This window comes from Canis aureus, chromosome 2 (assembly GCF_053574225.1).
Source record: "Canis aureus isolate CA01 chromosome 2, VMU_Caureus_v.1.0, whole genome shotgun sequence".
Lineage (NCBI taxonomy): Eukaryota > Metazoa > Chordata > Mammalia > Carnivora > Canidae > Canis > Canis aureus.
In genome coordinates, this window is record NC_135612.1 from 91,355,383 (window position 1) to 91,427,471 (window position 72,089).

General features: G+C 41.3%; 1 pseudogene; it reads left to right on the forward strand.

Annotated features, from left to right (window-relative positions):
* Positions 1-29,676: 29,676 nt before the first annotated feature.
* LOC144291409 (small ribosomal subunit protein eS6 pseudogene) lies at positions 29,677-30,427 on the forward strand (annotated as a pseudogene).
* The last annotated feature ends 41,662 nt before the right edge of the window (positions 30,428-72,089 follow it).

Sequence of the window (72,089 nt, forward strand, 5' to 3'; positions counted from 1 at the left end):
TAATGTTTGTCCTTCTCCTATTGACTTATTTCACTCAGCATAATACCCTCTCGTTCCATCCACGTTGATACAAATGGTGGGTATTTGTCATTTCTAGATTTTCAAGTATTAAAATGCTATACTATCTGTTCTCTGCCAATTTTTCTGATGTCATCTGCACCTTTCTGCTTCTTTTTCCTTCTTCCTGATGATACTGGTCTGTTTTCTATTGTTGAATACCAACACCAAGAACACCACTTTCACCTTAATGCTTTGTAATAACTACCCCCTCCCTTGGACTGAAATCCTGTCCCCAGATCTCTACATTGCTCAGTTGTTATTTTCTCCTCCCTACACTTTATTTTTACCTCCCTCTTGTGTCTATCTAACACCCCGATCTCTCTCAAATCTATCATGGCATTTATTACTTGATATAATCATGCTTGTTTACTGGTGTGTTGGTTTAATATCCTTTTCCTAACTAGTATGTTTAGCCAATGAAAGGACTAACCTTTCATATTTTGCTCACAGGTATATCCACACAATTTCTAGACAGTAGGAGCTCAGTAATTACTTATTAATTACTTATTAAACGTATTATCTTTTTTAACCTTCAGAATAACCCCATGAGTAGGCACCATTATTTCGCATTTTTAAAGATAAGAAACATGGTGTTCCGGAAGGCCAAATAGCATGATAAAACAGCCTTAATTCAATGCAGAGTCAAGATCTGAATGTATGTCTACCTGGTTCTATAGTCTGAATTTTTACCCATTAGGCTATGGGGCCTAGGATAAATCCTAAACATCTTGCTTGGAACTCATAGTAGATGACAAGAAAATCCAGAGAGGGTGCCATTTGATGGGAGAAAAAAATAGAATCAGTAGTAAGATGTTCCACTACAGATGCTTGTGGAACATACCACTGCATGGTAGGTATGGAGTTGAAAGGTGACACATTTAAAATGCCATCATTTCCAACTCTCAGAATGCCATGTGAGCATGAATGAGAAAGTTCAGACACAGGCATAGGAAACAAATGTCAAAAAAAAAAAAGGAAACAAATGTCAACACATTACCAAAACAGCATATTCTCAACATTTAATAACTGAGCTACAGTAATTCTGAATCAAAGTAATTTATTTATGAATGGTTTAATATCAGCAAAGTGCAGACAAATCCTTCTGTTTGTTTTCTTTCATTAGGAAGCAGTGCATGTATAAGGGACACATCACAGTTTCAGTGGAGTAATTCTCCAGAGCTTAGTCTCCATGGTGAAAAACAGACCAATCTCTTCCTTTTAAAATTAAATTTCCACTTGGTGTTTTGATAAAAGATATATGCTTAATTTTTATTTCCTTGAGTGATACACATTTTATGAGAAAATAAACACTGACCCTAAAAATAGGTTATTTAATTACCTTATATTTGCCTTTGAGATTTAGTTTCTAAAACTCTCTCAGTTCTCTAATTCCATATGTAATTTGTATTACAGAAAGAGAGGCTTTTGAGTTTTGTATCCTACTGCTTTGAGACGAAGCAAAAAATAAAAATTAAAAAAAAAAAAAAAGCCTGCGGTTTCCTAGAGGTTAGTTTTGGTTATAGTTAAAACTTTTGACCTTTTCACTAACGGATACAAAGGAAATTGCAAGTCAGATAACAGTTGCTCCAAACCAGGACTAAAACTAACACATGGGATTAAATACGACCTGAGGCACAGGCTAATGCAGTGTAGAGTTAGAAGGTAGGGCACAACGTGTGAGAGGATGCAATAGGTCCGATCCCAGCTCAGTCACTGCCTGGCACCTTGGGCAAGGCACTTTCCTCTCTGACTTCAACCCCCTCATCTGTTTGGAACCTGTCTAGTCTCCATAAGGGATCACTCTAGTAGGTGAAAATCACAAGAATCGGGGTGCCTGGGTGACTCAGTGGTTGGCCATCTGCCTTTGGCTCAGGGCATGATCCCAGGTCATGAGAAGGAGTCCTGCATCGGGCTTCCCACAGGGAACCTACTTCTCCTTCTGCCTGTGTCTCTGCCCCTCTCTGTGTCTCTCATGAATAAGTAAATACAATCTTTAAAAAAAAAATCACAGGAATCAATGTGATTATCTCTTTAGCTAGACTATTCATGAGAGATGTAGGTGTATTTTAATGCACGTTCATCTTTATCACTTGTATTGGAAGCTTTATACCATGGATCACGGTCAGATTGAGGGAATGCACAAGGTAGCATTTACAATCTGACCTCAACTAAGATCCATGATTTTTTTTTTATATTTGGTTATGCTTTTATTATTTTCAAAAATCTTTATCTGTTGACATAGTTGACTTAGTTTTAAATGATGAAGACTATTGTATTTTACTTTACTATTATCATTCACAGAGATTTATAATTTAGAAAAAGTTAACAATACTAAATTCATGACTTTATGAGTAATTTCTTTTTTTTAATAAATTTACTAAGATCCATGATTTTAATGATACTTTCGTGACACACTACCTACTCCTGCCCCTCTCTGTGTGGTACTTACCTGACAAAACTCCAGCTCTGTACCTATGCCTCACCTATACTTGAGCACTAACGTTGGTTAGATAAAACCCTGCTAAGTAGATTCACTTTAAATGCCTCAACTCTAACTTCACATAAGACATCATGGATACCCAGAAATGTCAGCACAAACTTATTTTCTTTTCTATTTTCCTAGAAATTTCACTATTTCTCTCCTCAAACTCCAACAGTTCAACTATACTCATTCTCAGCTTCTGTCCTAGGATCACATTCCATTGACACAATGGGAACAATTAGAACACATATCAACATGCTTTGACCAAAATATCTACAACAAAACTACTTTTGCATCTACAGAATCCTACTTCATTCTACTTATGACAGATGTACCGTCCATGCCCCAAGGCCAGTCCCAACTGTGGTGCACTTGGATTCATCTTTTCTCACTCGCTTGAGTAGGTCATAGATGCTCTGACATTTGTCAGTCATCCACCTGTTGGTCTTTGTTGGAGCATACTCAATAGCGTATAAATAAAATTTAATAACTCTCAAGTTTAAAATCAACAGGAAACTCACCTTTGACTCTCCAATGCCTTCCAGCTTATATTCTTCTACACAGAAAAATCTCCTCAAAAAAGGCATATGTGTGTTATATTCCCAAGTATCTCCCATTCTTTTCTGAGCCCAATCTGATCAAGCTTTCAACTCATCATCCACTGAAAACTGCTCTTTTCATTCATAGGCCCACATATTATTTGATCTTCTATCTACAGCTGACACAGTTTATCAACATCTTCTTGAAGCTCATTTATTCATTTACTGAGGAATATCTCTCTCACTTGGTTCTATTTCTACATCACTGGCCACTTCTTTACACTTACTTTTGTTTCTCAACATATTCTGATTTCTAGGCAATGGAAAGGTGTGGGTGTCAATCCTCAGATTTCTATTCTATCTACACTCATTTGCTAAGTGATCTCTTCCAAACTCAAGTTTTTGAATATCATCTCTGACAACTCCCAAATGTGTATCTTCCATTCAAGTCCTTACAGAGGACCCTAGACTCATAAATACAACTATTTACTAGACACCTTCACTTGGATGATTAATAAGGACTTCAAACATAATGTTTCTAAAAGTGGTAAGCTTATTTCTCCTCCCTTACCTAGCAGACTTGCCTACCCTGCTGGCTTCTTTATCTCATTTTATGGGAATTCAAACTTTCTGGTTGCTCAGGTCAAATCATCCATGGAAGAGAGGTATAGTTTGAGTTTCTTTTTCTTTTTTATTTTTCTCTTTTTCTTTCTTTCTTTCTTTCTTTCTTTCTTTCTTTCTTTCTTTCTTTCTTTCTTGTTTCTTCTATCTTCTTCTTTTTTTTTTTTTTTGCAAATAAATGACCAATTGTTTCAACATCACTTTTTGAAAAGGTTATTCTTTCTCTATTCAATAGTTTTTGCAACATTGTCAAAAATCAATTGACCACAATTATGTGGAACTATTTTTGGGCTTTCTATTCTCTTCCATTGATCTATGTGTCAGTTCATTCATTTTTATCAACTTTATCTTCAGTACTTAAAGTAAGACTGGGAACACAGTACAATAGATAACAGAACTGTTTTCCTTCTAACAGCAGATCTCTTTGACACGTAAAGGCCTGCTTAATGTTCCCTTAACTTGGTTACATAGCATAAATCCTCAAAGACATGAAAAGTCTCTTTAATCTCTATAAATGTTGTTATATACAAATACAGCTTTCAACAAAGATAAATATTAATATTAAAACTGCTGGAATAAGTGCCTGATATCTAATTCCAAATACAGTCCTTAAATATTTGAAGAGTTTTGGATAATGAATCAAGCTGGGTAAAAATAAATGGAGTATTTTGAGCCAACTTATACCATCTTTTCTTGAATCATTAATCAAAATATAGGATTTCTCTCCTTTAATCTTTTCTTTGCTAAACCAATGTAAAACCCTCTGAAATTATCTTAAGTTTCAAAGGTTAGTTAAATTATTAGTGTGTTATTTGGCTGTGGTTTGTTTTGCAGGGAAGTTCTGTAGACCCTTAGGAGAACCTAGACCATTGGCCTTTGAGCTGTAGAAAAAGAGGTAAGACTGTGTTTTGATATACAAGTATTATCTCCTAGTTTATAGTTTAGAACTTCCTTGATACTTTAAGACATAGACAACCTCAGATGTAGGAGAGGACTAGAAATGGAAATGGAAGCAACAAAAAAATCTCACTTCAAAAAACAGTTTGAAATGGCCCTAGTCCATGTCTGCTATACACCTCTAGTCACCTCCTGTCTGTATTTTTGTTTGTTTCACATCCTTTGCAAAGATGCCAACCTCTGTTCTAAGCCATTAACATACACAAGTTCATTTTATCATTACTACATCCATAGGAGGTAGGGGCAGCTTTAATACGGTCTTTCCATAAATGAACCAAATGAAGCAGAGAAAGATTAAGTTCCTTGACCAAGATCATACTGCAAGGAAGTAATGGAGACACAATCCGGGCTCAGATAACCTGCTTCCAGAGTCTATGTTCTTAATATGATCCTTACAACTGCTAGACAAGAGCAAGAAGAAAACATACTCATAATATTGAATCAGTGAAATTATCATCTAAAATTCCTTATGGGACAATATACGTTTGATAGGATTAGGTGATGTACACATTTAAAGTTTAAATCATTGAACCATAAGCAATAATGTATGAAATACTGTATATACAGTACCTGTATCTAATTTAAAATTCTTTTTATGCTCTTTGAGTATTGTTTCCCCTCTCCCTGCTTGCCTAAACCCTCCTCATCCTTCAAGGTCTCTTTTTCCCTTGAAATTTGAAAACTGATTGCTCTTTTCATATCCTCAGATAGAAACCTAAGAATGAGATCATTAAAGCACATAATGTAGGCCAAATATAGGATACTTATGGTATTAAAGTTGAAAGTATGTGGAATTAGAGTACACAGAAATAATATTTTACTTGAAGCATGTCTAATTTAGGATAGATATGATTGAAAAAAATCTAGTTAGTTCAGCAGGGTATAGTGTCCAAATAATACCACTTTGGTACCTAGTGGTATGTATTTTCAGTACGTATCAATGCTCCCAGGCCAAGTCAAGAACCTGCTAGATAAAGTCATCACCCAGAAGATCTGTTCCTGGTATAGTACAGCCCTACACACCTGGTTGGACTTTGGAGACAAGCCGTGGCTCCCTAGGAAGGGAGAATAAAGAGAAAAAACATGGGTAGCACAAACTCTATGTTTCTATTTCTTTGAAACAGGTTTAAAGAGAGAGAGTAATCCGAGGCTTGGGTCTGCATAACAACATAATTGAGCATTTTCACTGAGGCTTACGGGTTAGTTTATTCACCGATTTTCCTCACCTTGGGGAGAGAAATGGAACTATTGTCATTACCATACTCACCCATCCCATAAACACATTTTCCCAGTCTCGGTGAGGAATGAGATTCACAGAAGGGGATATTTCTGAGCACCGAAGTTCATACACAAAGAAACATACTTTTACCGGTGTGGAAATCATTCTGAAATAAATTAAACAGTGTCAATAAAATGACTATAAAAATGACGCCTGTGGCCAGATAGAAAAATCTGAAAACAATAAAGAACCCAGTGAGGCAGTAAAAGCACAGGCTGAATCAAATCAAGAGGTGAAGAGAATTAGCTGCAACCTTCGTTGTAAATATTAAGTAATGGTGATAAATGAAAGACACCTAGGAGGGATCTGTGATGCATTAGCCTGCATAATTAATTGCAGCCAGAGGCCCTAGGAACAGCGTGGCCCTATTATATAGCAGCCGGAGCCCAATTACAAGAAGGGGCTACATATATTCAGTTGTGGCTCAAGGGGACTCAACTGGGTAACTGCAGCGGCTCAGCTCCCGTGACACGATCTTATCACACGCTCAGGCCAAGGGTATCAATATGCCATATCAGAACTCCCCCGGGGACCTTTTACAAACAGAAACCAACAGATAAAATGCACAAGACGCATGAGCCATCCACAGAATTAGGCATTTAAAAGGACATATATATGTATATATAACTCATATATAATTTTATAATTTTTATAATTTTATAATTTTATTTTATAATTTTTATATAATTTTATCTCTAAGATATATATGATTAAAATAAGATAAAATATTATGTTTCACCTGAATTACTAACAATAATTCAAAGCTATAATATCCACGCGATGCCTTTTTTAATGTTGCTATTCATGCCTATGGTGAGGGAATGCCATTTATCTCATTTCTGCCTTTTATTTTTCTTATACCTCTTGTAGTTTATTTTTATGCGAGTCATTGCTGTTATTGGATGCATGCATATTTAATGCCTCATACCTTTATTATTAAATATGGCCTTTACCATTATAAAGTGTACTTATTGGTCTCTCTTTCTGTGTCTTGGTCTCATTCAATTTTGTCAGATACCAAAATCATGACCCCTATTTTTTCTTTTTGATCTGCAATTGTCTAGTACACCTTTGTCCACTCTTTCACCTTAAACAGTTCAGAACCTCTTTGTTAACAGATCCGATCCTTTTGTACGTTGTCAGGTCGGCATCATCTTGGTCCCACTCCTCCCTGATGCACTTCCCAGAGCCCCCTTCTCCACATGGTTCTAGGCATGACCGCCTGTAAGAGGAACTTGTAGGGGTTTAAAAGATTGAAGTGGAAGGGAAGACATTCTTCTCTTGAGGCAGGTCCAGCTGGACCTATGGGCACGTGAGACACTCTGGACAACCCTCAAGAGTTCCCTGCATGTCCCCTGCAGGTTGAGATTCAGATTCTCAAGAATCGCAGCTGCTACAGCTTGACCCGTATGAGGATGACGAGGATGACCCACTTTGGTAGCACAGGCTAGGATGTCAGTGTTGGCCGGTCTGGCTTGCAGGGGACCCGCTGACCCTCAGCAGGAGCTCCCCTGACCTCCGTCCCTCCACCTGTTCCAACAGGTATCTGAGCCCCTCATTCTACATTAAAACAATTAGACCTAAAAACACACAGTGCCTTCCGTCCTCCTGATGGAGCCTTGACATTCATTCATCCATCTGGCCTTGCGAGTTCAGGGGTGATTTTCATTGTATGTTTCCCTGTTAATGTCGTTTCACTAGAGTCTCTCCCTCACCCTCCCTCTCCCCCTCCCTCCCCCCCCCCCCCCCCCCCCCCCCGTCTTCCTCTCTCTCTCCCTCCTTTTTCATCCTCTTCTCACTCTCGTTCTCTCTGCATATCTTTAATATTTAGACAAGTCTGTATTATTTTGTAATAGTTCCCTTTACACCACTTTCTTTACATTATATTCTTAATCTTTTTTTCTCTCTTTGAATAATGTCTATTCGCTCTCTACTATTAGCACATTTGTTTGTTTGTTTGTGTGTTTGTTTGTTTGTTTTTAGGTAGAACCTCTTCTTCCCCTTCCTTCTCTCTCCTTGTACTTAATTTGATGAGATCTATTTTAACTCCCAGTTTATATCCATAAGGCAATCAAGAAACTCATTCTGCTTTCCTTCTCTCCCCATTCGTCCTAAACTGATTTTAGTTCTATTGATAGAATTATATTGAATGCTTACTCTAAGTACTTATGAAAAGTACTTCTTTAGGCTTTTTCATTATCTTTATGATTCTTCTCTTTGGTGTATTTCTTAGGAAGGGCTCACAAAATATTAACTGACATTATGCATGTTAATAATAGGATGTGTGTGTTATGTATTTACATTTCAACATCAATTTGGATATGAAACTCTTGTTTTTTGTTTTTTTGTCTTTTTTTTAATTTTTATTTATTTATGATAGCCACAGAGAGAGAGAGAGGCAGAGATATAGGCAGAGGGAGAAGCAGGCTCCATGCACCGGGAACCCGACGTGGGATTCGATCCCGGGTCTCCAGGATCGCGCCCTGGGCCAAAGACAGGCGCCAAACCACTGCGCCACCCAGGGAACCCCTTTTTGTCTTTTTTTTAAAGAAACTCTTGGTTTATATTTTCTTTTCTATAGTACCTCCCATATATAGCCACATTGTCTTCTGGCACAAAACAAAGACTTACATAAATTCTGATAACCATCTTATGTTATTTTCTTATAAATTATTCCATCTTTTGGGGACGATGTCCAAAAAGTTTGTCTCTCTAAAGTCCATAATTATGCTAAAAATTAATCTTCATGGGTCAATTTTCACAGGGATGTAATGTGTTCTTTCAATATGTAGTTTCAAGTAACTTTTTAAAATTTACTTAATTGAGAGAGAGAGAGAGAGAGAGCGGCAGAGGGAGAGGGAGAAACCGACTCTCCCTCGAGCAGGGAGCCGGATGCGGGGCTCCATCCCAGGACCCTGGGGTCATGACCTGAGCCCGGGGCAGACGCTTAACCTACTGAGCCACCCAGGCGCCCCTCAAGTAATTTTTTATTCCATGAAAATTTAGTTGAATTATGCTTTCTAGGATTTGTTTCTTCTTCTCCTTCTGCTGCTGCTACTACAATTATACATTCATTGCCATCATTACCTATTTTTATACTATTATCTCAAAACCTTTTTTCTCTTTCTTTATAGTTACTTTCCTTTTTGTCTTTCCATCACCTACGTCCCTATGACATGATGTATGGTCTTCATTCTTATTTAAACTTTGCTTCTGAAATGATCTTTTTTCTTTCGTTTCTAATTATTTTATGAATTCTGTTAATTCTTTATTCATATTTTCATTTGTTGGATGAATCATCATTGAGCTTTTTACTAATTCTGATTTCCTTTGTTTCCTTAATTCCTTTTTGGCTGATTTCAAATAGTCACAGAGGTTTTACCTCTTTTTGTGCATGTCTTTCTGGAAAGACTTCAATGTCCATAGGTATGTTATTTTGCTCATTTTACTTTTTTCTTTTTTTTTTTTTTTTTTTTTTAAATTTTTATTTATTTATGATAGTCACAGAGAGAGAGAGAGAGAGAGAGAGAGAGAGAGAGAGAGGCAGAGGGAGAAGCAGGCTCCATGCACCAGGAGCCCGACGTGGGATTCGATCCTGGGTCTCCAGGATCACGCCCTGGGCCAAAGGCAGGCGCTAAACCGCTGCGCCACCCAGGGATCCCTCATTTTACTTTTTTCTTATCAAAATTTAATAGAATTCTATTACAGTGTATTTTGATAAAGGATTTCTAAGTGGAATAGATCTTCCTGGACTCCTAGAGGAGGGGAAGCTAAAATGCCTGCTAATCACATGACTCTAGAACAATTTGTTTCATTGTTATCATATAAGATTCAAAATCATGCATTTTCTGCCTGATTCTGAGATGCGCTGGCTCTGTTCCTTGCATTTTCTGAGTCGCACTGGCTCTGTTCCTTTTGCTGACTTTTATATGAACTATCTCCATTCTTTTGTACTTACTGCCTATTTTCTTCTGGTCAGTATGGATTCAAGTCACTGCAATTTTACCTAAATCTGGTACTTCATTCTAAAAGTGACTATTTCATTAACTGCAAGGTTTCCCAGTGATTAGACCACCTCAACTTTGAAATTCCTTTGGTCACCGTTAATTTCTTTGTGGAGTTAAACTTCTGTGGGCACTCTTGTCGTTGGGCTGCTTAACATTTGCCCATCAAGTTTTCTACATCAAATGGAGCAATTTCTGGATTCTTCGTGCTCACGGACATTTGAAGATTATTTATTCCCTGTGTCTGTTTTCTCTTGCAGATTTCTTGAACTCTTAAAGTACTTACTGCTGTTTTTAGTTTGATCCCACACACAAAGGAACAGTTTCATATAATTTGATTGTAGACGTTATCTGTGATTTACTGATATCTTATCTTAGTGGTTATATCTATTTTTGTAAGGAGGTCCTGGGCTATTTAAACAAGTACACCATCATCAACTGCCATCCAAACAGGATATTTATATTTACATTTGTGACTACTACCCACATACAAAATTTAAAGTTAAAGAGAATAAATCCATATGAAAAAAATTTCAAATATTAGTTATTTTTAAAATATATAGAGAAAAAATCCAAATTTTATTATATTTGTCTATCTTTTAGTAATGCATATTGTTGTGATCAAAGGAAGGTTAGCTCTGCAAAACTTAAAAAAAAAAAAACCCTGATTATTGTAAACATAGGTGAATCCAGCTCAAAAATTGAATATTTTTATTGTCCATAAAACCACTTAAAGTTCTGACGCTTACTCTGATGTTTCTCTAACACAAGGCTGAATAGTCTACTAGCTCTTTCTCTTTTGAATTTCTAAGATTTCAGTAACATATAGCTTCCCCAAGTGTGTACCTAAGAAGATGCAAACACATGTAATTTGTGTGAGAGACCACAAATCCCATCCCTCTCCCTAATGGGTCAGTTTTTATGTTATGTAAAGTTTTCACTTATTTTAACAATTTCGCTTGATAAAAGTAACATTTAATTTTCAATTAACCTATAGCACTAATAATGTGGATTCTAACAGACTAAACTATTAAGCTATGTTATTAAAAAACAAGACAATCGACTTGAAGAAGAAATCCTTAAACTAGTTTAATGTGTGTCCCTCTGCCTATAAGCCACTGAGCATTAAGTAGAAAGCATTCTTACAAAATGTAGGCTTTAGAATAGAACTTGTAATTTGCTCATTTTTAATCTTCAATTTTATAAATCTAAAATTCTCCTCCCTACTCACGATAGAGGGTTATTTATCTGTAAGATAACATGTGATTTAAGACAGCTGTCTTCTGATCATGTGCACTGTGGCTAAATTACAGATCCAAAGTTATTTTTTAATCATTTCAAATGCTTTTAAATTCAGAGAATACAGTTGGAAGCAGATTATGTTGAATTCTAGGAAAAGCCTCTTCCTGGTACTTAATGAAAAGCAAGGTGAATCAAATTTCAGTTTGAGTACTGTAAACCCAAATATGCAAACTCTATCTTGGCTTTAAAAAATCATTGTTGGAACCATCATCATGTTCAAATTTGGAAAATCTGCTGAGTTTTCCCTATCTGGCATAAGTGGTCAATTTTGGCATTTTTCCTAGGGAAATGTTGCACAGAGGATTTGATAAAGCGGTTTCACATTGGGCTATTTCCCAAATGCTTAGAGAAGACATATTTCCATTCTAGACCAGAAAGGCACAGAGAAGGAACAAAGAAAAAATTAACTGTGTTTTGAACAATCAGGATGAAATCAAGAAATATAAACTGAACAAGATCGCATCATTCTGAGCCACAAAAAAAAAAAATGTACTCAGTCCAAAATTCCATTTCTCTATCCAGAAACATGTGCATTATCCTTGAAAGATCCTCCAGAATCCCAGAGCACATCCCTTCCTAACTCAACAAACTCCCCTCAAGGCCTTTTTTTAAATTAACAACAATATGATTATTATAAATTGACTGAAAATAAGTAAGAGAAATGCTTTGCTTCAAATCAGGAACATATTCAGCATCACCACATGAGCTGTAATCCGTAAGTACAATGATGAAGCAAAAGTGAATGGCATCATGTCGGAGACTTGCAGCTGTGAAAATTTCTTCCTCAGTACAACATTCACTTTCTTCCCAAGTTCTCGGGGGGAAAAATCAAATATACAGGGAAGCTGATTAGAATGCAGATTGCTTTGTAACATAGACTACAACCGAGTCTTCCTGTGTCTAGCAAAACTCTGTTGACATTACAAACCTAACCATCAATATTGGACAAATTTCAATAAAGAGGTTTGACAAATTCCCCAAATCTCAAGATATTCTTAACGTTGTCTTAATCCTACTTTTTCCTCCCTTCATTGGTAGAGGGAAGACATAATTTCTCCAAGCTTACACAGCTAAATGCAAGAGCCCTGACTAGCATACTACTTCCCTGATTTTATCTTGAAGACAATTGCACTAGACTGAAGACTTTCAACAAATTCCTATCTCCAATTCACTCCCCCGAGTCCTCCATCCTGTATTTCCAACATCTTCATGAATGAATGTTAGGCCCTCTGAGTTGACATATTCCAAAATTAAATTCATTTTCCTTTCTCCCAAATAAAACTCGTTCTTCTCCTATGTTATCTTTGGTAATCAGCGACATCACCATTCATCCAATCTTCCAGTGGAACACCCCAGAGGTTATCCTAGACATTTGTTTTTCCTCTACTCATATAATAATTTTTTTCTTTCTTCCCCATCCCTCGTTTTTCCAAGTTTCCCATCAGACTGCTAGGCTTCTATCCAATCCACAGATGCTTCTGAGTTCAAGTCACTGCTATTCTTAACCTTTTAATTGAAAATAACTCCTAATTGAATTCTTGTCTCCATTAGATCTTTGATCCATTATCCATTCAGCCCTAAAAGTGCTACTTTTATTTATTTCTTTAGGATTTTATTTATTTATTCATGGGAGACACAGAGAGAGAGGCAGAGACATAGGCAGAGGGAGAAGACTTCCTGTGGGGAGCCTGATGTGAGACTCGATCCCAGGACCCTGGGGATCACGACCTGAGCCAAAGGCAGACACTCAGCCACTGAGCCACCCAGGTGCCCTGAAAGTGCTACTTTTAAAATGTAAATCTTATTGTGCCATCTCTTGGTCGGAAATTTTCAATAGGGGCATCTCCCCGCTACTTTTCTACCAATTTTTCAATGTTCATTCAATGATCCTGAAGAGGATAGTAGGTTTCACATGAAATAACTAGCCCATTTTTTTTGTGAGGCTATTCTGTTATTTTCTCAAAGCTTGTCCATTAAACATGTAATTTTTGCTTTAAGGAAAGCAAATTAAAATGTATAAATTAAATAATAGAGTAAAAGACACAAATGCATTGATTTTCCCTATTGTTGACTCTTGTCTCACTAATATGTTGGGTTTTGTTTATTGCATTTTTGTATTATTTTGCTTTTTATTTGTTTTCCTTCTTCCTGGAAATTATATCCAAAGCCACATATAAAGTGTTCATATATTCTATTGCTGATTTTTCCACTTGATACAGTATTGTTTTCCTAATATAAAACATGGTGGTTGTGTTTCAATTACCTCCCATGCTTTTCATATTCCACATTTTTCCCAAATGATACCAAAACTTATTTCCAGCTTTCCTATTCATTATTTATATAGGTTTGCATATTTACTCAAATTTTGTTTTATAACCTATCAACTGAAGACATTATTTCTTTATTTTATTTTATTTTTTTATAATAAATTTATTTTTTATTGGTGTTCAATTTACCAACATACAGAATAACACCCAGTGCTCATCCCGTCAAGTGTCCCCCTCAGTGCCCGTCACCCAGTCACCCCCACCCCCTGCCCTCCTCTCCTTCCACCACCCCTAGTTCTTTTCCCAGAGTTAGGAGTCTTTATGTTCTGTCTCCCTTTCTGATATTTCCCACACATTTCCTCTCCCTTCCCTTATATTCCCTTTCACTATTATTTATATTCCCCAAATGAATGAGAACATACAATGTTTGTCCTTCTCCGATTGACTCACTTCACTCAGCATCATACCCTCCAGTTCCATCCACGGTGAAGCAAATGGTGGGTATTTGTCATTTCTAATGGCTGAGGAATATCCCACTGTATACATAAACCACATCTTCTTTATCCATCATCTTTCGATGGACACCAAGGCTCCTTCCACAGTTTGGCTATCGTGGCCATTGCTGCTATAAACATCGGGGTGCAGGTGTCCCGGCGTTTCATTGCATTTGTATCTTTGGGGTAAATCCCCAATAGTGCAATTGCTGGGTCGTAGGGCAGGTCTATTTTTAACTGTTTGAGGAACCTCCACACAGTTTTCCAGAGTGGCTGCACCAGTTCACAGTCCCACCAACAGTGTAAGAGGGTTCCCTTTTCTCCACATCCTCTTCAACATTTGTGGTTTCCTGCCTTGTTAATTTGCCCCATTCTCCCTGGTGTGAGGTGGTATCTCATTGTGGTTTTGATTTGTACTTCCCTGATGGCAAGTGATGTGGAGCATTTTCTCATGTGCGTGTTGGCCATGTCTAGAAGACATTATTTCTGTATTTTTCACAGTGCTACCTAATACAACGCCCCATGCACTTTCTTGTTTTGTTCACCATTTTCCATATATGCTTCTGATATTTATTCTATTTTAGTTTTCTAAACTGAGTTCAATTAACAAATATTCATTGAACACATACTACACAACACAAGGATAACAGCATTTCACCATGTTTCAAGTTGCTGTAAAACATCCTACAACTCACAGGACAGCCCCCATACTAAAGAATTCTCTGACCCTACATGTCAACAGTATCAAGATTGAGAAAAACTGTGCCAGGGTCATATAACTTCCATATTATCTTATTTTTTACAGTGAATCAACTTTCTTCTTTAATGTCTTTCTTCTTCAAACTTTTGACTGGTCGTTCTACTTTAGTTCATTCATTTTTCCAAGCCAATTACACAGTTAACAGCTGGATTTTTAGATTTTACTCCTTTTACATGATGTGTTTTGCATCCCACTTCTTCCTCTTTCCTGTGTTTTGTCTTAAATTTGCTGAAGTACATTCTAGAAAATCACTCTAGGAGGCTAGTAGTAAACTTTATGAGTCTATGCATATCCAAATATGTGTTTCTGCTGTACTTGCCCTTGATATTTTGGCAAGAAATAGCCTTTTCCTTTGGAACTTACAATGACTTTTTTTTCCCTACTGTCACATTCAGTTTTGCTGACGAGAAGTCAAATACCACTCAAATTCTCATTTCTTTGTAACCAGCTTGTTGCTTGGTCTCTCTATGTATTTTTAGAATCTTTTTAAAAATCTTTTTTCTGCTTTGAAAATTCATGAGGGATGTGCCTAAATGGGAATTTTACATTCATCCTGCTTAGTCCTTGATGGACTCTAAACTAGATATGTAGTTTAATTATTTGGGTGGATGATTCACATCATAATTTAGCTCTAGGAAGTTTCGGTTTTCTCTTCCTTCACTTTCTTCCCCTTCGTTTTTTACTCTGAAGACAATCTGTTCAACTCCTCTTAGAAATTAAATATTAAACCTTATGGGCTCTAAAACCAGGATATCATTGAATCCCAGTTATACCTTTTATTATCTGAATGACTCTGTACAAGTTACTTTACCTCTGCGTGCCTCGCTTCTTCAATCTGTAAAATGGAGACCACAATAGCACCTACCTCATAAGGTAATTGTAAGGATTGGGTTGGCGTGCACTAAAATATTAAGGTTATCTGGCACATAACATCTTTTAAATGTTTCCTACAAATTTTAGGACACCTGGGTGGCCCAGTCAGTTAAGCATCTGACTCCTGATTTTGGCTCACGTCATGATCTCAGGGCCACGTGATCAGAGGCCTCGTGGGGCACAGTGCTGGGCAAGAAGCCTGCTTATAATTCTGTCCGTTCATCTCTGTCCCTTCCCCCTACTTGCAGGCACACACACTCTCTCTCTCTAAAAATAAACAAACAAACAAAAGTTCTCTATCATTATTTCCATGTTTAGCATACTCTACTACCTCTGCAGGTCAATGAAATACATTTCTGGGCATTGCAAAATGATAATTACACAACTTTCCTCCCAGACGAGATTACATAGCAACTAGCAAAAACAATACATATGTAGTTTACTTATTGGTTCTGTGTTTCTATAAATGTCAAACTGTCAATATGATCACAGATCCATTTTAATTATTTTTTCTTCGTAAAACCATTCCAGAGGTTGTGAAAAGAAAGTTTTCATGAATGAATCTCTCCACTGATAGATGCCGATGACCTACCAGTTGTTACACACATGCACATCCACGCACATACGAAGAACTAAACTCCTACAATAACTCAACAAACTTCAACAATACCATCAACTCCATTAAGAAAAGTTTCAATTGAACATTTCCTTTCCTCTTTTGACTCATTTTTCAGAGCACCACCCATCTGAGGAAAGAGCATAGTCTTTACATCAAAAGACTGAAGTTCGCATCTTACCTTCCTCGTGTACCTATCATGTACTTATGGCCCTTCAAAGTCCTAAGTAAGGGACCTCAGGATTCAGTTTTCCTGTGGTTTATGAAGTGCATTTAACCCAAATGGTGTAAATAAGATAGTACACACATGTGCGTAGCATATGGGAGGTATGCAAGCTTACTGTCTTCTTTTCTAACTCTGATTTTGTGTAAATTAACTTTCTAGAGAAAAAAAAATTGGGTTATCTGAGTGATCACAGACTATAGCTGAAACTACTTATAAATTTACCTAATTTGATTCTATACCTCATACTCACGAGTGAGTATGGTGTAATCAAATATTTTCCAGCTTTCTCTTTATATTTCACTTTAACCCACACTATTTAACATTTCTTTCATCTCTCATTTTGTTGAATTTTAAATGCTCATGATAGGCAAGGTATATGGAATGTTTAGGTTCTAATGTCTAAATTTCTATCACTTTTAACCTGTCAGAAATATTTATTTTTCCACAGAATCATAATATTGAAAATATAGATTTTCTTCTTTAAAGAACTACTATTTCTTTTCCTCAATGGGAATTCTTGATATTTTGGCACAAATATATGGAAACAAAATAAAATATAGTTGGATGATTCTCAGAAGGAGAAATATTTGACAGGCTTATTCTGCTAATAGTAATTAACTTAAAATGCAAATTTTAAGATCACTCTCTATATAATAAAATCTCTTTGGCTAACCTCAAAGTATTAAGTGATTACAATTTTAATGGAAAATTTCTGGCAAAATATTCACCATTGGCTTATATAATGTCCCAAAGAAGGTCTTTTAATACCACCAAAGGGAGAAGGTTAAAGTCCATTGAAAGTGCCCTTCATTTTCCTGGAATGGTGCCTAGCTCTTGGAAAGCAATTTACAAAAGGCCTTTCTTTCTACTATAATCTTTTTTTTTTCCTTCTTGATGACTCTTTTATTTTAATGCTTATATAGAGTGCCAGATAGCCACTTAATGCAATGTTCTGGTGCATTAGGCAGTGTTCATGAATGAGTGAAAAGATCTAAGATATGGAGAATGTGAAGATTGGGAAGGACATGGAGACATGACCCAGTATCACTGCCAGTATCATTTATTAATAGCAGCTGAAGAGATCCGTTGCTTTTGCAAAGGGAGGCATTAACCACCTCATTTGTTAAAACAATTCCACTCGAAGTGACCACTGGTTAAGCAGGATGTTTTCACTCTATCTTCTCCCCTCCTTTTTAAACCTATACCCACAGATCAGAGCCATCACAACTATTATAAAATTCCTCAGTTGCCTTCTCTGAAACCTGTCAAATTCCAGATTTGTCTTTTTTTTTTTTTTTTCCAAATAATAGGTTGTTTAAAGGAGGTAGGACAAAAAGAGGTAGTATTTCAGGTAATCACCACAGTGGTGTATTTGTCTCCTACTGTCGCTGTAAAAAATAACCACAGATGTATTGGCTCAAAATAATACAGATTCATTCTCATACTTCTGGAGGTCAGAAGTCTAAAATCAATGTGTTGGCAGGGCTGTGCTCCTTCTGGGGGATTCAGAGGATAATCCGTTTTATTGGGTTGGGGGGGTTGTTTTGTTTTTTATTTTTATTTTTTTTTATTTTGTTTTTGTTTTTGTTTTTTAATCTTCTGGAGGCTGCCTGTACTTCTTGACTTGCTCCCTCTTCCTCGACCTTAAAACATATCATTTTATCCTATGTTTCCATCATCCTCTCATCTTTTTCTTCTGTGACCAAATCTTCCTCTGTCTCCGTGTAATAAAGGCACCTGTGATTACATCCGGCCCATCCAGATGGTCCAGGATAATCTTCGTATCTCACAATTCTCATAATCACAACTGCAAGGTCCCTTTCATCATATAAGATAACATAGGTTGAGGGAATTAGGATAAGGACCCCTTTGGGGGACCATTATTCAGGCCACCACAAGTGGAAGTGAATATTTAGGTTCCATGAGGCTTTCAGACAAGCTTCAAAAATTGCATATTTGTAATTTCCCATTATACTATCTACAAGATCTCTCCATAAAGAAAACCACTCATCAAAATGATTAAGCAGGATGAGTACAAAAACATTTAAAAACTTAAGAATGGGAATAATAGATCCAAAACCAAAATAACATACACTTGAAACAGAGATTTGAATATGATTCATGTTACTTCCAAAGTTCTTTTTTTGTTGTTGTTTAAGGAAGTAGTTTTGGGGCACCTGGGTGGCTCAGTTGGTTAAGCATCTGGCTCCTGATTTTGCCTCAGTCATGGCCTCAGGGTGCCGAGATGGAGCTCTGATTTCAGGCTCTGTGCTGGAAGTGGAGCCTGCTTGGGATTCTCCTCCTCTCCCTCTGCCTCTCTCCCACTCCTCTCTCTCTCTGTCTCTCAAAAAAAAAAAAATAGTTTCCGCCTAAGCACTAGGCTATTTATAATATTGATATATTTTAGCTACTAAAATAACTTGTATGGATTCCATATCAAAATTTAGAAATTTTATAACTATTTGAGAATGATTTTGTTAAGGTCTCTTTTGAGGAAATGTCTTGAATGGCTCAGGGTCTTAGATACAAATGTCAGGAAGGTCAAATGGATTTATCATTCAGTCACATTTTTTTTTAAAAAATGTATTTAACTCTGGGATGCCTGAATGGCTCAGTGGTTGAGCTTCTGCGTTTGGCTCAGGTTGTGACCCTGGGGTCCTGGAATCAAGTCCTGCATTAGGCTCCCCTGGAGGAGCCTGCTTCTCCCTCCACCTGTGTCTCCACCTCTCTCTGTGTGTCTCATGAATAAATAAATAATATATAAGAAAGAAAAAAGTATTCAACTTAAAACCAAAACTAAATATTGTGATTGATTTGAAAAAGTTCTGATTTCCAGGAGAGTGCTATGTTTAAGGCCACTGACATGAATTCTCCAGAGAAACCTGGAATTTAAAGGTCAAGGGAAAGAATTTATTTTGAATAGATGACCAAAAGAGTGCTTCTCTTTTGGTTTGTACAAACTAGTATGTTGAGTAAAGGTTTGAATTAATAGTATCATAAAATGATAATGATATTGATAACAGTACTAGTTGGCATTTTATACACACACATGCACAAACATACATACACATATATCCATGATTTTTTTTAAATTTTCACATACAATATTGAATCTGGATATGGAAATAATGCCATAAATAAATGCAGCTGAGAGATAGCATACATAAGACTGCGGAGTAAATGCCAAGACTGAGGTAACCAGTACCGTGCAATCTTTTTATCTCCTTTAGATCTAATTTGGAACATAAGTTTTTGCAGCCTAGTTCCAGCAATTACCTGGAGCTGATACATATCAGCATCATAAACATTAAGTTTGGGAGGAGCCTTAAGAAAAACAGCTCATTTGTTGAAAGATTTAAATGCCAAAAGACATATAGGTTCAGGTCCAACTTCTGTTCCCTCCATCTGTGAACTCAAGGAAATCATTCACTTCTCTTCAAGTCAAATCTATACCTTCTGGGAGAATTTTGTAATGTGACAATGGGTAGAAAAGAGGGAAATGTATTCATCCTTATATTCTTAGCTCAGAAGTCATACACGCAAAGATGTAGAGTAACTCATTCCACTGGAAGTGTAAGTAACCTTCCTCACTGGTCTACACGCCTCAACTAAGACACTCCACACAACTACAAAAGTTGAATTCACTTTACTACTTCACACAGGATCTTCTGTACGTGTTACTGTTATGCTATATATACACCAGGCTCACTACCCTTACCCTAAGCAACTTGTAGCCATATAGGCAAGTCCAGGTGATGGTTTCCACAATTCGATAATAGTACACAATTATTTGTGTTATTTGATAATAGTACACACTGTACACAATTTATTTATTATTATTATTATTTATTATACACAATTTATTTTAAAGGCTATTATCAGGTGTGTGGTTTTTTAGATACACAGGTCTCCTACTTTTCCAGTTTTTTTATATTTTCAGGGTAGATGTCTTGTTCCACCCATTTAGACTTAACCACACCTGGAGCATTAATACCTTCTATCTCTTCCTAGCCTCTTCTACTCAATCCTGGCACCTCCGTTCTAAAAAAAGTCAAAGGAAAAAAGTCTCCAGCTGAAGACACAGATATCACCCAAAATTTCTTCTTCAGCTCATGGCAAACACTATGTATAAAAAAACTGCAGACGTTTTCTGGATGAGCTGAGTCTCTGAGCGATTCGCTCTGGATGGAAATTTATTGTACCCAGTCTGTCAACAAAAGTGACAAATTGATGCAGCTGGGAAAACTTGATTCTTTCTCTACCGACGATATATTAGAGAGTCCGGGCATGGATTCATTCATCTTTATTTCAAAGTTTCAAGCACAGTTTATTATAAGAAACTTCACCACTCTATATGTATATTTGCATACATGCAAATATGCAAACATATGTGCAAAATATGGACCAATTGATTGATAGATACAAATTTTATTATCTTCACAATTCAATTTCATTTTTTTTTTAAATTCAATTTCATTTTAAGGACTTTGTGACAATGTTGTGGTGAGGCAACGGGAGCAACCAAAGTATCGAAAGATGTGTTGCCTCTTCAGTCCTAGAATACAACGGCTTGCTCCCTTTTGAGAGAGAGCATCATTTCACTTAAAAAAACTTATAATGAGTGAAGGTAATCTTCCCCAAAGCTCCTCTGATGTTCTTCTGAAGCCAGGTACGGTAGTATTAATTCTCAGAAAAGAACAGGTTAGGAAGAAATGCATACTTAATTATTTTAATTGAGATGTATCTATCCTGGGTGGTAATTCCAACCAAATATTTTAGATCATAATGAGGGTCTTAAGATAACAGTTTTAATCATTGAGTGCATTCATCCTGCTGGTTATTTCAAACCATCAAAACTTAGGAGAAATCAGTCACCTACAAATCTCTTTTGGAAACAATAAATTCTACACTTCTTACTTATTCCTATTTATAAGCTTACATTTTCAACAAAGCTTAAAGAAAGAAAGAAAATTACTTTCTTTTAGATGGGCACTAAATCACAAATTAATCCATCTCACGTGTGCATGTCCAGGAGTTGAGCTGATATGAAACTAGATTTTAAGCTTTGCATGGTAATACGGTATCCTCTCCTATCAGCCCCCGTTGTCCTGGATAGAACAACAGCCTTCAGAACCACCAGCCCACCGCATTAGGTAACAAGGCAGGAATTGTGGTGATTTACTGAGTCAACATTGAGGGTTTCAGAGATCATAAACAAAATTGGCCAGAACTGTACATGTCTGTCCTTTTGAATAAGTTCATATTCCTTGTCACCTTATAAACAGCTGTCTTTGGTAGAAGCTACAGCATCCAATTTCCCTAGAAATCACATTTTTGCATTTAAAATTTTATAATATCCCAAACCCAAAATCTGCCTATGAAACAAAATATGTAGCAGGAATAGTTGGACTATTTAGAATAAATTCATTCTTTTTTTGAGGGGGAGAGGGGCAGAAGGAGAGAGAGAGAGAGAGAGAGAGAGAGAGAGAATCTTAAGCAGGCTCCATGCGCAGAGCGGAACCCGAGGGAGAGGCTTGATCTCACAACCCTGAGGTCATAACTTGAGCCAAAATCAAGAGTCAGACCCCTAACCGACTGAGCCACCCAGGCAGCCCCTAAATCAAATTTCTTAAATACAACTCCCACAGTGTCCATGTCAAAATTTCAATTGTTAGGCTGTAGTTTGTGGCAAAGATGGCCAAATAATGAAGCAAATTTGAAAATGTATATGTTTCTCTGTTGAAACTATCATTATTTGTCCTTCCCAAGTGGAAATGACTTGAATTGGATGTCTGAAATATAAATTATGCACGAATGGTTCCGTAAGTATAGTTAGGTAAATTGTAAGGATATTTTTAAAATATAGTATTTATACTAAAACATGTCATTTAGTACTTTTGTGCTTCAGGGCCAGAACAGAAGAATTAACATGTCTTCTAAGTGTCGCCCTGAGGCACACAATCTTAAATTTCTTTATTAACTTTGACACTCTCTTTTTACTTGCAGCCAGAGGATAAAAAATAGAATGATATTTAACTCCAAGATAATTCCTAGGGCACAACCATTAAGTGTCTGATTCTTAGTTTCAGCTCAGGTCATGATCTCAGGGTCCTGAGTTGAGCCCCATGTGTGGCTCCACACTTAGCACTGAGTTTGCTTCAGAGTCTCCCTCTCTCCCTCTGCCCCTTCCACTTGTGCTTGCACTCTCTTTCGCTTTAAAATAAATAAATAAATAAATAAATAAATAAATAAATAAATAAATCTTTTTTTTAAAAAGAAGTACTCAATTATTTTATAGGACATAAAAAATCTAATTTTTGTTTTAGCTGTGATTTCACAGTTTCCAGGAGGCTCTCTTTCTCACTTGAATCTTTCTCTAATATGTTCACTTGCTTAATTTAAAGAAAGGAAAGGAAAAAGGGAAGGAAGGGCAGAGAAGTAAAAAAGGAAGTGAGGAAGGGAGGGAAGGAGGTTGATTGTAGTCCACAACCAGAAATAAGGTTTAACGCTCACTAAAAATTGATTATAAATGGTGGTCATATTTTTTACTTAAAGAATTTTTTTTAAAAAGATATGAAATGAATAGGAGAGTACTGGTACAAGAAAGACTTTCATAAGCAGTTATAATTGACAGCATCAAATATTGGTGTCACCTTTCCCACAATTTTGCCTAGGCCCAAGGAAAGGAAAATACCAGCCAATTCTTGAGATTCTTGATAAGATGAGATAGTAATAAAATTCATTAGTAATTATTTTAAAGCACCATTATAAATTCAGGATACGACTGTTGTATTTTTAATTGCATAGGCATCTTTGGCTTTTTTTTAATTTTTATTTATTTATGATAGTCACAGAGAGAGAGAGAGAGAGGCGGAGACATAGGCAGAGGGAGAAGCAGGCTCCATGCACCGGGAGCCCGATGTGGGATTCGATCCCAGGTCTCCAGGATCGCACCCTGGGCCAAAGGCAGGCGCTAAACCGCTGTGCCACCCAGGGATCCCAATCTTTGGCTTTTAACTTAGAAAATCCTTGTTAATGGTTTGCCCTGTGTCAGCCCAGTGGCCAGAACTGGCATCACATTCACTTGCAAGAATCGAGAATAGGAAGTCCATCTGTCCAGAGTAGCCGAGTTAGACATTTCTCTTGAGTGAGCATGTGTTTAGGAGCACTGACAGCAACCCTCAGACCCATATAGGAGTTACCCTCTTTGTATCCACCAGGGATCAGTTAAAATGCGAGGGTAGAGATTCACACTGGGCAACTGTGGGAGCGACTTTGTTGTAGAAGTCTCACTCTTCACAAAGCCAGTGTCGCCTTACAGCCCAAGAAATGTGCTCAATTGGAAGATGCACTTGGACTCAAGGGAACGCAAGACACGGTTCCATCGCTTATTTATGATGCACCCAGTCCACCACGATGTACCAAAGAGAAGTTGTCTTCACTATAAATACTAATCACTCACTACTATCAGATTTCCGGGTGATCGAGCAAAAGGAGGAAATGCGTCCTTAATCAAAAGCCTGTAGAGCAAAATATGCTTGGCCATTTTCTGGTATTTATTCTTAAAACCCTTTTGCTATTAATTATGATCAACTGTGTGTTTAAGTCATAAAAATAACATATACTCACCTGCACTCGAGGGAACCCAATGTGTACAATATCTGGGGAGTTTAAAAATATATAAAGAAGAGAGAGAAAAAAAAAATATATCCACAGTCTTACCAAATCGACACACCACTGCTTGGATGGTCACTGATTTCTTTTCTTCCCTGTTAAATGTGTTTTGCATAATGGAAACCATTATTCTCAGCATTTTCCAGCTTGTTAACATATTTTAGCTCAATATTAGGTCATAAATGATTTCCCTGACATTAAAGTGAATTATAAATCACTTAATGGTTTCATATTTCGCCATGTAGATATATAAAATCTGTTGATTCCTGTCAAATTTCTAACGTAGGTGCTTTTCACTGCTATCAATAAATATTTGCAAAATTTCACAAAATATATTCGAGTCCTGTGCTTAATTTTAATTTTGAAATATATTAACACAAATTCTCTATATAAAATGTATGTATGTATACATGTGTGTGTGTGTATGTAACATCTATAGGTTTGGGCTTAAGGAATGATATTGAATGGATTACCAGTGCACGCACCAAGTAGAAAATCACCAATATATTTCAAGTCCACTATATGCCTGACCCGTCTTCTCCTTTCATATAAAAGATAACCTCTGTCATTAATTCTGTTTATTATTGTTTGTCCTTTCTTATTGTCTGCACCCTATGTCTATATTTCCTAAACAGTACATTGCTTAGGTTCTCCTGTTTTCAACTTTATATTAAAAAATCTATATATTTTTTTGGGGGGTGCCTGGATGGCTCAGTCAGTTAAGCAACCAACTTTTAATTTTGTCTCAGGTCATGATTTCAGGGTCCTGGGATCCAGCTCACCAGCAGGGAGTTGGCTTGACATTCTCTCTCTCTCTCTCCCTCTGCCCCTCCCACTGATTACACATGCTCTCATGTGCGCTCTCTCTCTCTCTCTAAAATAAAGTAATTCTTAAAAAAACAATAATAGCACTGAGGGGGACACTTGACGGGATGAGCACTGGGTGTTATTCTGTATGTTGGCAAATTGAACACCAATAAAAAATAAATTTATTATTAAAAAATCAATAATAACCCTTTTTTTCTGAGATCTGCTTTTAGGCTTGTCCTCATGATTCTTAAATTCATCCTTATTGACATATATGTCTAAATTCATTTGTTTTCCCTCCTATTTAGGGTGAGTTGCATTATTTTATCATAACTTATTTATTCACTTTGTTATCATGAAAAAATTTTCCCCCGGGTTTCTCGTATTACAGCTATTATTGCAAACAATGCTAAGCTGCAAATATTTAAAAGAATTAGAAGTTTTTTAAATATGAAAAAGTATTACTTAGTGTTATTTTCATTTCTTTCAGGTGTGAGCTTCCCCTTTGTTACACCTTTTGTAATTGCCTTGTAGCTGGATTTTCTTTTTTTTTTTTTAAGCCGTTAATCAATACTGTTGTCTATTAATTGGAAATTATGCTCCTTTCAATTTACTGATATATTTGTATTTAGTTTTAGTTCTGCTTCCCGCTTTGCTTTTTATGTATCCTACATCTTTTAGGATTCTTAATTTTTCCTCTTTTTGAGAAAGCACTTGAATAGATAACATTAATTTTTTTCTCGTGACTTTCTCCTCTCTTTATTAGCTAGAAAGTACTTCTTTTTATTTCCTCATTTTACCTCCAGACATCTCAATCTGTCCATTTTTTAAACAAAGACAACATTAATCAACATCTTTACCCTGCTCTTCATCCATATCTTTGACTATAGTCATCTTTTTTATTAGATGCACTCTACAAAGCACCCCAATATTCTTTCAGGTTATAAAGATGAATAAGACACGGTCTATCCTCTAAGAATGAGCAGTCTCGTGATAGAGTTCTACAGAATGGTCTTCCCTGTTGACAGAAGCCAGGAAATGAGAGCAGTGTAGAGAGTGTCTTAGGAGAAGAATACTCCATCCACCCTGAAATATGAATAATTCCTGCAGGATTTGAGGTCTGAGTTGGCTCCTTAAAATAGGAGGAAAAAAAAAGATGTAGAAGAAAGTTCACAAAGAGATATTTCAGGGGAAAAAAGATGCACAAGAATGAGCTCAGACATCAGAAACTACAATCTAAGGGTAGACAACTTCCGAGTGTATTAAATGTGCTGAAGCATAGAGAATAGGTCAATCAGTGCTAAACTTTTCTAGAAGAAAGTGGACAGGAACTAAAGAGATTCCAGCGACTGAGGACACGTGCTGAATCCAGAACACCTGGAATACTAGAAGGGAAATTACTAAAATTCTTGGCATATTCCGGGTAGTTCTCATAACTAGATTTTGTGAATATATCTGCCATTCTCCTGAGGTGCCGCCTCTGCTCTTCCAACTTCCCTTTTTAAGGGACCTTTCCTGGCCTGTATTTAAAATACCAGCCTTCCCCGATTCAGTGCAGTAAATTTTAGAGATGTCAAAATGAACTCAAAACTCCTCCCTTTTCCTAGAACCTCCCCATCCTAGTTCCCTGGAGGAAGGCAGGCCAGCAGGCCGCTTTATAACGTGTGACTCTGAGCACCGGGTCCTAGCTCCCAGCTGTTAGACTCTGCAAATCCTCCAGCACTGGCCAAACCAACCACCTTTCCTTTCCCGGAAACCTGGGGCTCAGAATAGCAAGCACGTGGGGCCGACTCAAACTCTGTAGGCACCAGGCCCTGCCACATACACAGTGGGGCAGGTGAAGCTGTCGTCTTGCACCATGTAGAAGGAGAGCAGGTGGGGACAGAGTATCTGCTTGGGGTGGACACGCATTTCCGAGACCCGGGTCTAGTAGGGTAGCAAGGCCGGAGGGACAGAGAACCCTGCCAGGCCCCCTCCAAGACCGCTGTCCATCTGTCCTCCGTAGTGGAGCCAGATTCATTTCCCTAAACCTCAAATGGCTCTGCCACTTTCCTGCTTGATACCTTGTCCAGGATCCCCCACTACCACCTTTAGGATACACGCCAAGCTCCTAATCTGTCGTGGATAGTTCTTCCTATCCTTTCCTTCCTTCCTTATTCCCCAGCCTCCACCTCAAGGACATGCCCTGCACTCCCGAAAATCCAGTCATGCTGAAGGGGCCGAGCACTCTTTCACTGCTAGACCGTTACGGTTTCTGTTCTCTTTGCACGTTTATTCATGACATCAACTTCAGGTTACTTTTCACAGCTCTGCTCGTGACCTCCCCTCCTAGGAGCCTGTCCCTAAATGCCAGACTGCGGGCTCAGAGAATCTAAAAATCTCCTTTAGTGGTCACCCCATTACACTTCCCTTGTGTATATGTGTGCACATGCGTGTTGAGCCTCTACTAGCCTACATAAAATCTGCAATACTGAATTTTACTAAATAGGTGTAGTTCATACCAGGTTTATGGGTGGACGGGGTAGAGCACTGCATGGTCCTTAGGAGCCCATTTGCATCTGAAATTGAATAGTTCATGCAGTGTACAACCTGGGCAACCATGTCTAATGGACCAGTTGGTCTATTTTTCTCAGACAGAACTGAGTTCCTCCTCCCTCCCCCCCCAAAAAAGGAAGGTGATTTATTTCATTTTGCAGAAATAATACCTAGCAATAGTACCCAGTGAAAGCAGGACTTCAGTGGGTTTGTTGAATTAGTGATGGGCGAAAATAAGATTATTATTCAGTCTATTTACTTTATTCAGTACATCTTTGATTGCAAGTCATTTTCTGAAGTTGATAAAACATTTAATCACTCTCTTCCTTTTGAAAATTTGTGACTAAAAAAAAAAAAAAAGAAAATTTGTGACTTTTTCCTTTTTGATAAGTATGAACTTTATGTATAAATGATACTAACTTTTAATTTGTCCTGTATGTTGCATGCAGTATTTTTCCAGTTTTCTATTTGCCCTTTAATCTTATGATCTTTTCACAGACAAAATACTTCAAAAGCATCAAATCTGATATGTCCTTTTGTGATTTTTCCCTTGCTTTTATGATGAGAAATTCTTCTCAGCCCATCTTACAGATAAAAGTATATTTATATCTGTTTCATCCGTCTTTATTTAATCCTGCAACTATCTGGGGTCTATTTCATGGAGTGCTTGGACTTAAAGCTTATCATTACTTTTTTGGAGCAAAAAATAATAACCAGTTTGTGTCAGAGTCAAACTAAGAGGGAGAGCCTTCACTTGTCCAACCATCTAACTTCAGAATGCAAGTGAAGGCCATGTTTCACTTTTTCAAAACTGTGTTTTAATTTTAAGTCATGAGAACCACCATCGGCCAGGCCCTGAGGCCATGTGTTCAAAAACCCAATGTGAAAAAAAAAAAAAAAACCCAATGTGTTGTACGCTGTCACTGTTTCCATATCCTTTGTAGCACTTTTATTTCTGTTGTTGCTGTTGTTGTTGTTGTTAACCCTTTTAAATAACTGAATAAAACAAATTATCATGTTGCTTTGCAAGAAAAAGAGCCCACATGTGATGTCTGAGGTAGACCCAAGAGTGGGAAATTTTATTTCAGTACCTTGCTCCTGCCAAGATCACATATTTTAGAGACCGATCTGCCTCCTAATGCAGTGTTAAGGGCTAATCCTTCTGAAATCAGGGGAAGAGCATAATCTTCTAAATTCCACTGAAGGAAACAGAAAACATCCCACATAGATATTCCAGCGAGGTCAAATGAACGTAACCAAACTCAAGAACAAATACTTCAAAACTGTAATTTTTAAATAAATTTCTGTGAACAAGTATATCAAAATGGGAGTCAAACATCAAAATGTCAGTGACTGCATTGGGCTTAAGGTCAGGCTTAAGGAGCCAGCTTGGGCTGACGTCTGCCAACAGGTATGTGCCCGATGTCTGGTGTTAGGCAGACTGGACTTACTGGTTTCAAATAGGTGTCGTAGGTCCTGTGCGATGACTGGTCCCCCAGCAGGCTAGACCAGGCTTGTCCACAAGGGGTAGCTCCGGAGGCATGAGGCTGGAACCCACAAGGCCTCTTGTGGTGTCGGCCTGCAGCTGTTGCAGTGTCACATTGCCACACCCTCCTGTCCTGATCAAAGATTTGACCAGATCTGAGGTGTGAGGAAACCGACCCCACAGCTTAACGGGCAGCCCTGCTGAGGACGATGACCATTTTCTCAATTTACCAAAAAGACACGTGGCTGCTGTCCCATCCTGGGAACCTCTACCTTGCAGGTGGGACAGGGTGAGGAGGTCTTCCAGTGAAGCAGGGAGCATCTCATTAGGACTTTGGGGGGCCCTGTCTCACATTTCCCTCGTTTGGCCCCTTCCTCCACTAAAACAAATCTTCTATTCTTGCATTTGTGTAAAAGTAGAATCAAGGCCAGTGAACCTGCAGTAAAAATTCTCTTGATCCTAAGATGCTGCGTATAACGTGCCTCTTGGGTAAACCAACCGTTGTTGCCGGGGACGGAGAGAAGACACTTCCAAATCATCCTCATTTACTCATTTGCTCTTTCACGTGTCCATTATCTGTCTCTATGAATTTGTCTATTCTGACTTTTCACATAAATGGGATCATAAAATACGTATTTTGTATCTGGCGTCTTTCGGAAAAATGCTTTCAAGGATCATCTCTGTTAGGCCGCTTCAGGATGAAGCTGAGCATCTCCTTCCCAGCCACTGGCAGCCAGAAACTCACTGAAGTGGCTGATGAGTGCAAACTGCACCTTTCATGAGAAGCGTATGGCCACAGAAGTGGCTGCCGATGCTCTGGGCGAGGAATGGAAGGGTGACGTGACACGAACCCGTGGTGGCAATGACAGACAAGGCTTCCCCATGAAGCAGGGTGTCTTGACCCATAGCCGCGTCCACCTGCTGCTGAGTAAGGGGCTTTCCTGCTACCGACCCAGGAGGACTGGAGAGAGGAGGTGCAAATCTGTTCAAGCTTGCATTGTGGATGCCAATCTGTGTTCTCCATTTGGTTATTGTGAAAAAAAGGGGAGACGGATATTCCTGGACTCACTGACACCACTGTGCCTCGTCGCCTGGGGCCCAAAGGGGCCCGCAGAATCTGAAAGCTTTGTAATCTGTCAAAAGAAGACCATGTCTGCCAGTAGGTTGTTGGAAAGCTCCTAAACAAAGAAGGTCAGAAACCTAGTACCAAAGCACCCAAGACTCAGCATCTTGTTACTCCGTGTGTCCTCCAACACAAACATCAGCATATTGCTTTGAAGAAACAGCGTACTAAGAAAAATAAGGAAGAGGCTCCAGAATATGCTAAACTTTTGGCCAATAGAATGAAGGAGGCCAAAGAAAAACGCCAGGAACAGATTGCCAAGAGATGGAGGCTGTCCTCTCTGAGAGCTTCTACCTCTAAGTCTGAGTCGAGTCAAAAATGAGATTTTCTAAAAGTGACAAAATAAGTAAGATCAGACACCAAAAAAATTAAAAAAGGATCATCTATGTTATAGCATGTTTGAGCACCTTATTCCTTTTTATGACTAAATAATATCCCATTGTACAAATACACTGCATCTTGTTGATCCGTTCGTCAGTTGATAGACATTTAGATTGTATCTGTGTCTTCCCTAATTTAAGTCATGATTGTATAAGCATGTATGCAGAAGTTCTTGTGTAGACATGCTTTCATTTCTCTTATAGTAGATGATAGATGATAGATAGATAGATAGATAGATAGATAGATAGATAGATAGGTACATGATAGATTAGATAGATAGGTGATGGATGACAGATAGATAATAGATGATACACAGATGATACATAGATGATAGATAGATGATTAGATAGATAGATAGATGATAGATAGATAAATAGATACATGACAGATTAGATAGATAGGTGTTGGATGACAGATAGATAATAGATGATACATAGATAGATAGATAGATACATAGATACATAGATGGATAGATAGATAGTTGGATAGATGGATAGATAGATAGATGATAGATAGATAGATAGATAGATAGATAGATAGATAATAGATAGATAGATGATAGATAAATAGATGATGGGTAGATGATAGATGGATAGATGATAGATGATAGATAGATAGATACATATATACTTGGATAGATAGTTGGATAGATGGATAGATAGATAGATACATGATAGATTAGATAGATAGGTGATGGATGACAGATAAATAATAGATGATACACAGATGATACATAGATAGATGATACATAGATGATTAGATAGATAAATAGATAGATAGATAGATAGATAGATAGATGATAGATGATGGGTAGATAGATACTTGGATAGACAGATAGTTGGATAGATAGATAAATAGATAGATGATGGGTAGATTATAGATAATAGATAGATGATAGACAGATGATAGAGATACAGAGATAGATACAGATACACACCCAGATGCACGTACACAGCCTAGAATGGAATTGCTGAGGGAAAAGCAGTGGTTTGACCGTGTTAGGACTGCCTCGCTGTCTTCCGAAGGGCGCTTCACCATGTGACGGGCCCGTGTGCAGTTCACGGGGTTCTGATCGCCCCATGTCACTTGCTGTTCTTCGTCACTGACTAGTTATTATCTGGCTTTTTTACTAGCGCCATCCTAGTGGGGAGATAGCACTTTCCATTTCCCTGATGAATAAGCATGTCTTGCCTCTTCTCACGTGCTTCTTGCCATTTATGTATCTTCTTTGGAGAAATCTCTATTTAAGTCCTTTCATTCTATTTAATTGGGTGATTTATATTTTTATAGTTGATCTGTAAAAGATTTTTTATATATATTCTGTATATGAGTCCCTCACCAGAGATACATTTGGCAAATATTTTCACCCATGTAGATAGAGGTGGTCTTTTCATTTTCTTCGTTGTGCCCTTTGAAGCACAAAAGTATTTTAGGTTTTAATTGAGTCCAATTTTTTTTTCATTTTTTTTAATTGAGTCCAATTTACCCATTTTCACTTTTGGAGTCATATTTAAGAACCCATTGCTTAATTCAAGATCGAAAAGACTTACTCCCATGGCTTCTTCTAGTTTCAGCGTTTACACTATGTTTTTGATTCACTCGAAGTTAATTCTTATATATTGTATGAGGTGGGGGTCCAATTTTATTCTTTTGCACATGGATATCCAGTTGTCCCAAAACCATCTGTTGAAAAAACTATTTTTTTTAATTGAAGTATAGTTGACATACAGAGTTATATTAGTTTCGGGTGTGCAACACGCTGATTGGACAATTCTATACATTATGCTGTGCTCGCTGGGGTAAGTGTAGTTACCATCTGTCACCATGCAAAGTTATTATAATAGTACTGCCTACATTTCCTGTGCTGTACTTTTCATCCTTGTGGCTTATTTATTTATAACTGAAAAACTGCACCTTTAAAAACCGTTCTTCCTCCCAGTTAATTGTCTCGACACCCTTATCAAAAGTCAATTGACAAATAGTAGGAGTTTATTTCTAGAATCTTAATTCTACTCCACCGCTATAAATCCCTACGGCAGCACCACATTTATTAATTACAGTAGCTTTGTAATAAATTTTGAAATTATAAAGTGTTAGTCCTCTGACTTTGTTTCCTTTTTACACAATTGGTTTTGACTCTTCTGGGTCCCCTACATTTCCATATGAATTTTAGAACAACTGGCCAATTTCTGCAAAAAAAAAAAAAAGGCAGCTGGGAACTAATAGGAATACTTTGATTTTGTAGCTTAATTTGGGGAGTATTGCCATCTTAACAATATTAAATCTTTCGATCCATGAATATGTCTTTCTACGTCTTCAGGTCCTTTAAAATTTCTCTCAAAGATGTTTTATATTTTTCAACGTACAAGTATTATTAGTTTATTAATAAATTCATTCTTTTTGACACTGTTGTAAATATTTTCTTAATTTCTTCATGTAGTTTTCAATCTTTTCTGACCCTTAGTGGCTATCTAGAATCAGTCACAACATCAAGACAATTTAACAGGTATCTAAAATGTGTATACTAACAACTTTTACACACAATGAAATTTTGGGCTATCATAGAGAATGTAAGAATAAATAAATGTGAAATAATATGAAAAATATAAGTTGATCTCTGGCCCCAGTTCTTTGAACAGAGCTCCTAAAACTCTTATAATTTCCTAAATAATAAGAAGAGTAGGAACATCTTATGTTCTAATATTTCTACCTTGGCCCTGATTCTGATACAAAGTTCCTGAATCCCTTGGAATGTCCTGGGTGACAGGAGCATCTTTTGTTCTAATGAGCCAACTCTTGGTGGGCTCCTGGGTGGTTTCACGTGGGAGCTGGTCACCAGACAGACCAAGCTAGGAACTACCCTCCACGTTCAGGGAAGGGGAGTGGGACTGGAGACTGAGCTGACCGGTCATACCTATGTGATGGGAAACTCATAAAATCCCAAAAGCACAGGGTTCAGGGAGCTTCCAGGGTGAGGAAACATGTACCTGCTATAACTCCATGAGGACAGAATGTGCTCGAGACACCTCAGGACCTCACGCATCTCTTCACCTGATCGTTCATCTGTATCCTTCATTATATCTTTTAGAGTAAACTGATAAACATAATTTAGTATTTCCCTGAGTTTTGTGAGCTGTTCTGACAAATTGCTGAATCCTTGGAGGGGGTCATGGGAACCCCAAGGTATAGCCAGTGAGTCAGAACTGAGCTGAATTGGAGGACACGCAGCTGCTGTTCCGGAGTATTGGTGGATGTGGAAAACACCCACACATCTGGTTTCAGCAGGATTGTGAGTGTGAGAGTAGACAGGAGACACAGGAATGTTTCCCACAGTCTCCTAGAACAAGCTCTCCTGCCACATGACACAGCGGAACATCTGCTCTACGACAAATGTTTGTGAATAATCAGTAGATGAATGACATAATGAAGGCAGCGGCGATGATGGTGTTCAGTTTAGTCAAAGGCAGAGCAGAAGCGTCTTGGTCTACTCATCAACCCTACCTCCTACTTCCAGTGTCCTCTCCCCCCGGATTGCAAGAGTTCCAGCAACTCCCACAATCTGCCATTTTGCCCTCACTTGCGGGCTACCGTACATCACAGAACATTCCTGGAATACTTTTCCGTCCCCTGCCCAAAGCTGCCCACCTTTGCCCACCCTTCTTTCTTGCCCCTTTAGTCTCGGCCCTGTCTAACCACCATCTCCACTTGGAAACCTTCTCAGACATTTTCAGTTTGGGGTAGGGGCCCTCCACGGTTCTCCCACCGTGACTCCCAGTTACCCTCGTGGTGACACCCTCACCTGCCCGCTAAGCTGTCAGCAACTTGAGGCCATGGAAGTCTACCTTCACCATCCAGAGCAAAGGCTGATACCTAGCAAGCGTTCAAAAATGAATCAAATACAAATGAGTAAAATTATCCAGAGCAGTCTATATCTTTAGGGCATTGGGTTTAATCAACATTTCTTCCTCCTGTCCCTCAAGGTTTTCCTATTTTCTTTGTTCTTCCATTGCATTTCTATGCTTTTCTTACCCTATATCTTAATTTTTATTGTCACGTGTCTACTGTCAAACACAGTCCTTGTTGAAAGCATCTTCAAAAATTCCCTCTGACCTTTAAATGATCATGAAACCAATTAACTGATACATAAAACCATGATGAAACTACCCTGCGGAGGGGTGCAAATCACATCTCCAGATCCACTCCTCGTCCCCACAACACCAACATACTAATTGGGGTTGAAAAGATATCATGCATTCGGAAAGATATAATTTTTGACTTGTTGGATGGTAGCAGTATTTTGGTATTTTAAAACTATATATAAAATAAATGTTTTCAAACTCATCTGTTGTTTAACTCTATTCTCTTTTTTTCACCAGCATGTTCTCTGAGCTTGCATAGCTGACCCAAAGTTTACTGACCATGAGACGTTAGGGGTGTCATTTTACTTCTCTGACTCCTAGCAATGACACGTGAGCACCACCACCCATTCCTCATGTCATATGGAAGGAATGACATTTAAAAAGACATGTAAGCTGTCTTTCCCTATTCCTGGCATGTTGAATATGTACAGTGAATTAGTTCCTTTCTCCATCTTCCCCGCTTCCTACATAGACACAGCTATGATCTTCAGTTAAATGTCTGACTGATAGAAAACCTATTTTTAAGTAAGCATGCAGTTAACGGTCACCTTGGATCATTTGTCAATAAAAAACTTAAGCATATTATGAGAAAAAAAATAAACTTATGTTTTACATTCCTCTTCCTTGCTAGTTCTCGAAGTGTTATTTAAATCTAAACTAAGAAATTATGACATTCTCTTGGGATTGGCTCTGGTTACTCTTCAATAAATGTACCTCCCCTCAGAATGTCAGTGTTGTTCATTGACACTGCCATATTATGCTCAAAGAGTTGAGTATTTTCCAAAACCCTGCAACCCATTTCCCCTATAAATTATTCTTATTAATGCTGCTATACTAAAATGCCTATATATTGCTTTTTTTTTTCTTTTTGGTGCAGGGGGCGATTTCAATATTTCAAAGACCCCTATAAATCAAACATAGTGTTGTAAAAACGCAGCAATTTGGCTGGAAAAGCAAAGACATGGTTCCTGTCTGACATTTGCATCAGAAAGTCAGCCAAGCTTCTGAGTGCATTAGTCCATGGAAACAAGAGTCCTCTTATGATAAACAAGCGCACTGGGAGACAGGGTATTATCACAAAGAGGATTATTTATGCTAGTTCGAGAAACAAGAAAAGGGGAAAAATGTAATCCCCTTCAGATCTTGAGGCTGCTGATCAAATAAAAATTTCAAAGTGAAATTTTTGAAAATTGGCTCTGAGAGTGCTTATGGTTTTAGTCAGAAAATAAGTGGGCAGAGGGACCTGGGGATGGGAGAGTATTGACAAATAGAAGAGCTAATGCTGACTTCTCTTGAAGCAGGAATTTAATTCTCTTAAATATCAGAAGCTACCCCAACTTCATTACAGACCTCATTGGAAACAAAACCATCTCTGTGGGGAAAAGTAGACTTGCATGGACTCACACAGAAATGCATCCTCATTTGGACACACAGATATGGAGCCCAGAGTAGAAAACATATCCTCGAAAAACACCCAAATATGCCCATTCACAAAATTTGCAGTGATTCTGAGGTTGTAGATAGACCTGGGGATGAAAAGCAGGACCAAGGGTTTAAGCTAAATCCCTAACATTCAAGAGCATAAAGTGTCTTTAAAGTTAAAATGCCAAAGAAATATGAATACCTTCTCTTTTTTCTTTAACATAGTTCAAGAAAATTATAATCTGGATTTGTCTCTGGTATTCTTTTATTCAAGACAAGAAAAATGTCTTCCAATATGTACAAAGGAGGCACGATTTTTACCTACACCATATACATGTAAACTAATTTGGGTCTGTTACAGAAAATAGATGAAAAGGGAGAACAGGGGCTCCTTGGGGGGCTCAGGGGTTGAGCGTCTGCCTTGGGCTCAAGGCGTGATCCTGGGGTCCTCAGATGGAGTCCCGCATTGGGCTCCCTGCATGGAGCCTGCTTCTCCCTCTGCCTGTGTCTCTGCCTCTCTCTCTCTCTCTGTGTGTGTGTCTCAGGAATAAATAAACAAAATCTTAAAAAAAGAAAAAAGAACAAATAAACACATCTTTTATATGCACCAGGATAACACTGACCACAGTGGCTGTGGTCACCTGTGAGAAGGTCAAATTCATTTCAGAAACCATAGAATAATACTAAAACACATCAGAAATGCAGTTTGTCAGCCATGGCTTCAAAATCCCAACTGTGTCTGCCATTTATAAGTTCTATACCCCTGGAAAAGATATTGAACCTTTCTGTGCCTCATTCTCTGCATCTTTTTTTTTTCTTCTGCTTCTTTAAATGAAGGTAACAAATATTTAACATTCAGATGGTTATTAGTATTTGCATAGTCTCTCATTTTAGTACAATATCAAGCACATATTAATTAGGCACTCATTCAAAGTAATTATTGTACATTAACACAACAAAAAAGTTGCTTAAAATAATTTGTAGATTACATTTAATTGAATCAACTTTAAAATAATCTAATTTTCAAACTACACTAAATGAGTAAGAAAAGATGTTCAAAAGAGGTTAAGAATTTGAAAGCACAATTATACATCTAAAACCTTCTTTCATTCCAAATGGTTGTTTATCAGTAAAATTCCTGGGTACTCGGGAGAAAGGGGGCCCTTGATGTGCAGCCACCATCAGACAGATGAGCAGATGGCCCTGCAGAGGTTAGAGGTGCCCTTGGGGGAGATGACAGGTTTGTAGAAACATTCAAGTACAATGGTCCCTACAATGGTAAGCAACAACCTTATGTCAAGTGGAAAATCCACCCCATCAAGTAGTTGTCTTCATCACTCAGCACCAAACAAACAGGTCTGATAGATGTTTACCGTTGAATGAGCCACCTGCTACCGTGCTCTTGCGTCCTAGTGTTTGAAGCCATCTTAGATCCTATGTCTCTGTAGTTTTATATTCTAAGGTACATCCTAAAGGACAGGTGCAGTCTCTCATCGTGAGACAAGAATATGGCCACATAGCAAGGGACACCGGCGGTGAAGGTGATCTAGGTTCAGTACCGAAAGAGAATGGAGCTAACAAAGAACCTACTGTTGGGGCTGTTAGGAGAATACAATGGAAAGATTCATGTAAAATGCTTATACGTTACAAGTTCTCAGGAAATGTCGGTTAATGTTTTTACAGATAAGTGTGCAACCGTATCAACTCCTGTGCTTGGAAGAGTGTATACAGTTATTATTTTAATATTATGTCCAACAGGGGCTTCTGTCGACACGTCCGAAGCGTGAGAACCACGAATAGGATCAAATGTCAGAGGTCAAGAACATGGGGGACAACTAGACAATGAGACTCAACAAGGGGATCAAGATAGTGGCAGTAAATCATGAAAGGCTATCGCTAAGAACTTCTCGTTAGCAAAGGGTAGAAGAGGAGATGGCTTCGAGAGGAAGATGAACGGGACAAACATCATTCCCATAGCCCATTTCACGTCCCGGTTCCTCATTTCAACTTTCAACTGCCTGTGCCCCATGGGACCTCTCCTACCTGCAGATGGTATATTGCCTTTTCCTAGGTCATTCTTGCCACGGCCGTGTCCCACCCTACCAAACCCCTGCTTTGTGATTTCTGAAGTGACGGCTGATAAATATGTTAAAGCTGCCTATGTTGGAGAGATTTTAAAAGTCTCTGACCTCCTTCTGTGCTCAGGATATAGATTTGCTAGATTTGCTTTCCCATAATGTCTGGGGGCGGGCGGGGAAGGTGGCGGGACACAGCTTATTATGGGCTGAAATGTATTCCCTCACTATTCCTATGTGGAAGCTCTAACTCCCAATGTGACTGTATTTGGAGACACAGGACATTTAACTTTAAATTAAACGAGTTCCTAATGTGGAGATTTCTCTCTCTGCCCGCTTCTCTCTCTCTCCACTTACTCCTTGTGCACACCCAGAAGGCAGGCCATGGGAGGACACAATGAGAAGGCTGCCTCCTGCGGCCCAAGAAGAGATGTCTCACTGGACACCAACCTTGCCAGGACCTTGATATTGGACTTCAAGCCTCTGGTACTGATTAAAAAATAAATTTCTATGTTGAAGCCACCCAGTCTTTTGCTTTTGGAGAGGAAGAAATTTTCCCCCATCCAAGGTTCTTTTGGCTGAACTAAGCATTAAATTTGCACCAACCAGATTAACAGGAGAAAATCAAATTTAGTTACCTGTGTATAAGGAATCCACAAAGACGTGAAATTCCAAAGACAGTCAGGCAACAGGAGGCTTACATGACGTCCTGAGCCAAGGAGAGGACTAGGGGGTCTCACAGAGGAGGAAGACCATGAGCAGAGAGGTACGAGTGGATGTTTGGCAAACAAATTGCCCTGTTATACAGGTAAGTTTCTCAGGTAAAAGGGGATCTCGGTTATTAGCTCTCTTTCTGGTACAGGCTCTCCTTCCCAGTGTAAATTTGGGTAGTTGAAGGGGGAGATTCAGAGCTTTTCCTGAAATTGCTGGGGTTTGATTGCTTTTGACTCAAACTAATGTCCATGCCCAAGTGGCCCATCTTGGGGCAGCCTGCCCTTGACCCCCCTACACTGCCACAGACACCCAAACACACCAATACACAGCATCACCCAGAGGACTGGATAAAATGGCAGAAATTTCAGACATCCTCGAAGACAGGATAAATAGAACAATCAAGCATGTGGACTTTATAAACTCTTCGAATTAATCTACATAAAGTCCAATTCCATTTTTTCTATTATCATAGTTAAAAATTTCGCTTAATCCTGCACACTAGAAATTTAATATACTACAAGGCTCACTGTTTATGGCTCAAATGCTGACCAAGGAGAGAAAACTTTCCAAGTGCTACTTAAAGTAGGATTCTGAATTTATTCGTCAGCTTTCGGCGGGTTGGGGCACTAAGAGAATGAGGAATCTATAGACGCGGTGGCTATAATGTGAGATGCTGGAGGCATAGCATTCTTTTTGCTGTTGCTCTTATTAATCAGTTAATTTCAGCAAAGAAGTCAACTGAGATTCTCTTTTCAACCACGACACTCAAAGTATAGGCACATCTCCGCATCTCCCATTTTCAAATTCTAGGTTCTCAGCGCAAAGTTACATGTTGCCTTCTACCAAGATCGCCCTACTTCTCTCTAAAGTCATCTTTCCCCCAAAGCTGATAGGTAACCTCTCTTTAGGGAGGATCGATAAGATTAAAAAAAAAAAAAAAAAGAGTGTAGGGATGCCTGGGTAGTGCCTTCAAGTTGTGATTTCAGGGTCATAACATCAAGCCCCATGTTGGCTGCACTCTGCGCAGAGTCCACTGCTTCTCCCCCTGCCCCTCGCGTGCACGTTCTCTCTCTTTCTCTCTAAAATAAATTAACAAATATTTTTTTAAAAAATTTGTAAAGGGGTGTAAAAACCAGTGGACTCTGAGTCTTTCTAATAATAAAAAGTCCAAAGAATCTTAAAAGGAAATAGCTCTAATATTAGTTAGCTGATTTAACAGCTCGGTGCCTGAAAGTTTTTAAGGTGGTTTTAAGATAACTGAGGCCATTTAGAAATTTCTCCCCCTGCATGGGAGGAGTAAAGGCAGTGATGATGTACTGCTGGATATGTCATCTTGTTGCATGGATATATTCCCTGGTATATATGGTCATGTGATCACTGGCCCTAACGCATTTTCCCTCTCACCTATTTTTTTTTTTTTTAATCATTTTCCTAGGGAGAAGGCTCAAAAATTATCATGGAAGCAATCCTTCCAAGCATATATTTATTTATCCAGGGCAATTTTTAAACAATTTCACGGCTCATGGACATCTGACCTCAAAATTTTGGCAAATTGATTGGCTTGTCCAATGTTTTTGCTCCTACATTTTTCATTATCTTGTCATCTCCGTATTTTCAGGGTCGAATTTGTTTTGTGTGTAAACTTATATTACTTGTGTTCCCAGGGTTGCTCTCACAAACTAAAAATTCAACTAAAGCTGATAGTTTTAAAAATGGAGATTTTAACCAACCAGGGCATATGGGAGAATCTTTGAGACCTGTGTAATCATATAATCAAGTAATTGAAAATAAAGCGTGCTCCCCCCCACACCCCCCAAGGGCTTAAGTCTAGCTACTCCTTTCAATGATTTAATTTTCTTCCTGTTATGTCATCTCCCACAAGATTGCCTGCAAAACAGACTCGCCAATGGCACATGAACACTGCAGCTGCCTGGTTCCTGATGGGTTGCAAAACAACATGAAGGAGCTATTTATTTTTCTTCTCTTTCGGAGCGGAGAACCTAGTACAGTGCTGCTGCCTTGATTATAATCATTCTTCTTTCTCGATCTACGTATTTAAGTGACTTTTGGTAAGTAATCTCCTCTCTCTGGATTCCAACTGTCTTATCCACTGAAGGTAGACAATAAGATCACCCTTAGGGAATTGCTGCAATGCCATGCTTGTGGTACAGATTACTGATTATCCTCTCGTATCCATTCTTCCTTAGGTATTTTTAATAACGAAGCCTCTAGGTTTTAGCGGAGCGCCAGGCTCCTGATTCAAGATCATAGATCCCAGACTCCCTTACAACCAGTTAAGACCCCGTGACTAAGTTCTAGCTCATTGTGATGGAAGTGATGTGTTCAACTCCAACTCCAGGGCGTGTCCTTAAAGGAAGTTTCTTCTTCCCCCTGTCTTCCTTCCTCTTTCCTGTGCCCATATTTAACTCTACTTCTGGGTGTGTCTATGAGGGTGTTTCCAGATGAGATTAGCACTTGAATCATGGATCCTCTTCCCTCACAGAAGGAGCAGAAAACAAATCCTTGAAGACCTAAATAGAGCAAAAGGTGGAGGAAGGAGGGATTCACCCCTTTTCCCTTGCCTCCCCGACTGAGCTCATCTCATCTCTGGCCCTAAGGCTGGGATTTATACCACTGGCTCCTCTAGTTCTCAGGTCTTCAGATTTGAACTGAATTACCAGGTAGCTTTCCAGGGTCTACAGCTTGCTGGCAAACGGCAGATCCTGGAACCTCTCAGCCTCCATAATCACGTGAGACCATTCTTCATAACAAATCCCCATTTGCACATTTATCTTATGACATAGATACAGATGTGTTAAAAAAGAAACAAGCCCAAAATGGAGTCTTTGGCGCCCCCCCCCCATCAACCCCTCCCCACCAGGACTGCAAACCGAGATATACCTACAGTTTCAACCAATCCCAGGAATTGTAAAGGTCAATCTGAAATTTCCTGATCAGCACTAGTGAGATCATCTGCAACACCCCCCCTTTTGCCTTCCCCCCAAAAAAAGGTCCTGGCCTGAAATAATCCTTTCTTTTCTTTTGTTAATAACTTCTTGCCACACCCTCCTGCCTATAAAAGCCTACTGTGTACTCTTCTTCTTCCCAGATCTCTACTAGCTAGATGGGATGCTGCCCAGGTCATGAATTGCTCAATAAAGCCAATTATATCTTCAAATTCACTTGCTTGAATTTTGTTTTTTAACAGTTCCTACTAGTTCGATTTCTCCGGAGAACCCTAATACCCCTGTAAACATGCAAATTTTGTGAAAGTACTTTTCAAAGAGCTCTTTAATCATCTATTTAAATGCCGGTGATTTCCTTGCTTTGATCTGATTCATCTTTAGGTATCAGATCAAATACTACTTTCTGAATTCTTCCTTGATTTTCTTAGGCATTTAAACTCTTTTTGTGCCGTATTTTCATATAATGGATTCTAATGCTTATCATTTCTTGTTTTGTATCTTGGCATTTCTTGGTCTCCCTAAAATAAAAAACAACTTGATTTTCCTACCTCTTAGCTCAGGCCCTAATTGACTTATAGTAGATGTTCAATGAACATTTTTAAATAAATAACTAATGCCAGTAATATTTTCAACCTTAACTATGTGCCAACTGATGTGGGAAACAAAGGCAGAAGAGAAATTATTAAATTTCCTTATTACCTGTAGCCCATTGACAAGTCCCTGAAATAGGCAGAGTAACATTCCTCTAAGGACTCAACTCCCTGGATGTCAGTACTTCGCTAAGGGCAAAAAGGCAATCCTAGCCAGTCCCCCTTCCCACCGGTATCCTATAAATCTACTTTAACATATAAAAATTCCTTGAGAAATTTCCTTTATCTCTAACCACCACCACCCCCTCCCCGGAGATATGTGTTGGCAATCATCCCCCAAGCATATGGCCCACTGATATACATTTGAAGGGGCTCATGACTAAGGTTTTATTAGATGGTAACAAATGACCTTTTTCCAATAATAGCTGGCCCTCTCAAGGTCCTGGAAAATTGCTTGCTTTCAAAATTCCTCAGACTTATGCTATCCCTAACGGCCTCCCAACTTGTAAGTATATAATGGGTCACTCCTCATGACCCCAGTGCAGCTCTTCCTACCTACAGGTCCTGTCCTTGTGTTTTAATAAAATCACCTTTTTGCATCAAAGACATCTCAAGAATTCTTTCTTGCACATTGACTTAGAATCCTAACGTCTTTCCTACATCACCACCACATCTTGATGCCATAAGGTAAGGATTATTATTAGCCCCAATGCACAGGTAAAAAGCTGAAGATTAAATAAGTTGTTCAAAATTACACAGCCAGTAGGAATCAAAGAAGGTTAAAACCAAGATTTATATGATGAAAGTTCATGAACACTTAACCACAACTTTGTACCCCTTCTCAGGTGACTGATTACATGAACCAACTAGAATTGCTAAGCACCAACTATGTGCTTCCTATTGTATGAGCCATAAAGGTAATGAGAGAGTTATAAAAATCATTACTTCTGGCTCTCAAAAACAGACATCCTACTTAAACAGAGGCAAAGAGTATACAAATAAATGCCTAATTGCAAGTAGTGGGTGGAGGGAGAAAATGACTAAAAACCAACTAACTATCCCCTAACGGTCCCTTTTAATCTAAATTCATGAAGGCAAATGATGGAGTTCAATGGTTGGCCATGATGGTGGCATAAACTCTCTTTTCTCCATAACCATATTTAATTCTAGCTTCACTACAATGATGAACTATCTACCTATTCATGAAAATAGCCTGGCAAGAAAAAACACTAGACTATGAGCTGAAATTAGCATAGTTTTTTTCAAAGACACAAATCATGCCAAAAAACATGACTGTCTTTGTTGTACCTTTCGAAGATGAGTCAATTGAAAAGCATCGAAGAAGTATTGGATTATAATTGATTTATTCAGGCCCAAGTTAGTGTCTCAGGAAAACTCGCTCTCATATTAGGCATAATTGCTATAGGTGTTGGATAAGCACTGTCAAATAGATTGCATACTAACTGAAAGGTCATAAAACAAGGAATAATCACAAATTGCCTGGCATTTAGATGAAAACGCTCTGACTGCAAGAGTTTACAAAACAGATATAACCCACAAGTGATGACTGTGCCAGATATTTCTATAAAACTGAATGCAGAAAATCATAACTCTCTTATAAATGGGAAGGCTGAAATGTCAAATAAAACAATAGTTTGCGAGGCTATCCTCCACCTATCTGGTATTTGTTTTCATATATATCTATACATAGTACACACATGTTATCATTTTCATGATTCATTCAACAAATTAGCAAGTATCCACTCTAGGGAAGGCATTAGAAATATGGAGAAAGAGACCAAGGACGTTGTCTTGTCTGCACATTAATTTTTTTTTAATTAAGAGTAAGCCATGGCTATTATAGGCTGACCACGTCCCCTCAAAAGATACCCCCCTCATAAACATGACTTCATTTGGAAATGCGTTCTTTACAGATGTGATCAAGGTAAGGTCATTGGGATGGGCTAATTCAGTATGATTAGTGGCCTTATAAGAAGAGACACAAAGACAGACAGAGAGATGGCTGTGTGAAGATGGAGGCAGAGACTAGAGTCAGGCTGTCAAAAGCTAAAGAACAATTGGAGCCACCACAAACTGGAGGAAACAAGGAAGGATCCTTCCCTGGAGCCTTTCAAGACCGTGTAACCTTACTGACACTTTAATTTTCAAACCTCTAGATTCCAGAACTGAGAAAATAAATTTCTGTTGTTTTAAGCCAGGAATGGAGGAAGGAAGGAAGGAAGGAAGGAAGGAAGGAAGGAAGGAAGGAAGGAAGGAAGGAAGGGAGGAAGGAAGGAAGGAAGGGAGGAAGGAAGGAGCCTATGTTTCTTTGATGCTTAATATGTGTCATGCTTTGAAGTAGGGGCTACCCATGATTTATCTTATTTAAAGATGGTGTAGATCTGTACATTAGAGCTCACTTGACAGCTGTTTGCCCTTGGCCAAGTCTGATGACGTCTCTAGTCTTCATTTTCCTCGTTGGGTTGCTGTAAGGGATCAAGTATAGCAATCCATGTAGAGTGTTCACATTATCACTGTCTTGGTCTCACAACAACCCTAAGAAGTAGGAAGCCAAAAGAGCAGGTGCCTTAGTGTCTGCCAGACCTGAAATCAAATCTTGTTCCATGCGTTTCAGTTTGTGACCTGCAGCTAGTTTGTTCCACAATTTGCAATTGTTGAACTCAATTTACAACAACGAACTCAATTTGCCTATCACCCTGCCTGGCAAAATAAAAATTCTCATGGAACAGAAGCTGTTACTGTTAAGAAAATTGCATTGCCCTTGGAGCTCACGGCTTCAATTTCAAATTCCAATGGTTGTTCAGAAGCTATTTACATTTTAATAAAAAAAATTCTGATTGTATGTTCATAATCTTCCATGATTAAAAGCACATACATCCATAATCCCACAGCCCACCAAGCTTATATCCCTAAACCCTTGAGCAAGTTTCTCTTCTATATTACCTTTTATGCTGCACTATTTATTAAAGACATACCAGATGTTTGAAGGGTGAAGGGGTCAGTTAAACTACTGTTCCGTGTCGACATGGTAAATTACTTATCCTACCCAAACATGTTCTTAACATCCAGAAGCATTTTGCATAGCTGTTGCTTGCTTAAAAACCAAAGATAAACATATTTGAGATACTCAGTTTTGATTTAGGACTTACACGGATTAACTTAGAAATACTTATTTTCACACTTGAAAATGTTACTTTGTTTTGGTTGCTGGTTTGTACTCATTTAAGATCATTTTATGTTGTATATATTCCATCTGTCTTTAATCATAAGCGATTGATATTTACTGAAGACCTACTGTGTGCTAGGCCCTGGGAATAAAAATACAAACATGGGGATCCCTGGGTGGCGCAGCGGTTTGGCGCCTGCCTTTGGCCCAGGGCGCGATTCTGGAGACCCGGGATCGAATCCCACGTCGGGCTCCCGGTGCATGGAGCCAGCTTCTCCCTCTGCCTGTGTCTCTGCCTCTCTCTCTCTCTGTGTGACTATCATAAATAAATAAATAAAAGAAAAGGCATTCTTTAAAAAAAAAAAATACAAACATGGCATATTCCTCGCTCTCCAAGAATTTACATCTATTGTCCAATACAGACAAATTAGAGACTGCAATTATCATTAGAGCAGGGTCATTATGTATTTGGTACTCTCTCCAAAAGTGTTCAAAACTATTACTAATCATTATTACAAAAGCAAGATTAATTTTATTGACCTTTGACTCAAAGTATATGATTCTGACATAAAGTTCTATACAACTTAAGATCCTTTTATAATTAGTTATAAGTATATATGCAGGTTCAAACCGTCCGGTTAATTTTGTTTTGTCTATTTACTTGCTTGCTTACTTTTTTCCATTTTAGTTAATTAAATCCATCAGTGTTTTATGGTTGGGTAAAAGGGTATAGTGTTGAATCTGGGACACTATAGAATTTCTTTGTCAATGAAGAATTATCTAGGTTGGTAGAAAATTTAAGTATTTTCCTGAACAAAGGGGAAGATATTATAAAATGGAAAAACTCATCATAAAGTAAACTGGGATATAAAATATCTCATATCATAAATAAGTTCTTGGCATCTAACAGATGTTTTGTAAATATTTACTGAATAAAACCATCTGCCATGTTTATTGATCGGAGTGAGGTGTTTGAAAATGGGTAACAAATATAGAAAAGTGAATAGCAATTCTTTTTTTTTTTTAAGATTTTATTTATTTACTCATGAGAGACACAGAGAGGGAGGCAGAGACACAGGCAGAGGTAGAAGCAGACTCCATGCAGGGAACCTGGTGCGGGACTCAATCCCAAGACCCCAGGATCGTGCCCTGGGCCAAAGGCAGGCCCTCAACCACTGAGCCACCCAGGAATCCCAAGAATAGCAATTCTGAATGTCATCTAGTCCCCTGTTTAAGAGTTAAAAAGATAGGCACCCCTCATTTTTCACAGATGGAGCCTCCCCAGTGTCAGATGAAATGAGTAACTCTTACATTGATCTGAAAAATGAAGGTTGAGATGCAAAGGTCAAAATGATAGTTTTGACCTTTATACCAGATAGTTTTCATTCATATGATTATTTCTGGTAATCATCTCAAAAAAAAATTCTGGAATATAGGACAGTTCTTCTTATATTCTTTTTAAAAATGAGAAATGTAACACTCAGAAAAAGAATTTTTACAAGGTCACTTAGCTAGTAACTGGCAGCATAGAAAGTAAGGTTCAAGACTTTTGGCTCCATAAGGTAATCTTCCAGGGGACATATGTAGGTCAGTTTTTGACACTTTACCTTCTGGGCTGCTTATCCTCTCTCTAACACACTGGGTCTGTCTTATGTGCTGGGCAATTCCAATATGCGTATGTAGATTAATCTCCCCCCCTCGGCCCCTCGATTCCTATGTAACTCTCCTCCAAGGTTGGTGCCAACTCACCTACCACAGTGACTCATACCATGACCCCTCTTCACCCTACTCATTTCCAACGATGGTGGCTACTCCATGTCTTCATGCGGTGCACACTCCTCTTTGGCCAGCATCTCCATTCTCTCCGGCTTACTCTACTGTTCCAACTCTACCAATCCTTGAGTAGCACCAGGACTTCAATCCACTGATCTTACTCTCTCTTTCTTCTCCCTGAGGGCCTCACTAATCATAGGCATTATCTTCTTAATACCCTGAGCTCTCTTGTTTCTCTCTTCTTTTATTGTATAATATTACAGTGATCCGAAAAAATGAAGGTGAAAAGTGTTGAGGATTTATAATATTTCCCATTGGCATAAAGAGCTGGGAAAAGAGTTCTATCTTCCAGCATTCTGAGAAGTGGATGACTCAGTCCTCATTTTATTTGAGAGAAAATTGATCCTCATGGGATTAAGTGATTTGCTCAATGCAATGACTGTATTTTGTGTCAACTTGGCTGGGCTAAGGGGATGCCCAGAGAGCTAGTAAAACATTATTTCTTGGTGATTCTGTCAGGGTTTCCAAAAGAGATGAGTGTTTGATTAGTAGGCTGCGTAAAGGTCACCCTCACCAGTGTAGGCAGGCTTCATCCAATCCACAGAGGGACTGAATAGAATAAAAAGGCAGAGGAAAGGTGATTTTTTTCTCTGTCTTAAGCTGTCTCATGCCTCTCTCCTACCGTGAGATATTGTTGTTTCAAGTTCATGGGTCTTTGGGTCTGAATGGTACTACACCGACAACTTCCCCGGCCGCCAGCGTCCAGTTAGCAGATTGTGGGACTTCGAAGCCTCCATAATCCCACAAACCAAACCCTCATAATAAATCTCTTTCTATATATCTATCTGTCTGTATATACATATCTATACTTATATATACTCACATAGAAATAGATACCTTATTGATTGATTATCTGGGGAACGCTAACACTACCCAAGGTCAAAACAAATAAAGCAGAGTTATCATTTAAATCTAGCTTCCCTACAGAGACAGAACTTGGTGGAAACATTGCCATTTTAGGAATCCAGAAACTCCTAGATTGCAATTCCAAAGCAGACTCTGTGAATTAGCTTAACAGATTAAAAACGCTCAGAAAAATAACTGGCAGATAATAAGCTATGCTGAAATTGTAAAGATAATGTCTTTTCATCTGTTTATTGATATAGAAGGTAGATTCAATATCTTTGATTTGAAATTTTGTGGTTAGGATCTTCAAATTAAAAGCAATTCACCATACGGTAGGGAAAACATATAAGTAGATGAGAGAGAGAGAGAGAGAGGGACAGATCTATCGAATATCTGTAGATATAGAACGACTATAGATATGCATAGAAATGCATTTTCTTTGAAGAATCCTGACAATCCTGACTGATACAAGGACAAAAACATAATTTTGTAATTGAACCAACAAAGATTCATTATAGTTTGGGGAAAATTTTTAGTGACAGACTTGAAGGGAAGTGGCCATATTTGAAGGAAGTTCAAAAAAGGAGAATTTGGTGGTAGATGTAATGGGGAGGGAGCCTAGGCATGGTTGAGTGAAGTAAAATCATAACAGTTTCTGATTACCTCTATCTGGACGATAGTGACACTCATCAAAATGAGTTCAGACTTGATTTTGGAAATTTCTCCAAGACTTTCTAGAGAAGAAGAGAAGTCAACAAGACAGTAGGGTCTGTCGGTCTGGAATTCAGAAGAAAAGTGTGGGCTAGAGATACAATTTGTGTGTCATCAGGATATAGCCAATGATTCAAGGTAGAAGATGTAATGCGGGCAGAGAACGAAGAGGGAGGAAGAGTAGGGGGCCCCAAATCAAGCTGACAAACTTTCCAACAGAGTCCTTGGGTCCTCTACTAGTCTTGGTCCAAGTAGGACGCACCACGCCGAGCCCGGGCCCCTTTTCCAGAGTCCATGGGACGTGTTAGCTAAAAGGAAGAGCCGAGCTGGCCGGGCACAACGGCTGACGCTGGCCAACCTACCGAGTCTCTAATATAACTATTCTCCCCGGAGATACTTCACAGGTGACGTAAAATCCATGGTTTCCTCTTTCCAGGATGTCCCTACTAATTGCCGCTCTCTCCCTTGGGTGCTCAGCTTTTGAGCACGTACTTGCAGTAGGATGTGTTTGCCCGGTAAAGGCAGGAGCTCAGTATCCCCACGATTCCCTGGCATTTAGTAGATGCTCAAGGAACAGTCATGACACAAGTAAGAACATGAAATCTTGCAAGCGTATCTTTATTTTACCGTCGCTATTATCACTAGTTTCATCAGAGTGCAAATAGCTCAGCGGTCCTTACACCCCCACTCCCACACCACTTTCTAATTTTAAGGCAGCCTATGAGGGGCCGTAAGCCTACACGCGGTCCGTGCAGTTTTCTTCCATTATGTGTTGCCCTTAATGGTAACACTTTAATCAGTACTTCGTGGGTCCTCCCCAGAAGGACCCCGATGTCAGCGTTGCTCCCGGCCCAGCAACCCGTCGCTGTGCGCGGGGAGACCGTGTGCGAGGTCGGCTCCAGACACGGGAAGCCAGAGCCCAGGACTTTGGCGATGACAGTGGAAGAGATGGGGCTCTGTGCGGTGCCAACCGACCACCACCCGCGGGGGGAAGGCAATCCGAGGGCTTTCATTCTGTCCGTGGACACTGAGGTCAGCAGTCAACATTTTATGGAACTGCCCCCAAAGTGACCCCCTCTGACAACGTTTCCTAAGTCTGCCCGGTCTTTTGTGTTCACAATAAGAATTGTGCATTCTACATCACTACTCAGGGTTACCGAGAATCCCCTTTTGAAAGTGCATCCGTGCCTTTAAAAACACACACGCAGAGAAAACCGAAACGTGCATTTTCTAAGAAAAACAAAATTAAAACGCTTCTTCCTTGTTGTCTTTGGGTGGGTTTGTTGTTGTTGTTGTTGTTGTAAGATGGAATCAGCTTTGATGTGATGGGTGCACTGAACATGTCATGCAGAATGTTATCAAAAGAAGTGGTTTGAAGCCATTCCTGGGGGAATGTATATTTTGATGTCCAACTGTCCTTGTCTTACATGAAAGTATTTGGTTTAGACAAAAATTTACTTTGACCCAGAAATGACAAACATGCACAATTAATGTAAAAACAGCAAATCTAGGCCTTGGAATAGGGGACTTTGAACTCTCTGATTAAAGGCAGTTCAAACAACCTGACCGTATATTGCCTTTTTTTTTTTTTTTTTAAGAGATCCTAGTTTGTAAACTGGGGAAAACATGGTTTCTCTAGGTCCTGCAAGAAAATGGCAGATCTGGACGCCCAATGTCGAGGGTTCCTTTGGTCCCAGAAACATCATTAAACTCCACTGCTTCAATAAAGATAAATGTCCACGGTGCTCGACTAAAACTCTTGGGCAGTTAAGCGAATCTCCTCTCTCTCTCTCTCTCTCTCTCTCTCTCCCCCTTAACAAAGCAATGGACAAGAAAATGAGAGCAAAGCAATTCTTGTTAGAGGCCGCAGATAATTGGCAACCTTGGCTGTTTCTCCCATTTGTTTGCCTGAAGCTGGCGCCGGCTGGCAACAGGGCCCCGGGCCTGCTAAAGACACCTCCTCCTTCCTAGGACCCACAAGAACCACGTTGCACATACTTTTAGCAACAGGTGGGCCCTTTCCGGAGCGGGTCCATCCCCATCCCAGGCCGGAGCACAAGGATCCGGGGCCTGAAGCTTCGCCCGGCCTGCCCAGGAGCCTGGGGGGGGGGGGGGCACCTGCCCAGGGGGAGGCGCTTCCCAAAAGGGAAGAGGTCACCCTCTTGTCTAAGAGCCCCCCACCCCCACCCCTGCTCAGCCTCAGGCCCTTGTCCAGGAGAGAGAGGACTGGGCCACCACCCCCCCCCCGCCCTGCGGGATTCCGGGGGCACCGAAGCCCGGGCAGGTGACCAGGGCACCTGCGGGACCAGAGCCTCGGGCTGCGGGGACCCCAGAGGGCGCCGCGGGGCTGGGGTCCCAGGTCACTGCAGTCCCCTGAAAAAGGGCGGAGGGATAGGCCGGGGAACCCCACTAGTGGCTGCGCGTTGGGGGGCAGCCAGTGCCCCCAGGACATAAGACGGGCAGGGGGAGGGGGAGGGGAGGGGTCCCCGCGGGGGCGTCCCGGGCAGGGCTGTGAACGCCTCGGCTCTCAGGCTCGGGGTCCGGCGTCAAAGCTCACCTGTCACCTGTCACCTCCCCGGGGGCGACCCAGGCAGACGCGGATGGGGGGGGGGTCTGTTCCGGGCGCCTGCGGACACCTGAGCGCCAGCGGGCCGCGGCAGGTAGGCCTCCAGGGCGCGCACCTGGGGGCCCGCAGCCTCACCAGGGTCCTGGCCTCACTCAGGGGGCCCGAACCCCGGGACCCGGGAAGGCCCGGCCGCTGCGCCCCGGGATTCACGCTTGCAGGGGCTGGGTCGGCTGTTGCCCTCGGGAGCCCCTGCCCCTGGCCCTGGATCTGCACCTGCTCGCCTCGTGCCGCGGAGGAAGCCGCTTCTCAGTCACCTGCCCCCTCCCCCGCCTTTCAGGCTGCAGAGCACCGCGCAGACGCAAACGCACACCTGTCTCCCAGCACACAGCCCGGAGCGAGCCACAGTGATGCGCGACCTCCTGAAGCCACGCAGGTCTGGAGGGGGGCCGCTGAGGGCCCTGGGGGCTGGGCCTGCTCCCGCTCCCTCTCCCGCTCCTGCTCCCACTCCCACACCCATTCCCAATTCCGCACCTGCTCCCGCTCCCGCACCTGCTCCTGCACCTGCTCCCACTCTGCATCCGCTCCCGCTCCCGCTCCCGCACCCGTTCCCACTTCCTCACCTGCTCCCGCTGCCGCACCTGCTCCTGCACCCGCTCCCACTCCGTATCTGCTCCCGCTGCCGCTCCCGCACCTGCTCCCACACCCGCTCCCGCACCCACTCCCGCTGCCGCACCCACTCCCGCTCCCTCTCCCGCACCCGCTCCCACTCCCACTCCGCACCCGCACCCGCTCCGGCTCCTGCTCCTGGGTCCCGGGTCCTCCTGCGGATGGCTGGGTGCCTGCGGGGGTGCAGGGGGCCGCCCCAGCACCGCCTGGTCCCCGCTCCCGTGTTCCGAGCTCCGGCTGACTGCGGGGCGGGGCGGAGGCAGCGGGTCCACGGGGTCTGCGGGTGCGGAGCCCACGACCTGCGCCCCGGGGCCGCCCGCCGCCGCCCCCGAGCATCAGGGCCCGCCCGGGTCGGCGCTGGGCTGGACGTGGGTGTGGAGGCCGCCGGCCCGGGCTCCTGCGAGGGGGGACGCCCGCAGCCCAGCGCCGCCCCCACGACTTGTCCCTCGCTGGGGACCCCTTCCGAGAACAGGTTGGAGCCCAGGCGAGCCCAGAGTGGAAAAAAATGCAATACACAGTGTTTTCCACCCTTTTTTTTTTTTTTAAGAAAACAGGGAAACTAGAAAGCTGGACAGTTTGCTTGGCTTCCTCGGCCTCATCAGCCTTCCTTTCATCTCCTCGCGCTCTTGAGCTTTGTCTCCATCCCCGTCCCCTTCCTAATGACAAAATGATCCGACGTGACACAAAATGCAAATTCCGTGCTACTGCCTTAAATTGATCCAGTTCATTTAGCTCACCACGAGCATTCATTACAGCTAATTATTGGAACAGATTTTTATTATTCATAATTATTTTTTCATGTTGTGATGATCATAAATTTTAAAAATTCTGGCCATGAGTCACCATTCATGCTTGTCAGGTTTTTTTTTTTTTTTTTCTTTTTTTCCCCCCCTTACAGAACATTTAGATGCTCATTATCATCAATATATTTGTAGGTTGCTATTACTCATATCCAAAAAAAGCCCTTTTGGGGTATGCACAGACCTCGGAAAGGCGGTGATTCTGAGACCTAATGGCAAAGTGATGCTGTGCTTAATTTTAGAAAATCAAATTAACTCCCTTTGATTAAATGTACAGCAGAACCCACCGTGTTACCTGTGTCAGGCTCAGGACTCCAGGCAGAGACAGAGACTCCCGTAACTCATCACGAGGCACAAAGTATTTTTTTTTTTTTTTAAAGATCATCACCCCACACTGGTCCGTTAGGCGAGTACACCGGGTTCCTGGGAATGAGAAAACTACGAACACCCGCAACAAAAATAAAAAACAAAACAAAAAGACACCCAAACCTTTCTGTTCCTCGGGGAGGTGCATTTGCAGCACCAGCGATCAGAATCGGGGACAGCAGGTGCAACCTCAGGCCGTGACCCCGGGGTCCCAGGATCGGGTCCCGCGTCCGGCTCCGCAGGGCGCCCGCTTCTCCCTCGGCCTGGGTCTCTGCCTCTCTGCGCCTCTCAGGAATAAATAAGACCTTTAAAAATAAGTAAATACATAAAGTAAAAGCAGAGAACCTTTCAAAAAGAAAAAGATTCCTTTACTTCGGTTTAATTGCCCGATTCTTTGCCGGGCGCATGGGAATGTCAGCCCTCCCGGCACCTTGCACCCCTGAGGTCGGTGCCCGGGCCCTGAAGGGTTTGTCCGCAGCGGGGACGCAGCCGGTGCTGCCCGGCCGGGCCTTCAGTCCCCTGCGCTCCTCCCTCCTCCCCCTGCCGCCTGCGCCCCTTCCCTCTGACTCCTGCCCTCCTCCCTCCGCCTGCCCCTGCCCTCCCTCCTCCCTCCCTCCTCCCACCCTCCTCCTTCCTCCCACCCGCCCTTCTCCCTCCCTCCTCCTTCCTCCCTCCTCCCACCCTCCACCCTCCTCTTTCCTCCCACCCTCCTCCCTCCTCCTTCCTCCCGCCCTCCCTCCCCCCTCCTCTCTCCTCCCACCCTCCTCCCTCCCACCCTCTTCCCTCCCTCCTCCTTCCTCCCTCCTCCTACCCTCCTCACTACTCCCGCCCTCCTCTCTTGTCCTGCCCGCCCTCTCCCTCCTACCACCTTCCTCCCTCCTCTTCCCTCCCTCCTCCCTCCTCCATCTTCCCGCCCTCCCTCTTCTCGCCCTCCTCCCTCCTCCCCCTGCCACCTGCGTCCCTTCCCTCTGACTCCTGCCCTCCTCCCTCTGCCTGCCGCCCGCCCTCCTCCTCCTCCTCCCTCCTCCCACCCTCCCGCCCTCCTCCCTCCTCCCTCCTCCCACCTGCTCGGGCGCCTCTCTCCGCGGCTCCATCCCTCCAGTTCCTCCGCCCACACGGCAGCAGAACTCTGACGTGGGGAGGCCTAGGCACACAGCTGACGCTCCCGGGGTCCCAGCGGGTCCCATGGGTGCTGCCCGTGCGGTGTCCCCCGGGGGCTAAGCCGCGTCTTCCGCACCTGCTGCCGGGGGCCGCCGCCCGCCGCGGTTCCCGGCTCCCGAGGCCTCCAGGTGGGGGGGCAGGTGCGGCCCCTGCACCCCGAATCCCACCTGAGCCTCCGCCCGCCCCCCGCCAGGCCCCGCCAGCCTCCAGGCCCGCTGCCTCGGGTCCCCTGCAAACCGCCCCGGTGCCCCGAGTTACACGGTTCTCTCTCTCTCTCTCTCTCTCTCTCTCTCTCTCTCTCTCTCTCTCTCTCTTTTGTTTTTTTCATTTAATCCTTGCAACACGCATTTAATCCTAATTTTTAAATTAGGTACTATTATTACTGCTCCTCTACAGATAACAAAAATAGAGGCTTAGTAAACATATCCTACGTGTGTCGGATCAGAGCCAGGAAAGTAGGAGCAGGATGAGAACTAACTACAAGCCAGGTGGGTGCACAGGTAACCTGCGCTGGGCCCTCTGGGCCACACGTGCCCAAGCACAGCCCTGTCCTCCGGGCTGCCCCCTGCCAAGCTTTCTGTCCCAAATGGTCAGGCCTCCTACACACACGGGCTTCAACCGCGACTCTTCCTACCCCTGTCATGCTTCTCAGTCGCTTAGAAACTACTAGGCCAAGGACAACGAAGACCTTGGAGAAGGGGCGCAAGGAGTCAGAAGGCCTTTTTTTTTTTTTGAAACATATATGCAGCCCTATGTTTATTGAAGCATTATTTACAAAACCAGGATATGAAAGCAACCCGTCTCCATCCATCCATAAATGAATAAGATGTGATATACACACACACACACACCCCATGGAATATTAGCCATAAAAATGCCATTTTCCCCTTTGCAACTATATGGATGGCTCTACAGAGTATGATGCTAAGTGAAATAAGACAATACTATATGATTTCACTCGTATGCAGAATTTGAAAAACAAAGTAAATGAACAAAGAAAAAAGAGACAAAGGCAAACTTAAATACAGAGAAGAGAGATGAATGAGAAGATGGGCGAAATGGGTGAAGGAGGTTATCATAACGGGGCAGTGAGTAACGTACACAATAATTGGATTATATTGTATACCTGAAACTAACTTAACATGGTATATTAATTATATTTCCATAAAAATGTTTTATGTTTCAGATTTAGAGGTCTCAATATATAGTCCTTGCTCTAATGATATAATCATATCACTTATTTTAGTACTTTTATTTTGTCGTATCTCCCAAGTTTTATGAATTATATTATTGATTTTATAATATCAGTGTGTTTAACATCTACAGCCCATTCTATAACCATAGTTCTCATGGCTCTTTAGTTTTGACTCAATGTCTAAATAGATTCAATGCTGATTTTTTTTTCTCATAAAGCAAAAGGTGGGGGCCCCAGGGGCTCAGGGTAGAGCGTGTGGCCCTGGGCGCAGATCATGATCTCAGGATCCAGTCCGCACATTGGGCTCCCTGCTCAGCCGGGGGTCTGCTTCTCCCTTTCCCTCTGCTCCTTCTCTCTCTCTCCCTCACTCTCAGGCTCTCTCTCTCATATAAATAAATACCAAAAAAGAAAAAGAAAAAGATTGAGGCAAAAAGAGACAGAAAGAAAGCAAGGCCGAGAGTAAAACAGAGAGAGGTAGGGGGAGGGGAGACAGGTGGGGTTTGAGGCTGAGCAGCTGGTACCAAGAAACAGGAGGAGGGGATGTAGAGGTGGGTCCTCTTCACCAGGGACGCCCAGCGGAGGGCCATTTGCCTCCCAGGGGCCATCTGGCAGTGCCCAGCGCTGCTTCGGCTTGTCACACCTGGGGGAGGAGGCAGGGCGAGAGCTCCAGTGGGTAGACCCCGGGGTGTCGCTAAACAGTGTGCCCAGCGCAGCAGAGGCCCCCACAATAAAGAGCAATCCAGCCCAAAATTTCAGTGCTGCCGATGTTTAGAAATCCTGCTTTACGGCAGGACTTGAGACTGCTAACGAAATGTATGCTTGAAAAGATGGTTTCATTACATGGGTGCAAAGCCTGAAGATCCATAATGATAGATGAAAAGATGAAAGTCGAAACTCGTATGCTTTGATTTCAAGAATATACCCAAAACACAGAACTCTCCTGTGCAACGAGGAGACCCAGCGGTGATGTGGCCAAACAGTAACAATCATTACCTCCGGGCAATGACCTGGCAATTATTACTCTATTCTTTGCCTTTCCTTAGACTCTTTCCAATGAACATAGGTTACTTTAGGCATTTTTTTTCTTTTTAATACTTCTGCAATAGTGTCCCTAGCCTTGCTCCGAAGGCAGCTGAAAATATCCCCCGCTGTCTTCCCGCACATTCAGTAAATATCTAGTGAAATATCTGAATCAGCCATATCTGAGGATTTCTTTATCGTTGATAATAGTTACAGAATTTCACATTCAAAATATAAAGTTCCTTGGGACGCCTGGGGGGCTCTGCAGTGGAGCATCTGCCTTTGGCTCAGGGCGTGACCCCGGGGTCCTGGGATCGAGTCCCCCATCGGGCTCCCCGCAGGGAACCTGCTTCTCCCTCTGCCTGTGTCTCTGCTTCTCTCTGTGTCTCTCATGAGTAAATAAATAAAATCTGAAAAAAAAACAACATAAACTTCCTCATAAGGCCTGCACAGATCAGTCTGCATGTGGAACATGATTTAGACAAACAAAATCCATAAAAAAAGAAAAAAAAAAAAAACAAAACGGATGGCCGTCCCGGAGAGGTGCAGAGATAGGACAGGGGCTGCAGGCAGCCTTGGTGCACCCAGGTCCAGGCCTTCTGAGCAGAAGTGCAAGGAAGGCCCAAGTGGTGCCTGCCCCGCAGACTTGGAGCAAGCAGCTGATGTTCTGGGAGCATCTCCAGCAGCAACACAGGAGCCCTGCAGTGGGGGTGGCCCCTGTCCTCCTTCGGGATGCTCCAATTATCCTTAAACGTCTTGGCCGAGAGCAGGAAATGCGAGATGAAATTATCGATGGCATCACCTCTCTTTTTCATGCACTCCTTCGACATTTAACCCGTGCTTATTATGTCAACAGGCATCTTTTGCAAGGCACTGGAAATACAAAATTGTACGTAGGCAGAAAGTGATAAAACAATGTGAGAAGGCAAAGATAAAATTATTCCCAGGGTATTTTGGAAACACTGAGAAAGACAAGCATCTAACTCAGCCAGGCTGGTGTTCGGGGAAGACCTTCTGGAGGAGATGCTACTTGAGTTGAGACGGAAACCAGATGAAGGGAAGGAGACGCCTGGCCACTCCAGGCTGAGAGCACAGCGCTTGCGAGGCGTGGAGAGGCGCTGTAAGTCGTACTCCAGCTTCACACCTCCAAATCTACGCTGGCTTAACTACGGTCCTTTAAATATCATCTGCATGAGTTTTGTCCTCTCCATAAGTCACAGTTACTATTATATACTTAAGATTTCTGATCACATTTTTAAAAATATTTTATTTATTAATGAGAGAGTGAGAGAGAGAGTGAGGAGGAGGAGGAAGAGAGGCAGAGAGAGGGAGAAGCAGGTCTCCCCTGAGCAGGGAGCCCGACCTCGACATGGGGCCCTGAGATCATGACCTGAGTCGAAGGCAGATGCTTAACGGACTAGCCACCCCGGCGCCCCCCAACTCACATTTTTAACAGAAATAAATTGGCTTATAGATTAAACTTCATACCAATTCCATTGAAGAAAAGAAAAAGAAAACTCAATTTGCAAGAGTATGCATAAAAATATAGGGAAAAGTAAGCAATATTGCCAAATTATAGCTAGATATTGTTGGCTGCCGAAGACTGCTGAGCCCACACTTCCTTTTTGAAAAGGGAGAGGTGCAGGTCTTAAAGAAGCATTAAAACATCTAACTTTGGGGCAGCCCCAGTGGCTCAGTGGTTTGGCGCCGCCTTCAGCCCAGGGCCTGATCCTGGAGACCCGGGATCGAGTCCCACATCGGGCTCCCTGCATGGAGCCTGCTTCTCCCTCTGCCTGTGTCTCTGCCTCTCTCTCTCTCTCTCTGTGCGTCTTTTATAAATAAATAAAATCTTAAAAAAAAATCTAACTTTGAATTTAGACTCTTTACACAGGAGGAAAAGAATTAGAAAGGGAATAACGTCATCACAACGTTACTCACTATGACATAAAGCCAGATTCCAAGAAACCAACCATTATCTAACTTACTCCCTAAAATCAGCTCCTGCACCCCCACCGTGTTGAAAATACTACTGTTCTAATGCAGTGCTTCTCAAACTCTCAAGTGCATTCGAATCATCTGGGGGGTGGGGGTGGAGGTCTGGTGAAGATGAGGATCCCCACTCCGCAGGTTTGGGGTAGATCCTGAGAGTCTACATTTCTGACAGGCCCCCGGGCGGTGGTCATGCTCTCACTGTTCATGGGACCTCACGAAGGGTAGCAAGGTCACTACGTACATCGCTAGAAAGGAAACACAAGAAGGACATGCTCAGAGGAAGGCATGAGATGAGGGGGAAAGCAGAGGAGATGGACGGAGGCCTCCATATTGGCTTCTGCGCCAACCACCACCTTAGGACACAGTGACCACAACCTCAGAGGGGTGACTGTGTGTTGGTTGGAATAAGGCGGGGGGCAGGGGAGGAAGATGGAGTGCCTCATCAGCAGAGGAACTGGCTGGTCAGCATCAACACCTATGGCACCTAATTATAGTGATTTGAGGCCAGAAACCATGAAACGCACAAATGCATACGCTTGAGTACGTCCTTTGAGGGACGTGGGGTGGGGTGGGGGGTGGGGGTGGAGGGGGATCCTCCCCGGCCTGTTCAGCATTTCTCAGCTGGAAATGGCCAAATCTCCCCATCAGGGGCCCTGGTTGTTGGTAACGTCACTGGATTCTATCTAAGACGATCTCTAAAAAGGAACAGCTCTGACCTCCTTAAATACAGGTGGCCCTTGAAGAAGGCGGGGGTTGGAGGCACCGGCTCCTCATTGAAAATCCACCTGTAACTACCAGCTCCCAAAAATCTTGACACTAATCATCTACTGTTGACTAGAAACCTTCCTGGTAACACATGCAGTCGATTAACATTATATGTATTGTATCCCGCATTCTTGCAATAAACCAGAGAAAAGAAAATGCTATTAAGAAAATCATAAGGAAGAAAAAACATATTGATAATATTATATTGTTTTCACTAAAAGGAAAATCTGCCTATGAATAGACCCACGGAGTTCAAGCCCATGCTGTCCAAAGGTCAACTGCATGCTGTTACCCTAAAAAAGTGAGTCTCTTTTTGGGTTGCTCATGCCTCTCGATCGGATCCTGTGTAACCTCTGAGCCTCCGTCCCCACTCAGCCTTCACTCAGAGCACATCACCTGGACCTCTACAAGGTCCGCTGGGGGAGGAATCGTGGAAGTGAGAGGCGACGAAGCTCAGATGGGAAGCGTTCGCAGGGTTATCCATAGAGGAGCCTCCACGCCCTCTAGGTCCACGGTGCCCTGCGGCCGCCGCCAAACCTAGACCTGGGAGTCTAGGCCTAAACCCAGACAGCAAAACCCATGCAAGCCTCCACATTCAGGAGCAATAATGTTTGGCCACCAGCGGGAATCTAGTTGGCCCCACAATTTCCCCTTCATGCCCTGGAGTCGTGACCACGGGCACAACGGTAACCTTGGACGGTCATCACAGACCTAAATTCCCCCTAAATTCCAAAGTCGTCTGTGGGCTCAGCCTATGCCAGGTGATGCCAGAACAAGCCATTCTGATGTCCTCGGGCAGACTGCCAGTCAGCCACGAGTAAAATAATCAGCCAAACTGATGTTTAACTGGACCGACTAGGTGCTTGGTAATATTTCCCCCCTTTTTTTTCTCTTCTGAATTGGCAGGTCAAATCAGTCAGAAGAAATGGCCAGCCCAGGGACTCAAAGCCTGCACTGTTTCTGTGTGGCCTTTCCAAGGCAAGGTTAAAGTCACCCACCACAACACTGCCCTGCCAACTAACGGCAGGCTCAGGAGACGCTAAGGGACGTCAGCCTTGCGGAGCAAATAACTCACTAGTTTACCAAGCACTAGGCACTCTCCTGAGCTCTTTACGGACAATGACGATTTTAATCCTCTTCACAGTCCTTGAGGCACCTATCAACCCCATCATGCAGATGAACAAACTGCCCCACATAGAGGTGAAGCCTCTGAGAGAAAGGCAGAAAGCCAGTGGGTGCTGGGGCCAGGATCACTCAAGGATCCCCGAGCTTCTGGTCCCTAGTCCTGCACTCTGACCTCGGACCCACTGTGGTCGGATCACACACCTAGGAGCATGGACACCCTCTGGGCATTCAGAGGTTTGCAAATAACTAATCAGGTGAAGTCAGGGAGCCCGAGCCCGGCAGTGGCCAAGACGGCGAGATGCTTTTGCAGAAGACATCTGATAGAATTACGGTTGCCCTCCACCAGGAGTGACAAGGTCATCATTGATAGAATTAACATCATTATGCTGTTCCCCCAGCAGGCCAGCCGAGATATAATGAGGGGAAATGGATATGGGATTTCATCCACCCTGTTTGCTTGTCTTCTTCTTCCTTCCTTCAAAATCATTGAGTGTGACAAGGTATTTAAGAGCAGGGTATTTAAATTGAGCGGATGTGGATATGGTGGTAAAAGCCCATGTTTAAAAGCTGCAGTTGCCACAGTTTCCCTACCCATCCATCTATCAAAGGACATTTATGTTGTTACCATATCTTGTCTATTGTGAATACCATCTCGATGAAGAGGCGTATGCAGATATTTTCAAGATACTGACTTTATTTCCTTTGAATGTATATGCAGGAGTGGGGCTGCTGGGTCATACCGTAGTTCTACTAGTTTTTTAAGAACTGCCATATTGTTTTCCATAATGGCTGTGCCAACTTATATTCCCCACTCACAGTTCACACGGATTCCTTTTTCTCCACATCCTTGCCTCATTGGTTTCCTCTTGTCTTTTTGATAACCACCACCCTTACAGGTGTGAAGAAATATCTTATAGTGGTTTTGAATTGCATTTCCCTGATGATCAGTGATGATTAGTTAAGCACCTTTCTGTATACCTATTGGCCATTTGTACATCTTCTTTGGAAAAATGTCTACTTGGTGGTATTCACACACACGTACATGCGTGCACACACGCACACATATGGGAATATTGTTCAGCCATAAAAAAAAAGAAAAGAAAAAAGAAGTCTGGCCATTTTCAAAAACATGCATGAATGTGGAGGGTATTATACTAGGTAAAACAAGCTAAACAGAGAAAGACAAAAATTGCCTGGTATTACTTATATGTGAAATCTAAAAAAATTTGTAAGTCAATTTCATATAAACAGAGAATAAAATGAAAGAGAATGATGATTGCTAGGACTGGTGGAAAGGAAAATGGTGAGATGTAGGTCAAAGGGTACAAATTTTCTAGTGGAGGGAGGCAAAGGCAACAAACACAACTTACACATATGTAAGTAGATGATGAGTTTTATGATGATGTGTGCTAGGGAAAAATAAAGCAGGTAAGGGGGATATGGAATTCTGTGGTGGGGTCACTTTTTATATAGGGTAATCAGGGAAGGTCTCTGGAAAGGTGACGTTCAAGCTGTAGACCATAAAATCATGAGCCAGAGAAGAAGCAGCCAAAGATACAGGAGGCAGCAAGAGAGAGTAGATCCGAGGAACCACAGGAAGGTGATATGGCAAAGAAGACGCAATTATCAATTTCCTTAAGTGTTGCTGACGTATAGACCAGTAATATAAGAATTGAGAATGAGAAGGTAACTGGGGTCGGTCAACCATAATGAGTTGCTGTGATGGAATGATGAGGATAGAATTTGAAGGGAGTGGGTTCAAGAAAAGACAGAGGAGAGGGAAGGGAGATAAAGAGCATAAATAACTCACTGAGGTTTGCTGTAAGGGGAGCAGAGAAATGGACCTTTGGTTAAAGAGGAATATGAGGTCAAGGTGTTTGTTTGTTTGTTTGTTTGTTTGTTTTCTTCTTCTTCTCTCTTTACTACCTGGCACATTACAGCATATCTATATGCTTATGTGAACCATTCATCAAAGAGAGAAAAATTAATAGGACAAGAAAGAGAGGAAAGGATTGCTGGAACTCTCCCTTAAGTGAAGAAGAGGGTTCTGGGATCCAGTGCACAAGGAGTGCTGTTGGCTTCAGAGAGAAACATGAATATTTCATCCACAGTGACAGGAGGAAATGCAGGGTAAAACGGGGTCACATCCGGAGAGGACAGAAGATGTGAGTCTTCCTTTCTTATTTCTCTTATATTTTAATAAAACAGAGCAAAGTTAATTAGCAGAGGCTTGGCATGGGGTAGGAATAAGTGTAGAAAGTTTGAGGAAAGAGAGAAGGTGTAAACTAGTCACCCAAGACAGCAGAAGATTGGCCTGGAGGAGGGCCATGGAACCACAGCTTCCGCATCGAATCCAGCCCTCGGCTTGTTTTTGTGACTACTTCTGTTGGAAGGTGGCCACACCCGTTTCTTTTTTTTTTTAATTTTTTTTTAATTTTTATTTATTTATGATAGTCACACACACACAGAGAGAGAGAGAGAGAGAGAGAGAGGCAGAGACACAGTCAGAGGGAGAAGCAGGCTCCATGCACCGGGAGCCCGACGTGGGATTTGATCCCGGGTCTCCAGGATCGGGCCCTGGGCCAAAGGCAGGCGCCAAACCGCTGCGCCACCCAGGGATCCCTTTATGTATTATCTATGGCTGCTTTCCCCATTGGATAGCCAATCTGTGACAGAAACCGTATGGCTCCCAAAATGTAAAACACTATCTACCCCTCTACAGAAAACATCTACCGACCCCTGGTCTAGAGTTGAGTTGGATTTTGAAGTCGTGGTAAGAATCCCAGGGCCATGGTCGCAAATTTGAAGGGAGAGTGGTAAACATGGATGTGATGGTGTGATGTATCGGGTAGAGGTGGGAAGGGGAAGTCTCTCCAGATATCTGTGGCTGGTCAGCTACACACAGGGAAGGAAAGAGCTGGAACTAACCAGGATCGGTGTTCAGCTAGAGAAATGTAATAAAGCAAAAGAAAGGTAGAGAAGCTGAGGGGGGAGAGAAGTTATGAGTAATGGACCTTGGAATCAATGCTGATTAAGTGAGGTCACGAGGGGAAGAGTGTCAGGAAAATAAAGTATCAGGGGATTCTGTGTCTTCGTTGGCTTCAGGAAATATTAAATGAAAGGGAATGAACACGAAAGGCATGAGGAAAAGGAGATGTTTGAAATTAAAACTATGGAGGGGTTGCCATTTTGGAAAATAAGGAAAGGCGAGTGAATCAGTTTAGTGAGGTGAGGATAAAATAAAGCAAATGTAATAATTCTCTTCCAAAGGAAAATCACACACAAACGTGAGAGATTATTTCCCGTCTCCTAGACGTAAATTTTGCACATGGTATCGCATTTCCATTTGGGGAGCACACTTAGAAAGCATGAACAGTGAAGAACTTCCCCCATTTGTCTAGTTTCCAAGAGATTTGTGAAATTGCATTAGGAAGAGGGAGAATCAAAAGTAGGTAGGAGAATGTATATGAGTTTTCAATGTCTGTCTTATTAATAACTCCATCTCTCCAGGGAAATGGCTCCAACTGAAAGATACTACCCAGGATCACCGTCCCTGGGATGGTTTCGATGACAGATAGAAAGCAGGAACTGCAGATTTCGTATTTCCCCCGCACTGTTGATGAAATGGAGACCAGGGTGAGTTATGTGAGGTTTCTCAGGTCTTTCCAAACTAAACATACTTTGTCAGTTTCCAAAATCATAAAGAATGACCCATCTTCCTACCTTTACCCCTGACCTCACTCGTAGCTTTTTCTTTTTTAATTATTGTGTCTCTTACATCAAACATTTACACGGGGAGATGGCTGGTCTTCGCCGACTGGATCTATGCTTGCCATCCTTCCTGATCTTACCTTCAAAGTTATGGATGCATTCCAACTGGATTAAATGGGTCATAGCCTTTTGGAGAGGTCAAAGGCAGCTGGTTCCAGTCAATTGTATTCCTTCCAATTGACAAAACGATAAATGGCGTGTTTTTTTCCCCCCTCAGGAGGTTGACTCTACAGTTGGTGATTGATGATTTGATATTATGCCTTTCAAGCCAGAGTAGTATCTCACCCCCAGCCAGAGTCCATGAATCTATCTAGATCTTGGGTTAGCCCATCTGCCCACACGACAAAGCACTGCATGTGAGTTTATTTCTAAGTTCAGTTACATATTCAAGGGGATACTTACCAACTTATTTTCTTCACTACTTATAGCATAAATATATACACCAATCTACTGGTTGTGAGGAAATCAAGATGAAAGAAGCAATCCCTCATCCAAGGACATAACAGACTAATAGGGGGACAGAAATATATACAATAAAAAAATTAAATGGGATAAGTAGTAGTACAGAAGCAGTCAGAAGGAAAATAAAAGAGGGACATCTAAAAAAAAAAAAAAAATGAGGGACATCTAATCCAACCCAGAGCAGGGTTTCTCAGTGTCAATAATATTGACATTTAGGGCCAGATAACTCTTTGTTGTGGGGCTGTTCTATGTATTGTAGAATGTTGAGCGACATCCCTGATCTCTACCCACTAGATGTCAAAAGCAACGCCCCCTCCCCAAGCTTTGACAACCAAAAATGTCTTCAGGCAGTAATAATTGTCCCTAAGGGGAAAAGGAGACAAAATCACTGCTGTTTGAGAGCAACCAGGCTAGAGCATCAGAGAAAGTTACCTAGAAGGGATTATACCAGAGCTGGATCTTTAGGGATAAGTAACCTTTGTTCAATAAATAGAATGAAAATATGATTATTTTTAAAGCAAAGGAAACAGCACATGACAGCATATTCAGAGAATTTAAGGAATGGGATGCGGCCATAACAGAGACAAAGAATAGGGCATAGACGTGTAGACCGCAAAGATAGACTGGACCCAGATTAATCAAGATTCATAATTGGGATCTATTTTGGCAGTTCCAAAATAGACATATTATCAGAATTACCTACATAGATACTTAAAAATATAGATATCTGATTCCAATCTTACCGAATCAGAATCTTGGAGAGTTGGACCCAGCAATGCATATATTTTAAAAGCTCTTAATCAGCTTTAGAATTATCAGAACCTTGTTGCTCAACAATTTGATGCTTGACAGAAATGCTAGATCTCATAGCAAACCTGTAGAATCAGAATTCGTAATTTCACAGAATTCCCAAATGATTCCTATACATGTTAAAACTAGAAGCACTGCTCTAGAGGAAGTCTTTAAGAATACATAAATGTGTGAAATTAAAGCCTATGAATACACAGTAGGCTCGTTCAGCACTGTTAGTTAAAAAAAAAAAAAAAAAAAACAAGAGGAATGTATATGAACACATACATCTTTGGGTCATTCTTTTCAATCTGTCCCACATGGTACACTGAATATTTACCAGTAATATAAAATATGACTACGACCAGCTTTCATAAAATCATATGGGAAAGCAAGGGAGGGGGAAACATCACCACTGATCATAACATAACCTCTTTTGACCCCAAATCCAGTCCTGACATAAATCTGCATCTCCCAGAATCAAGAAACAATCTCAATACTTTAGAGCCAATGAAAGGCAAAGGAAGATTTACTCAGTTCTGGATATAATGAAAGGAAATAGATATTACTTTATTTTACTTTATTTATTTATTTTTTTTAGACATTACTTTAAATGCATTTCACGTTTGTCATTCCAGAGGCACATACTTTAATTCCAGGCTAAATTGGAAATTCAGCCTACCTAAGGACAATGGAGCAATAGCTGATGATAAAACTAATCATCATCCTCCTCATCATCATCATCATTTGTAGAGCATTTGCAAATGGCCAGCACCACGTTAATGTTTCACATAAGCACCGGTTGTCACAGGAATAATAACCCCATTTCACAGATGAAAACGCTGAGATGGTGAATGGGAATGTCCTGGTCACATGACTAGTAGGCAGTAGAGTCTGCATGCAACCCCCTATCATCTGACTGCCTATACCTCACTTCTAACCCTTCGGATTGAAACTTGATGGTAAGAAAACACGTATGCAGGCCCCAGCCCTACCACCCTACAGCCTTAATCATAAAAGGTCTGAGTCAATTTTTCTATCTGCAAGTCAAAACCAGAAGTGTCTAATCTACCAAGTTGTTAATGATTAGCTGAGATTGAGTCTGAGGAGAAAAAAAAAAGCATTGTGCAGATGCAAATCACAGTAAGCAATCAACACAGAGCTGTTATTTTGACCTTGCATAGCTGTCTCTGAATAACTGTCGTTATCCTACAAAATTGTCTTTCTATCAAATGCATGCTTCTTGAGAGTAGGAAGCTCTCTGGCTTATCTCTAGGGTGTGTGGTCCGGGAGACAGGCTAGGCACCCAGTGAAGGGATTGTAGTTGAACGCCACGAATGACAATTACTTATGAAAATAGAAAAAGGACTGTGATGGTTTGAAAAAAAGCATTGGATGCGGAGAGAGCAAGTCTAACTTTGTCTCCAACTCTTGCTCTGATAAACTGAATGGCGCTGGACAAGCCACTCCAGGCCCCCAGACTGTCATCAATAAGATGGTCACACTGGGCTATGAGATGTCACAGCTCTGTTTTAGCTCTGAGCTCTCACCGGTCTGTGTTTAGGCATCGAGACTGGTGCACCCAGAGACCCTGAGGTGGGTGACATCACTGCTACAGAGACCCTTCCAGACCATGGATTAAAAATTATATGTCAGGGTCTAGAAGTTTGATCAGTCAACTCTAAGGAAAAGGAATCTAGTCGGGTTCTGTTTTATTTTGTGATATATATATAGATTTTTATCTACTTGTTTCTGAAAAGCAATGAAAAGGACAGAGAAGGTTTCTGCCTTCCTGGAGCTTACAACTTAATGGAGGAGACAGAAGAACTCAAACAAACAAACAATGCAATAACTGCATCATGATCCATGCCGTGAAGGAAACAGGTGCTTAAGTCAGCAGTCACAGGGTCCTGGTGAAGGAGAAGCTTGGGGCGGGGAAGGTCAGGCACCTCCACTTCGAGTTGTTGATGTTCAGCTGAGGGAGAAGAGGATTTGGGGCAAGGAAAACAAGCCAACACTGAAATCATGACGTTAGAAAGAAGTTGCCTGTTGGAGACCAGAATAAACTGTTTGGTGCTAAGCAGTGAGATGGAGAGAGGCGCAGAGTGAGCCTGGCAGGAGCAATGGCCTTGGAGTCCTGGTGAAAGGATTGTCTATTATTTAACTTCACTGAGACGTCTTTTTAGGCAGAAAGTATGTAGTAAATATCAACCGAGTCCTTAGTATTTGTCAGGTTCTTCCCTAATAGCCTTTCATCTGTTAATTCACGGACTCCTCACAGCGATCCTAGGAGGTGGGAACTGTTACTACCCACGGGATGACGGATCTGGATGAAGAGAGGTTAACTCACTTGCTGAAGATCACACAGCAAGGATGTTTCAGAGCCCAGATTCATTCCTAGGCCGCCTGACTAGAGCCTGTGCTCCTAACCCATGCGCCACTTGGGTGTGTGTTGTACCACTTGGAGGTTTCAGGTGCTTGATTTGTGTTACCTGGAAACATTCCAGAGCTGAGTTTCCCTTCCCTTCTCCCTGCTGTGTGGAGAAGTACTGCTTGACATGGCACGACAGTCCACGGAGTGTTTGTGAGGGCCGCGGGCTCACCTCCTTCAAAATGAGAAGTGCATCCCTTAGAGAAATAGATGGTAGGCAAGGGGGACGAGGATATTTGAAAGATCACTTTTTTAAACGTATTTCATGACACACTCAGCTTGCGTTTTCAGGCTCAGTTGGTGGAATTAACCTCAGTATAAGCGTGATTGGTATCCTTCTGGACCAGTTCTTTTTTGTTTGTTTGTTTTTTGTTTTTCAGTGAAACCCACTGAATCAGATCTGCCGGCGGAGTTGCTGAGAGTTGGCACACTGGTGAGATGATTATACACTGATAGGTAAAAATACATAATTCAGATGGATAGACAGCTAGGCGGACAGGCAGGGATAGAATCCTAGGAGAAGGTATCCACAACACTGCTATTATCAATAGCAACCGTTCCATAAGTGACATATAATTATCTCCATTTTGCAAATGAGGACACTGAGTCACAGAGAGATTTGTAACCCCTTCAAGGTCATAGAGTCAGCAAATAGTGGTCTCAGTATTCACTGAACCCACCAGATTCATCCTCAGAGTCTGTTCTAACTGCTACCCATACCCTCCTGCATATCTTAATTAGGCCTCCAGCACTGCTGTCAGGAAAGACCCTTCCTCCTTTCCTCTTCCTGAGCTCAGTGTACACAGCACAGCAATGCTGAATCACACGCGGAGAGCCATCGAGGAGAGCCACTGATGAAAATGGAAGCATGGGCCGGTGTCTCCTTTGGGGGAAATCCTTACAATAACATTTATCTCCCCTCGGTGACTTGGTGCATAGAGAGGCAGGCCAAGACCCCTGGGAAGAGGCCAGTCTTCCCTAAGGTATCCTGCAGTAGGTGCTCGTGTCCTAGCCTGCATTTCCACGGGACTTTCTCTCTCCTGCTCCCACAGCCTTATGTAGACTCATTTAGTGGGCATCCAGGAGCCCTGCTGATCTACCTAGGCCATTTCTGCTTCTGAGCTGCTTCCAGCACATTCCACAACACAGTGGCCAAACTTCCATAGCAGGTGTGTGTCCACAGAGAGAACCTAACCACTGGGACCCAGCTGTATGAACGACGCACGTTCCATATGAATGACTATGTTTCCATAGTACCCAGAACATGCTCACTAGAGAGCGATTATATCACAAAGGCTGCCAGGCTTCATGATTACGCCTCTTTCTCACACTATTGGATTGTAAGTGATTGAGGGTAGGGGCTGTTGCTTGCTTGTTTCAGTAAGTGTCTGGATATTATTCTCTGTAAGAAAGATGTAATTAAAGACATGGTTAAGGACTGTTCTTACAGTTTTTGTGTCATCTCATATGAGAAATGCCCTTTTTGATTGCTAGAAAAAGCTTTGATTTTATATTTTTTTTCTTTTCTTTTTTTTTTTTTTTTGTAGAAAATCAAAACTGGTAGAGCTGGCTATCTTTCTGTGGCATTCCAGCCTATGTTGTTTGGTCACTTGAATACTGAAGGTCAGTTCTTTCTATCCATCCATCCGTCCATTTACCCATCCATCAATCTCTCCATCCATCCATCTATCCATCCATCCATCCATCCATCTACCCATCCATCCATCTATCCATCCATCTACCCATCCATCCATCTATCCATCCATCCATCCATCCATCCATTTACCCATCCATCAATCTCTCCATCCATCTATCCATCCATCCATCCATCTACCCATCCATCAATCTATCCATCCACCCATCCATCCATCCATCATCAGTCCAATCTAGGAAAGAACCATTTCACTAACATCTAGTGAATGAAGGAAGGAGCAAGGAAGGAATTGATACCATAGCTATAGACTAATGTCCCTCACTAAGTATCTGGAAAAGGTATGTCACACACGGGTAAGAAAGGGACCAAATGAGAGAATATGTTTCTCTTAACACAAATCCATCTGTAAAATTGGAAGAAATACTCAATTTTTAAAATATATTGATACTTTTCTTACACATTCATATTTTTAGTAAAAATAGGCTAAATACAGAGAGAAAGAAATGCACACACCCTTGGCAAATAATATAGCCAAGAGAACCCAACACTCACAGCTACGGTGGCTCTATAACATTTTCGGGTAAAAATTCTGGCTGTACCTGCTCTCCAAATATAAAATTTGCCATAACAGACACCTGCTGAAATATGTTCACATCTCTCTATGGTAAACAACTTTTGTCTAACACTCTCTGTTCCTTGGAGAAGTAGCTTCTCTTTTTAACTTTATTAATTTGATTTGAGTATAACTCCTACTCATTACCCATAAACATCATCCACTCCTGAGCAGAAAATGTGCCGGGACTTAATGAATCATATTAGCCTATTTTTCTAGCCATAGTGTTTGATCTAGGGATGGACAGATGAACTATGTTGAGCCAATGGGTCCTTCTCTTGGATGATTTAGTTTGGAGCTGGAAATAAAAAGATCACAAAACTATAGTGAGATGGGGGCACCTTGGGGGCTCAGGGGTTGAGCGTCTGCCTTTGGCTCAGGTCATGACCCCGGGGTCCTGGGATCAAGTCCCACATTGGGCTCCCTGCATGGAGCCTGCTTCTCCCTCTGCCTGTGTCTCTGCCTCCCTCTCTCTCTGTGTCTATCATGAATAAATAAATAAAATCTTTAAAAAAAAAAAACCCTGCTGTATGATGAACTGCAAGATGCTTTTCATCATCTTCTCCACTATGTAGAAAACAGTGACAAGCATAGTGTTGGAGAAGAGAGAAGAAAAAGGACTAGGAGGGGGACAAGAAGAGAAAAAGGAGAAAAATACAAACCTAAGGACTTTATTGGAATCATTTGTGTCTTTCGTGCTTGAAGTCAGCTCCTCTTCTGGACTCATGCAGAGCTAGCATTCCCCCTTAGACCTGCAACTGTTCTAACTAATGCAGTTGCCCTCGCATCCTTTCTCCTGTCACATTAAGCTGTTAAACTACTTGCTATTTAGGTCAGAACAGATTTTTTTCATACCTGCCTCTGCATTTTGCACATATACCCTCCATTCCAGTTATTTACTGCTGTGTAACAAGCTACTCCAAAACCCAGTGGCTAAAACAATCTTTTATTTTACTTATATTTTTGAGAATCAGGAATTTAGAAAGGGCCTGGCTTCATGTGGCTTCAGCTAAGGTGTCTGGGGCCAGAAGACATACTTCTAGGACAGTCTCTTCACGTGTGTGTCTGGTCCTTGGTGTGCAGCTCCCTGGCCCCCCGTCCTCAGCATGATGTCCCATCCTCTGAAAGTCTCCCCATGGCTCAGGCATCTCACAACAGGGCAGCCTCGAGGAGATGCTCTTCTGAGCACCTCAGGAGAGATAGTTTACCATCTCATAGGGAGGAGCACCCTAAAAGCGAGAGTTCCAAGGGGCCCAGGTGGAAGTGTGAGGTTTCTTAGATCTAGCCTGAGGTTACACAGAGTCAACTCTGCCACAGTTGACTGCCCAGAGGGGAATCAAAGGGCTGGTCCAGATCCAAGGATTGGGGGCTTCACCAAGGCAGAAATACCCTAAGGTATGGTTCCTGGTCTCAGGAGAGATGTTCAGAAACCAGATATTACCCACCCTTCCCTGTCTGGAATTGGATGTCCTCTTGTCCTGGTTACCGCTACCCATCCCTGGGTTCAAAGCACAAAGACTCCCTTCTGAGAAATCTTTCTTTCTTCACACGCACGTACTTCTGTCATGGTGTGTGTTACATCCCCTTGTAGTATGATTTATAAGTCTGTCTCCGTAGTAGACTCTGAACACCTTGAGGGGGTTAAAGATGTCTCAATTCATCATTATATCTGAGACCTTATCTTATTGCTGGTGCTCAATGAATGTTGGCTGGGCAAACAGAAAAATTATTTTCTTTTTCTACT